The following is a 60,948-nucleotide window of genomic DNA, read 5'->3' as shown; positions in this document are numbered from 1 at the left end:
GCCTGGGATAACCATCCTGCCCCCTGGATAGCCAGCTTGACCTATCCAGCAATCCTGGGTGGCCAGCTTGGGCATTCTTCCTCTGCTCTTAGCCTCTGCAGATGCAGCCTGTTCGAATAAAGTTCTCAGGTACCTTTGGCCTTGTTCTAAGATCCTGGAGGAACATTTTCTATGGGAATTTAACTTGTGACTTTCCTCACAGGGACAGGATATGACGGAGACTTCCTCGTTTTGTTCTGTCTATTCTGGTTTTTATAACAAAGGGCAGAACCAATAGCTTATGTCCTAAGGTGGAAGGTGGGTGAGTATTTCTGTCACTCATGAGCTGCACCCCCACTTCCTGAGCTCAGCTACCAGTCCATGTGGAAAGGGTCTTAAGCATCACGGACTAATACTCCATAGTCATCCCCTTTACAGGGAGGTGAGATTGTCAGCATCCGTCTGCCACTTGGATCTTTTGCTGTTACCTGAAAGGTATGTGGCTCCCTTGCAATAACTGTATGAACCTTCTAGAAACAGCAGAAAACAGAGCGAGGCCCCCGGAAAGCCTATCATAGAAAGAAGCTCTTATTGCCTCATCCTGGTGGTTTTGTTAGGTGTTGAGGTGTCTTAGGAGAGATGCCCATTCAGGCTGGCCCCTCTGAGGAAGCAAGATTCTGATGCATTCTTTTCTGCTCGCAGATAAAAATGGTTCATTCTTTCGGGACTCCCTTCTTAAAGCAACTCAGCCCCTAGAGACAAGAGGGTGGAAATCCTCTTATGGGCCAACTAAAATCACACTATTGTAGGCTAGCGAGCAGTAGTGGGCACTGGAGTGGGAAAGGGGAGGGAGGTGCCCTTTGGAGTTTATGTGGGTAACGGTGAGATGAAACACACCAACTGCGGTTTGTAAAAGCAGCAATGCCAAGCAGAAGAGGTGAGAGATGGTCTTCGATACTGCAGTGTGCCCTTTATCCTTGGTGTCTTCAGAAAGGAACATCCCAGGGGATCCCAGCAGCCAGAGAGACTCTGGTCCCCACCAGCACAGCTTAGCTAGGTCCGAGGCCCCTTCACTGAGGTCCCCATTTTCACCCCCACATTCAACCTATCTAGCTCCTTCCTTTCTCCGGCCAAACTTCTCCACCAGAATCAGAATCTGGAGCCCATTTCAACCTTGGCGCAAAGGGCGGGAACTAGAAAGTGTTTCCTCTTAGGGGGCAGCCGCACTCCAGGAAGGGTTAGAGCCTTTAGCTGAAGGACAGGTGGGAAAGGAACCTCGAGGCAGTGGTGGGGAGGGATGTGGAGTTTCACCCACGAAGTCACTTTAGGAAAATTTCTTCTATTCCCTTCAGGAAGTCGCCAGACCACTGGTTTCCAGTGAAAGGCTATCCAGCAGATACCCCTGAATACTGAACAGGAACTAGGTACCTGTGACCCCCATCTGAGGGGATGCTAGCGAAGAAGTCTTAGGGACACTCCAAGTTGCTTTAACTAGCAGTAAAATTTCAGTCCACTGATTGATTGGTTCTGTGCTGGATCCCTTGTGATCTACTCTCTCTAGTGCAGCTGGGGGATAGTACTGCTCGAGGCTGGGTGATTCCTAATAGATTCATGACAACAGTTATGGTTTCGGGTTATTGATGCACATAAAAACTGAAGCCGGACCTGAGGAAACACAGCTGGTGGGAGGCTGGATGAGAGGAGACAGGCACCGTAAACAGCTGAGGTAGAAACATCACTCTACCACCCACCAGCTGCGTGTTAAGGTGCCCCACATGCCTCGCTTTCCCTACCTGTAATTGGAGTTTATTGGTAAAAGTAGTAATGATCCTGATGGTAAAGGTGAGTGTTTGATAAAGAAGTGTTCAATTTATGTTAGTGCTATTGCTGTGGGCATATGCATGAGTTGCATGAGCATGGGGGGAGGCAGTGTGTGTGCGCATGTGCTCCTTGTATTTTCAACCTCTTCTCCTGTAGCTTTGGTGATGGAGATCATGTGTGTCTATCACAATAGAGAAATGACAACAGAGGACTGTGGATCCTCTAGCAATTCTGGAACACACCGCACCACTTGCTTGCCACTTGGGAAAGAACAGGACTCTTCTTCTAGGCTAACCAGACAAGAGTTCATTAAGCTCCCTGTCCAATGCCCCGGCGTCCTCTCCTGAGTGGACTCATGCTACCACCTAACACAGTTGACTAATTCCTCACATTGGAGCTCATCCAACTGGTCCCGTAAATACACTGCTTTGCAAGGTGCTATCTGAGTGGTGCTGTGCCCCACACGGCTTTGCTCTCTTGGGGCTCTAAGCTATGACCAGTCCCCAGGACTAAGGTGCAAAAGGAAGGGAAGAAACACAAAAGAAGTGTGGCTTCAGATGCCTGGTTGCCACTTGTCAGAACTGCCACAGACAGGCACATACACATTTCTGTCATCAGCCACAAAGGACAAGAGGTCTTACTGTCCTCCCGAGCTTTGATCTCTGCGCAGGACCTCTGGTCTGGTTAGTTATTGCACAACTAATAATCCCACTAAGTTATAACCATCAAAACAGACAGGTTGGCTCCAGAGGGCTGTGTGCCCTCCTCCCTCTGAAGAATCCATCTGGGACACAAATGGAGTAGACTCAACTTGCTTCTATGCCTTCCCTCCATGACACTTGAGTCTGAGCTCCAAAGGTCCAGGACCCGGCACATTGACTTCTCAGACCGCTGCGCTTCCCACCACACTACTGTGCTCCTACCGGTCTGGGTTCTTCTAGCCCAGAGGCCGCTCTGAGAGGCCCTCATCAATCCCTTCTTGCTTCTCCTCTGACTGCGCATCCTACTGTACAATCTTACATCTTTTACCAATGGTTTTGCAGACAGTGGGGCTGGTGCTCAGCGGAAGCAAAGGCTGTGCGAGGGTCACAAAGCCGTGACAAAAGACAGAGTAGAAAAGTGAGTTGGGATGAAGAGTGAAAAATCCACTGACTATCCCTCCCCAGGGGGAACTGTTGTGATGGGATAAATAGTTTCTAGAAGAAAGTAGCAAGCTGATGTTTTGAAAGTGGAGAGAGAGAGGGAGACGGTGGTGACTTTTATTTGTAGAGTATTTCTTCATTTCTATGTTTGAGACAGAGTCTGGCTAGGTAGCCCGGGCTCTCTTTACACTCGTGACCCCTTTGCCTCAGCCTTCTGTATACTGGGATACAGATATGTACTATCGCATGCAATTAAAACAGCTTGTCAACCCATAGAAGGCTTAAACTTTTCCCTGACATTGGTTCCTACCATTGCTCAAGCACAAACATTGCGGTTCATCCAGCTACACAACTAAATAAAGAAGCTATGTGGAGAGACTGTGTGCACTCCAAGATGTGTTGGCCACATGAGACTCACTGGCCTGTAGGCTTAGATACTAGCACAGAACCCAAGGGGGACTTAGAGGAGACAGCCTTGTGAGGGCTGAGTCTGAGTCTCCACAGGAGGGAGAAGGGCTTGCCAGATGGCCTCCCTCCATCAGTTGGGCCTAAAGATGCTCTAAATATGAGAACCAACGGGACTAACTAAGCCCCTGAAAGTACTACCCGAGGGATCAGAATAGATGCAACTGTCCCAGAATGTCCCAAAAGTTGACAGGCAGCTACCACACATATACTCTGTTTTGGAAAAAAAAAACCAGCTCTTTTCCTCTGTTCAATGAACTTGATGTTCCAGGGCAGAGAAAATTGTATACACGTGGTGGAGAGGAAGGGAGATAAAGCTGCGTTGAGATTCTTCGGAGATTTCCCATCCTCTGGGGCGTGTCCCTGATCCAGCGGAGGGTGACACTGGGCCCCCACACAATGTATGGCTCCATTCCTGACTTTAAACAATACTTGGCTTCCTCTGGGATCCTTCAGTCCTGTCCGTTCACAACTCCGTGAGTTCCAACAAGCCCAATGGTAACAACATTGCATGGTAAAATTAGAAGCAGTTCTCACATCCCGTCAGGGTTTAAAAGAAGCCATGGGCCTGATGTGAAACTCCAAAATCAGAAAACAACAAATAAGTGGGACAAGAACAGATCTCGGTCGTGCTGGGCTGCCCACATCACCCCGCATGTTTATTATCTTCCAGGTGGCCCGCCTGCACTGCTGACAGATGGCAGATTTCTCACTATTCCCGGGGTTTTTGAAGCAAGCACCATGGGGCAGCAGCATTTTCTTCAGCCAGCTTCTCCTCTTTCTCCAGCTGGGGGAGGTGAACTCAGGTAGTGTATTTGATTCGCAGCCATATTCAGTCCACCCAGGTAGGATACGAGCACCCAAACTCTGACCTTATCTTTGCTAGATGCTCTCTAGGAATGGGCTCTCACAGTGCTGCACGAGATCATACTAACTGCTAAAATGCAAAAAGATTCCCACGCAAGGTTTTGGATTTTTGTTTGTTTGCTTTATTTTTTCTTTTGTTTTTGTCACTCTTTCTTTGTTTGGCTTTTGAGACAGGTTCTTGCTATGCAGCCTAGGGTGGCCTGGAACTCACAGTCTTCTTGCCTCAGCCTCCCCAGTGCTGGGATTGCAGTTATAGACCACCATTCGATACCTCTAAACCAGGCGATAAAGAGCCATACCACTTGATGTTCTTCCATCAGTCACCAGCCCCTGTTTCCCGTATACACCACCCGGGAGCAAAGATAAGCACAGCTAAGAACGAGTCTCCTTCCCTTGAAAACCTTGCAAAGCACATATTCCCTGGGAAGGAAATAGATGGAGGATAAACTGGGATTGGAGAGAGGGGGGCAGGGGACAGAGAGCTTAGGTGTGTGAGAAAGACAGTTGAAGAGACCCTGGACAGGGAATCTGGTAGGAAGGCGATTGGGAATGACCAGGTGTCATCCAGGAGGCAAAGGTTTTGTCCAAAATGACACATGATCTACAAAGTGCAGGATGGAGAGGGAAATCTAGCAAGTTGGAGTCTGGGGAAGAAGTTTTAGCTGAATTTGAAAAGGAGGAAACGGACTGATTTAAGGAGAGCAGAGAGACCACCTGGAGACTCTACAGAAGAAGACAAATGATCAAATGAAAGATCATGACAGGTCTCTCCACAGCAGAATTCAGCAGGCATTTAAATACTAAACCACAGAGCAGAGTACACCCATAGATCATGTTTCTATATGTTTTGTTTTTATAGAAGCTGTATATGTGTGTTCTATTGATAAACACTGAAAACTGCCTGTCCTGTCTAGTTTATTGTCAAGTCAGAGATACATGAATAGAAGGAAGCACGCTTGAGAAATTGCCTCCATAAGATTGGCCTGCACGCAAGCCTGTGCATTTTAAAATTAATAATTGACAGGGAAGGACCCAGCCCACTGTGTGTGGTACCACCCTGGGCGGGGAATCCTGGAGTATATAAGAAGAGGCTGAGAAGTCTGTGGAGAATGAAGAGAGTAAGCAGCACTCCACCATGACCTCTGCTTCAGTCCCTGCCTCCAGGTTCTTGCCTTGAGCTCCTGCCCTGACTTTCCTGTAAGATGAAATACGTCCCTTCCTTTTCAGTTTGCTTTTGGTCATGGCTTTTATCTGAGCAATTGAAATTCTAACTAAGACCTGAACAAAATAAGACTTTCAATTCTCATTGAGCAGAATCGCCACCATCATCAGCTATATGGCTTCTCTCTTTCAAGATCTTTTTCTTGGTGTGCTTTCACCATTCTATATTTATATATTCTATTCTATATCATAGGCATAATTTTCTTTTTGTCACTTACACAAATATGCAATTCTCTATTCTATATCATAGGCTTATTTATTTTTTGTCAAACATTGCATTTAGTATGCTCCCTTGATCAAATAGCATTACTCTCGATTGATTCAAACAAATAACCAGTCCAGTCCTGTACAGTGTGCTTGGTTGGAACATGTGTACATATATATTTTAACTCATGCTCTGACTTTTTGTTCATGACAACTTCTTTTCCAGGAAACCACACAGGTTGTTGTTAGATGGCAACTCATCGTTGTCATTTGAATAGTTTGCTGTAGATTTCTGATTTGCAAATTTTAAAAACTTAAGTTTAAAGTGGGTTGATCTTGGCCATTGTTTTGGATTGTTGTCCTAGATGAGATCAAGGTGCTGGGTCCTGGAGAATCCATTTTGGCCCTTGTCGGGGAAACGGTGGAGTTCCCATGCCACTTGTCACCGTACCTGGATGCAAAGCACATGGAGATCCGCTGGTTCCGGACCCAGGTCTCAAATGTGGTTTACCTGTACCAGGAACAGCAGGGTCTCTCCAGCCCACAGATGCCGCAGTTCCTCAACAGGACCATATTCGAAGCTAATGACATTGCCGATGGCAGTGTGACCCTGCATGTCCTCAATGTGGCTCCCTCTGATGAGGGCCAATATGGGTGCCGCTTTCTTTCTGACGACTTCTCTGGTGAAGCCACGTGGGAGCTGGAAGTAGCAGGTATGTTTTGGAGCCAGCCAGGAGCAGGATTGGATAGAGCTGCCATATACTCAAGGAGACATAATGGCACGGGGAATCTTGGATTGAGAGCAAACAAGCACAATGTGTTAAAACATTGATGGGGCATGAAGAAATATCTCAGAGGTCTATCTAGTGCCTGTCTAGCACAAACAAGACCATGGTTCAATCCTCAGTACCAGAAAAGAAAACAAAAAAAGTTTTTAAAAAGTTAAAAAAAGAAATCCTTACAAGTTTATATGCAGCAAATAAAAGGGAGAAAACGTTCATAAAAAATACTGAATGACTTCAAAACAGCTGAAAAGATAATTAGTGTCCATAATGACAAGGTGACTCAAAGTGACATCAAGGTATAATAGGCATTTGTACAAGATTAATATTTGTAGTATCACCTAGCATTTCGTGAGCATTGAAGCTTCCTAAATACCAACACCTGGGAGCTGAATGTGGTCCATCATCACGGTCCACATTCAGAAGTGAGAAAGACAAGGAGCTCAGTGAACAGATGTGTAATGATTCCTCCAATCCGTTAGTAAGAGGGAAAAACAACATGAAAAAGAAATTTGATGATGTATATAAAGTGCACAAGAAATAAAGGGGAATACAGCAGAAAGAAATATAAGATGTACTAGCTAGAAGCTAATAGAATTTGATTACCTAAGTAGTGAGGATGTAAGGAATAAAAATGATGGAGAAAGGCCTGAGGCTTTCCTGGTATGTATTTTATACATTATTAGTATTTAAACATTGATATGCGAATGTGTTTTTGATTAAAATAGAATTGCATCACTTTTCTCCCCTTCTTTCCTCTCTCCAACCCTTTCCAGCTACTCTCTCTCAACCCCTCCCATGCCTCCACTCTCAGTTGATAGCCTCTTTTTCTTTAAGGATTATTTTTACAGACATTCAGAGTGGTCTGCCTTGAAACCATATACATACCACCAACAAAGATGGACTCAGGATATATTGTACACACATACACAAATATATTAATATTTTGCAAGTTTAAAATATATGGCTGGGAATATTGCTCACTGATAGGATGTTTACCTAGATGAACAAGACCTGAGTTTGACCTCTAGCACATAAATTGATAGTTAAATGACAAATGATAGCTAGATAGATAACAGAGCCAGCTCTATTAGACTGGGAAAGGATTGCATATACCATAGGCACTTGAGATCTAGTGAGAATTAACAGGACATTCAGTTGAGATTTGGGGTGAGACGATTCTTCGTTGTAGTGAGATCACTTATTGCACAGTATAACTGAATGCACATAGCCCTCTTGTGAATATTTCCTAATGTCCCTGTCTAATCTAAATTGTCCTTGTCAATTCATAGCTGGAGGGCTGTGAGCTCACATACATGATAAAAGAGTCATAATTCCTGACATCTTATGGTGACTTCAGATGGTGAATGGTGGCATGAACTTTATGCTTAGCTTCTAGGAGTGAGCCTGATCTTTCACAATCCTGCTTTCCCAGGGTTGGGCTCAGACTCACACATCTCCCTTGAGGGCTTCAACGAAGGAGGCATTCAGCTACGATGCAGTTCCAGTGGCTGGTACCCCAAGCCAAAGGTTCAGTGGAGAGACCACCAGGGGCAGTGCCTTCCTCCAGAGTCTGAAGCCATTATCAAGAATGCCCAAGGCCTGTTCAGTCTGGACACATCTGTGATTGTCCGAGAAGGGACTCATAGCAATGTGTCTTGCTCAATCCAGAACCCCTTGTTGGCCCAGAAGAAAGAGTTTGTGCTCCAGATTGCAGGTCAGTAGGCACTGGCTCACACATATCTTTCTAATCATCACAAGCTCCGTGTTGATTGGCCCATAGGTGGTCTGTGAGGACATAAGGATTCTGAGGTGTGACTGATGATGGGATGGGTTGGGTTTGAAACCTGAATCTACTTGGCTAAGAGCAACTCTCTGAGAGTGCAGTGACAACCGAGTAGAGAATAAGGAGGCCCAGAGGAGCAGCATTTCAGTACCAAAGGTCATGCACCAAACTCATAAAGCTCACTATAAATCGTTATGGGAATTCCTCTGTTCCTAACATCATCCCTCAAGCCACTATTTATAGAACCCCAAATTCTGACCCTCTGGTTGCCATCCAAGGGAGTGATTCAAAAGGTAAAATGAGTGAATAATAGCATGCCTTAGAAGGTGGTAGTACTAGAGAGAACTGAGAAGCAGAAATGGGTACCTGGGAGTAATGTCATGTAGATCTGGGTTATAAAAAGGCAACTCAGGTCAGCAGATGTTCAGGCAAAGAGTTGAAATTTCAGCCATTGCTTGGTTTCAAAGTCTATTGTTTTAAATTTTATTTTATTTTCTGTGTGTGGGTGTTTTTCCTGCATGTATGTCTGTGCACCAGCTGCATTCCTGGTGTCCTCTGAGGCCAGAAAAGGTCATAAGATCCCCTGGAATTGGAGTTACAAAAGGTTGTGAGCCATCACATGGGTGCTGAGAATCAAATTATAGGTCTTCTAGAATAGTAGCAAGTTCTTTTAACTGATGGACCATCTTTCCAGCCCTCAAGGTCTTTATTGTTTTAAGCCTTGGAGACAAATCTAACCTATGGGTTATTTTTTCTATAAATCTAAGTCAATAGTTATAACAGAAAATACCATCTTCCTTTGTATCAGGCAGACATGCACAATCTGTATGCATGATCTCAAGACAGACTGTAACATGCCCTTAAGTAGGTTGACTTTGCAGCATAATTTGTCATGCACAGTTCATTCTAAATCCCCCTGGTCGCTGGGTAGTGGGGGAATCTGTGCTAGCTGTCCTTATCCAAAGGGAAAGCAAAGTGTACCCATCTCTAAAGCAAGCATGAAGGTTCAACCTGGAGCTGGACCCTAAATTTAAATTCTCAGAGCACAAAGGGTTTGGGTATCTTGTCCTTGATGTTTGCCTGTCAGATGGATGGTCCTGAAGAACAATAGTCCTGGGTTATAAAGCTGTCAAAGTTGTTTAGCTTTCTAATAGGCTTGCTTGCATCTCAAAGGAATAAAGAATTAAAAAAAAAAATTCCTAAAGAGAACCTTAGATTAGATCCGTATATATCTAAATTTATACCATTTATAATTTATTATTAAGCTTACATACATAGACCTTTAGATCTGTACATACTTGCCCATGTCCATTGCTGTTAATGGATCTCAGGTGGAGAGACCACAGAGGCTGGAACAGAGGACCCAGGTCTAACCACCAAGTCAGGGAGACAGCAGATTGCGAAGTGAAAGCTGTATGTGAAGGATAAACCTAGCGTGGCCAACCCCATTGTACAAGGCCGTGAAAATGGAGTTCTAGGAAACCAACATTTCAGAAGAGACTACAAATGCTGGCGAAATAAACCAGACTCAAAAGGAAAAAATACTGTGTGACTTCACTTACGTAAGGTACCCCGAACAGTCCAGTTTATATGGACAGAGAGTACAGTAAGTGGTTTTAAACAGCCTACAGGCCCAGAGTGCATGAGGTGTTAGTGTTCAGTGGACAGTGTGGGATGATGAAAAATTTCTAGAAATGGAGACTGGTGATAGGTGTACAACATGTGGGTACAGCTAATGTCACTCAACTTACAGTTAAGCGTGGCTAAGAAGAGGGCTAGGGTTTAGCTCCTTGGTACAAAGCCTATCTCTCACATGAGACCCTGGAAGAGCAACCAGAGCTCTTAACCACTGTGATCTCAGACTCAATTTATGATACTTAAAGATTAAAAATGCTTTTTTAAAGAAGCCTCCCTCTGGGATAAAGCATTAACTTTGAATAATTAACTCACACAGACAAACATTACTGAACCAGCACAGATGCTTCTGCAGGGTTATGCTCCAGGTTGCTCTCATCCCTTCATCTTCTGGCCACTCTCCGAGCTGCCCTGGCCTGTATACAGCCCCAAGCTGCATCCTATACCTGGGGATTGCTTGGGAGAGCTGCTCTGGTTAAACTGCTGTTGGCTTTGTTAGGAATTCTTCCAGTGGTGTGAGAGCTGAGATCAATGTGAGGGAGCAAGTGGCCACCCGTGGATTCTCCTACCAGGCAGGACAGCCCACTGGTTTTCAAAAACAAAGCACTTTGGATTGTGGGTTCATTGAAGTGTAGGCTCAGAGCTGGAAGAAGTGGCCGCCCAGTTATAAGAGGTGGTGAGGTGAAGGGCAGACCAGGCAGGACCTGTCCTTCAGCTTCAGTTCACAGTCCTCCCTTTCCTGATGCTCACACTAGTCCTGCCCTTGCTCTGGATCCTACCTGCAGTGAAGACTGAGCAGCTGTCCTCATGTCCAGTTCATACCTGACTGCAGGGGCTCCCGGTGCAACTGACCACCCTAAGGTCACTCAAGGCTTTCCCAGGTGTGAGGTCCAAGATAGTCTTGTCTTAGTGATTTTAGCGGAGCCTAAGTCGAGACAACAATCACCATGTGACCTGTTTTCCAGATGTGTTCCTACCCAGACCGTCCCCCTGGAAGAAAGCGTTCCTGGGAACCCTGGCGGCCCTCCCACTCTGTCTGGCTGTGCTCACCATCCTGGCTCTGCAGTACTTTTACAAGCAGAGATGCTCCCAAGGTATGAGGCAGGCCCTGGAGCTGGTTTTGCTCCATAGAGATGCAGTCTAGGGGTCTGGATCGGGTTTGTTTTCTGTGCCGTTAAATAACTAAAAGATAGGAAATATCTGAAACTTAACAGATAGCAGCAGAGAAATCTCAAGCTCAGTAGACAGAATTGACACTTGAAAAGGGTTTTTCTTGGGGATGAGGAAACACACACAGGCAACAGAGACATGCAGAGAAAAAGACCCTCTGAGAAGCTAAGTGGGTGGGGGTGGGGCTCGAAAAGCCGAAAAAATTCTGGTCTCTTCCTGAGGGCCAGGATTTTAAAGCTTCTGAAGAGTTTTCTTCCCCTACTTCAGGGTTGGTCAGTTTGAGGACAGATAGGATGGTTAATTGGTCCCCAAATGTCCCTTGAACTTGTTGAGTCAGTCCATCAGCAGGGGGCCTCCTGGTGGGAGGCCAAAGCTACTAGACTTTTGTCTCAAGTAAGGAGGTTAGGAGAAAGCTGGCCATCTTGGAAATTTGCCACCTTTCATACCTAGCCATGATCCCTCTCCCTGTCTGCATACCAGGGAGTCTACTTGCTAGTGTCTCAATAGGAAAGTGGCGGGATGTGGGGAGCCGTGGAGGGACACAGCGGCAGAAGGCCACCCAGACTGGAATGAGACCTAGATTCGGGCAGGCCCTACTCAGCTTTCCCTATTCATTCTTTCTTTCAGAAAAGCTGAAGGAGCAGGGTGAGAAGGACAGAGGTAAGTCAGCAAAGGTGCCCTCTCCCCACATCCTGAAGCAGGGCCTGGGGACCCGCTGGGTTTCCAAGGCAAGTCTTGGAGGGGTGTCTAGGAGGGGCGCAGAGAAAGGGAAGGACAGAGTTTGCTTGGACTGACAGTGTCCAGGCACCCAGGTTGGCTTCCAGATGCACAGAGCTGAGTCTGTATATCATGTACATAATCTGTCTGGTCCTTCCCCACACTGAGAGCATCCTTTTTTCCCTTTTGTCTCCAGGAAGACTGACTGCAAGGTTGGGTAAGTTCTGGGTTCCTCACCACAGGGCAGGCTGCGGGACAAGTGAGTTTAACTGGCCTCCTTTGGAACAGAAAAGGGCCTTCCAGTGGCTAGTTATCATCCGTCTTTGTGCACCTCTTCTTCCTCAATCAGACTGAGATGGGCTGCCTGTGGGTGTCCAGACCCTGCTGGAGTGTTTACCCTCTCCAGTTCATCTTCCTGGAATCTGTCGTTCTCTTTTTTAAGCCAAATGCCACTGTGAAGAATGACTCTTGAACTTGCACTCAAATGGGAATGCTCTGGTAAATTACTTTCCCTCTCATTGGAACACACCCACTTAAAACCGTGGAGGGGTGTGCTGTAGCAGAAGGATGTGTCCCACAAAGGAAGGTGGGAATCTGAGCACCTTGGTGCAGGCCAGAAATCCCAGCATTCCACTGGTGAGACAGACCCCAGAGGTTCAGTAATTTTCAGGTCATGCTTCTTAGAGAGATCTTGTCTCAAAAAAACAAAAACAAAACAAAAAACAAAGGAGGTTGAGAAATCCCAAATAAAGGGGAACTGGAGAAGGCTCCCATAATTAGAATGAAGATCCAGAGAACCAAAATTTGACTGCCCTGTCAAAACTCCAGACAAACAGCAAGAGTAGAGAGCCTTGTCCGCTGCCTACTCAATCCCATCAAGCAAAACTGCTTCAATGCGTCATCAACACCACAGTCTATATTAGTATATAAAGAGTACAAAAGAGGGAGAGACCAGAGGCCTATGTTCTAGTGGCAGAATCGGATCCTTTCCACCTAGCCAGGAGAAATAATTGTGGTATCCTTCCTGTCTTTAAACAAAGATCTTGGGGGTCAGCAAATGACCCCCAAAATCATATAGGCTGTGCTGGGTAACTGGGCTTATTCACACACTTCTGCCCCCACCCCCCTCCCTGCAAATGCCAGGGAAATCCTGTGGTTCTGAAAGAATGAACCTCTCTCTAACCAGATCGGGGCCTTCGGAAAAACCCTTTAGAACCAAGCCTGTTTTCCTCCTTGGCCCAGTGCCTGTTGATGTCTTTCCCTGAAATGAAGATAGGATAAAGGCCCTGGAGTGCAGGGGATGAGCCTCCTTCTACAGGGCAGTGTGGCCTCAAGGGTAGAGTTGCAGTCAGAAGTGGTTTGAGATTAAGGAAGGTCTTTGCCTCAAAAGGTTGATGTTTCTCTCTGTTCTGCTTGCAGAGAGACTTCAGACAGAGCTTGGTAAGTGCACTCCACCCCAGAACTATTCCTTCCTGTCCTGACTTTGTACCCTAGCTGTCTCCCAACAAAGTATGACCCCAGGCTGGAACTGTGCAGACTGCATGGGTGAGGAGGGGAGGGATATTCAGACAGCTGTGACACAGATGTGAAGTGGTGTCCTGACGTTCTAATTCCCCTTTTCCTTTGCTGCTTCAGACTGGAGAAGGTCCGAAGGCCAGGCTGGTGAGTAAAGCCTGTTCTCTCCCACTGCTTCTCACTGGGCTCCCTGACTTACCACGATGGAATCACACCCCCTCTAAATGCATTTCCAACTTAGGACATTTCCATTTACAAGTTAATTTACAAGTAAATTGAAAATGCACTGTAAATTGTACATTGAAAATGGTCTAAGTTGGAAACACATTGATACATCTAACAAATATCACAGATGAGCAGTACAGTGCTGGGGTGTTGTGCAGGTACCTTCTGATCACGTGACTGTCTGGGGCTGTGACTTACTGTGGCTTCCCAGCATCTCCACAGAGTAAACATGTCACCAATAACCAGCCTGAGAAATGATCAAAATTCCAGGTATGGTTTCTAATGAATACATATGGCTTCCACACCATCATAGTGCTAAAAACAACAACAAAAACAACAAAACAAACAAAAAAAAAAACATAAGCTAAGTCGTCATTAGCCGGCTCCTCTCTGTCCATGGCAGCATCACAGTCTCTCTGGTGCTTCTGCCTTCTTTCATACACTTCACATGTTGTATGCATATTTTACTTGGTAGAGGTCAGACCCAGGTTTCACTTTTATATTTATATTTATTGTCCAGAGGCTACATGTGGGAAAACATTGCTTCTAATCCTGGTTACACACTACAGTCACCTGAATTTCTGATGTTCACCCTCCAACTGCCTGCCGGTCTAGAGCAGACATGTTACTATATATGTAAATACTTCTCTTCACACCTGAATGAATATGAGGACATGGCCACTCCTAGGTATGGCTGAGGAGAAGGTTTTTATTGTAGATAGGAAGGAGAGCTCAGTCAGAGGCATCTGGAAGAGCTCAGACTGAACTGGCTCATGAGAGGAGGGGTTAGGGAGAGAGAGAAAGAGAAGAGAGAGGGAAGAAGAGAGGGCAAACAGAAGAGAGGTGCAGGAGAGGAGCCGAGAGCAGAATCAAGAAGAGAACCCAGAGAATGTGTAACCAAAACAGCTGAGTTACATAGGGAAGAGAAGGTGGGGAGGGGAATTGAAGCCCAGGGACTGCAGAGGTTTAGGGTAGGGGGCGGGGTGTGCCAGCAGGGCTGAGGGAGACCAGAGGCTAGCATAGATCCTGATAGTGTAATAGACACCACAGGCATGGGTAAATGGAAGAGCAGATGTCACTTTTGCCAGGACTAAGGAGATGACTCCTTTTAGCAAGTGGGAACTATCTTAAGTCCCAGAAGGAATGCTGGCTTTTGTCTAAATGACAAGCTTTGGGGAAAGGAATTTCTCGGGACCTATATTCCCTCCATAAGACCATCAGCCTAATATATATTTTGTTTTGTATCTATTCTTGCAAATCTGAATTTCTACTTTGTCACATGCATTTTAGTTTGTGTAAACATCAATGTTTCATGCTGCCTGTCCCTTGCTCTCTATATGCATCACTGTTCAAATATCCACCTCGTAGGTGTCTTAGGTCTGTTTCTTCTTGCTGATTCTCACGGCACACCACTGCAAACCACACAGAATAAGCCTGAAGTGTGCTGCCCTATCACCCCTTTTCTCTAGGAGGTACAACCAGGAAGGGAGATTAAGATGTTAGTTAGACAAAGGGTTCCCAGAAAGCCATCATCCTGCCATCAGCAATGGTAAGGCTCTGCACACCTGCATCCTGTGTGAGCTAGCTCTCTAAGTTTGCTGGCCCATGGGGATAAATGCTTCCTCATTTCTTTATTAGTGGCTCATCTCTGGATGCTAAGATTTTGAACATTCCTATATTACATATATTCTTATTGATATATAATGTATATATATATATATCCTTATCAATATATACGTATATTATTATTGACATTAAACAACATGGATTCCTTTTTACTATTGTATCATTTGCTGTTAGTCTTGTCCATGTTCCCCTTAGTGAAGAGAGATCATTACTTTTGATAAAGTTAATTAATCAAATTTTTACCGGTGGCTTATGCTTCTGAAGTTTTATTGAAGATCTATGCTAAGGATACCACAATGATATTGTCTTATAATTTCTTTTATTAATTTATAGAGTATTTCTCAGCCTTCTGTTAGTGTCGCACAATACCTGAAATAGTAAACTTACGGTGATCAAAGGTTTGCTAGGGGTCACAGTTTCAGAGGTAAATCCATAGTCACTTGGGCCAGTGGCAAGGCAGCAGTGAGTACAGAATGTGTGGTAGAGAAAGCTGCTTGCCTTGTGGTAGGCAGGAAGCAAAAAGAGAACCAGAAGAGGCCAGAGACTAAGGTTCCATATAGTGCAGAGCTGAGGACTAAGCCTTTGACTCAGGACCATTGGAGAATGTTTCAGATCCAAACTGCAATAATATGTTTCATATAGACGTCCATTAATCAGTTCTACAGAAGTCCCCACACTGGGTGTGAAGTGATAATCCACAGACTTGTCTGTGTGCACTGAATGGGTCTTCTCAATGCCATTTAGTACACCAGCCGTAATTTTCCCATTGAGGCAAGGTTTCGACTTGAGTATATTCAGTGCAGATGCTCTTATCCATGGGCTCACCTCCCTACTCCTTGTTTCCACCATTATGGCGTTTATAGCAAGTTTTTATAATTCAAGTTTTATAGTTCAAGTTTTTATAGTTCAGGTCTTTATAGTTCGTTTTCTTCCCCACATCTGCTTCCTTTTTAAAGTTAATGAACCTTTAAAAACACAAATTTACACAGTTCCTTTAAAAATTCTCAAGTTGATTTGGATGAATAGTTTAAAATTCATAGGCAAATTAACATTGGATCAACACTTTGCTGGAACTAAGTTATTCCATATTAGAGCTGTGCATCTCTAAAGTTCCACTGAATGTTTTGATTCCAGTCCAGAGTTAATCCTCTAGCATCCTGAAAAAAAATGTCTTCTATTGTTTTGGATCAACTCTTTGTTTCAAAATAGAACAAGAGGAAACTAAAGAAAAATCTACTGGTAATGATCCACAATAAAAACGGAGGCTGTAAAGAGAAGACTGGGTATCTACAAGGCATCTTAGGACCAACCGAGCCCAGCTCAGCAGGGCCTCCAGAACTGAGCTTGGCCAGGCGGAGATAGGTTTCATTTTCATCCTTTGGTACCACGGCTGCTTGTTCCTTGCCTCTGTGTTCCATCTTCCCAATGTAACTTGAGGCTGCACACCACTTGGTAGACCCTTGTCCAATCCAATCCAGAGGTGGGGATGAGGATATTTAATTTGTGGGCAGTTCTTGAGCAAGGGAAGTCATACTCAAGGTCCCAGAATTGCTGGCTTAGCAGTCTGAGTCCCTTCTCTCTCTCTGGTTTCAGAGTGGAGAGCGGCCCAGCAATATGCAGGTAAGTAACTGAAACTGCCAAGTGTGACTGGTGACAGGGTTGGATTGGGTCTTGCATAGAAAGGATGGGGAGGGGTCTGACATCAGAGGAAAGATTTTTCCAGGAGCCAAGTCCATCTCCTGGAAATGAACACAGTATACATAAAGCATGCTGCATACTCTAATGTGCACACATTTCATACACAAGCTGTTCTCACACAGGCACAGCTTTTTGGGGGTTTACTGGGTTCATTTCCTAAGGGCAGGAAGGTTGCTTCTGGAATCTGTCTGTAGAAGAAACGGCAGAATCTGAAAGGAACCTCTCAGATCGTTCCTCAGAAGGGCCTCTCAGACAGGCATGATACACACCTGAAATCCCAGCATTGGGAGGCTGAGGCAGGAGGATCATGAGTCAAGATCAACCTGAGTTATATAGGGAGAGATTGTCTCTAGAAACGGGTGGGTTGGGTATTTGGGGGTTATCCTCCAATTTCTCAACCATCAAGTGGATGGATGTGTTTGGGGTATGGGTGTTGGAGTGTAGGTCACTGGATTAGATCTCAGAGGTTCCCTGTGGTTTTAAGAGTTCTAAAATTGCTGTAAAGCGGAGGCACAGCGAGGCTGTTCAGACCGCGTGGTGGGACCAGAGGAAACAAGCTGCAAAAGGCTTGACTCCATCCTAGTAAATCTACCCATGAACCTACCTCATTTGAAACCGAAGAATGGGATTCAGAAACTTATCTGTTAGGAAGGGAATAGGCTTCAGGAGTGTGCCACTCTGGGAAGAGGGGTAGTTGACAGTGTGTGGGGGGGGGGGGGGGGGGAGAGAAGGGAGGGAAGAGGAGAGGGGAAAGGAGGGGAGGGGAAGGGAGGATATGAGAGGGGAGGGGAGGTGGGAGGAGAGGAGGTGTCTGAACCTTCCCCAGCGGGTATTAACCCTATGCTTCTGCTCAGTGGACGTGACCTTGGACCCCACCACAGCGCACCCTAGCCTGGAGGTCTCAGACGACCTCAAGAGTGTGTCCTCCCGACCAGGGGCGCCCAGTATCGCGGCCCACGGCCTGCAGCGGTTCTCGGAGCAGACGTGCGTGCTGAGCCGGGAGCGTTTCTGCAGCGGCCGCCACTACTGGGAGGTGCACGTGGGCCGGCGCAGCCGCTGGTTCCTGGGCGCCTGTCTGGAGTCGGTGGAGCGCTTGGGGCCGGCGCGCCTGAGCCCCGCCGCCGGCTACTGGGTGATGGGGCTGTGGAACTCCTGCGAGTACTTCGTGCTGGACCCGCAGCGCGTGGCGCTGCCGCTACGAGTGCCTCCTCGGAGGGTAGGCGTCCTGTTGGATTACGAGGCGGGGAAGCTGTCCTTTTTCAATGCGTCAGATGGATCGCACATCTTCACCTTCACCGACACTTTCTCAGGGGCGCTCTGCGCCTACTTCAGGCCCCGAGCCCACGATGGCAGCGAACATCCAGATCCCCTGACCATCTGCTCTTTGCCGGTTAGAGGGCCACAAGTCCTCGAAGAGAACTACAATGACAACTGGCTACAGCCCTATGAGCCCTTGGACCCCGCCTGGGCTGGTGATGAGGCCCTGTGGTGACCCCAAGGCCAGGTCCAGGCAGCACCCTGAAATCCTGGGCAGCGCTTTCCTCTCTTGCTGCCAAAGAGGCTCACACAGAAGAAGAAGGACTATAGGACTTTGGCATATGCAGTTGTGTGTATATAATAATCTTTAAGGAAAGCGGGCAAATGAAAGATCGTTTGTATATATAGCAGGATTCTGGAGTGTGCACTGTGGGGATAGGAAAGAAATCAGAAGTATCCGCTAGTTTGTATATATATTTCTGTATGTTTTGTGTAATTTTGTATATTCTGTAAAAGTCTAGAAGTAATGACATTACATAAGCAATGAGTTCACCTATGGCTAAGATCTGAGTTTTAAACATCATTTCCTACTAAAATGAGAAGGGAGAAATGGTTGATTCCAGGACTGGGGTATAGAAAGCCCCAAACTTGAACCCACTTTTGTGCTATAAAATAAGTCAGTCTTCAGAAATTGATAGGGAGCAGGATAGTTCAGATCTGCTGTGCAAAATGGGGACTGTGATTAGGAACTGTGGAGTGCATACTTTAAAACCAGAGTAAATATTAAGAGTTCTCGCCATAAAAATAGATAGCTGAGGTAATTTATATGTCACTTGGTTTGGTTTAGCCATTCCAGAATGCACACATTTATCAAAACATGCTGTCCACCACAAATATACACAATTTTTGCTTGTTGATTAAAATAAGTAAATAAACATAAATTTTTTTTTTTAAAGCAAACCGACATAGGTACAGTTTGTAGTGACGTCCCTGGCCATCTGTGCGGCAATAGAAACGTGGAAATCAATAAGGGCAATGATGAGGCTGGGGTGGAGCCCAGATCTCACACATCTTCAACTTCACCGACACTTTCTCTGGGGCAGTCAGTGTATTAGTTCCCCAGCACAGCAGGGGAAGGGTTAGGGTGGCAAGAATGCAGTATTACTCCCAAACGTTCGTATTAGTAACAATATACAGACCGAACAAGCTATATTTAGGAATATGTCTGCATATACATATACACATGTAATAACAATTAATTTTAAAAGGCCATGAATTTGAAAGAGTAAAGAATTATGATATGTGGGTAGACTTAGGGAGAAGGAAGGGGAAAATGATGTAATTTTATTATAACCTCAAAAATTAGACAATAAAATAATGCAGCACTAGATGCTAACTAAAATCCAAATGCACAAGTCTATGGCAACACTTTAATTTTTTTTCTGTTTTTTTTTTTTTTTTTTTTTGAAGGGGAAACTTAAAAAAAAGTCAAATGAAACCTATCTAAAAGACAATGGGGAGGGTGGAATGAAAAAGTTACTGGCTTTATTTACATCATGGAAATAAGTGGCATAGACAAAAAGGAATAATGGACGCTAAACTCACTGGGCAAAAGTCTATTGGAAAGCTGTGGGTCTGCCGGAGTCCAGCTCTGACCTGCTCCCACCTCTCGAAGGGTTCTTGGGTGGAGGAGAGAGGAGTGAAGAAATGATGGATAGAAAGATAGAAAGAGATGGTAAGAAAGACAGAGACATAGGATAGCTGGAGTGGGGCAGTGCTGAATCAATACCCAGCTACCCAGAACTTTATTCAAAAGGCTTTTTATAATATGCCAAGGGAAGAGACAGAAGACCTCCCCCTTGCAAGATCAAAGCAACCATACAGCCAAGGGTAGACCCTTCCAAACACCTGGTAACCACACCTGTGGCCAAATCATCCCATTATGCAGCCCTGCTGGGTAAAGCAAGCTCAGATTCTCTAACCTTGACTAAGGTTTCACTAGATAGCCCCTGTGGGCTCCCACAAAAAGCAAGATGTTTCCACAGTCTTTAGTAGAAATCTAACATACTTCTTAAAAGTAGGGGAAGGACTTTAGAGCTCTTTCCTCAGTTCATTAGCATCCTTCCATTCTTGGGAGTGCCTTTTCTTTTCTTAAAAGCTGTCTCTATTTGTACTCCATGCCTAGCTTAAAAGATATAGCTTTCCCCCCTTCTCCTTGTGGCTGTCAGGATTTTCATCGCATCTGTACAGTTTGCATTAACCTCTAATAAAACTGTCCTTGAGCTTTTAGGAAAGAAAAAAGGGCAGGGGGAGAGTACTTCTGCATTGATAATCTGCAAGATGAACTGAGTGGTGGGTGACATTTACATTTTCAAGGATGAGACAAGACATTAAGACAAAGGGAAATGAGTAGGAGCCCAAAATTAAAAAAATAAAAACTTACATGAATATTGATTTTATGAGTAAAACATTAGTGCTGTAGTGATGTAGGAAAATATTGCTCTTCACAACCATGTCCTGAGACAGGAACTCTCATAGATTGACTCCTATTGGAGTAGGGGAGTCTGCAGCTTAGTTTAGGGGTTCAGCAGCCAACTTTAGGGTTTCAGCTGTGTGAGTGACTACCACTTGATTAACAAAGGTTTCCTCCTTGGGCAGGAGATGTAGCTTTTTATAATTGTGGTAGAGCGGTTGTCTAGCATGCAGGAGGCTCTGGGTTTGATGCCCAGCATCACATTAAAAAACAACCAGCCAGGTGGTGGTGCACACTTTTAATCCCAGCACCTGGGAGTCAGAGGCTGAGGATCTCTGAGTTCAAGGCCAACCTGGTCTACAGTGTGAGTTCCAGGACAGCCAGGGCTACACAGAGAAACACTGTCTTGAAAAACAAAACAACAACAAAAATACAGAGCTCCTATTCCATCATAAGCATTCCAAACTAATGCTACTCTATCTTGATTTTCCCCCATGACAACAATTTAAACTTTAAAATGTATTCAGAACCTGTTCACTTCTGGTTACTTTCCTTTCTACCCAGATCCAAATTCCATAACCTCTCACCCAGATCAGTGTAGGAACTTCCCTATGTGCCCTGCACAGCAGCCTGGGTGGATCTACTAAAGCAGATCAGCTGGGCATGCTGGTACACACCTGTAACCCCAGCACATGGGCAGATAACGAGATTGGGACCAGCCTAGGTAGGTTACATAGTGGGTCCCTGGCTCCCAAACACAAACAACAAACAACCCCAGGGCAAACCCTGTCTCTCTTCTTGTTCAGAGCTCTATCTCCTCACACTGCCTGACTAGACCCCATGTGAGGTGGGCCTGGTTCTCTCTAGCCAGCAAGCTCTCATTCTCTCTGTCTCTCCACTCTAGAACTCATTTTCAGCTGCCTCTTTAGCTGGAACACTCTGAATCTTGGCCCAGACTCTAAACTCCCTAAGGACTGGACCATGTTTCCTTCTTCACGGGTATCTCCACATGCTACCTGACATACTGTGAAGTCCCAGGGAACTGGTGGCATCTCTTGTGTGCTGGAACAATTAATTAGACATTTTCTTTTGGTCCAATGTGTTTAAAGGAGGTCTTTATTGAAAATGTAGATCAAAAAGATTATCTCTTGACCTGGGTATGGTGGTACATACCTGTAATCTCAGCAATTAGGGGTGGAGGTGCTGAGGCATGAGAGTAGGATGATCATAAATAAGTTCAAGGCTAGACCAGGCTGAAAAGTGAGATAAGACACCGTCTCAGAGACAAAACGCCCAAAGTGCACGTCCTAAGGCCCTCCTGAATATCTGTATTCAAAGATACTCTGTCTTTTCAAAAGTCAATTCCTGTGCCTGTGTCTGATAGTCCATAGGTCCATGCCTATAATCCCAGCACATAGGTGAGACAGAAAGACCAGGTCATTGTTGGCTGTATAGAGGGTCTAAGGCTAGCAGGGAACTACCAGGTACCATCTCAAACAAAGCAAGATGATACAAAGCACCTTACACACACACACACACACACACACACACACACACACACAAAAAAAAAAAAAAAAAAACCCTAGAGAGAAACACCCATCCCTGTCTGCAGCAATCTCATCATTTCCGTTTCAGCTTTGGTTTCAATGATAAACATTCTGGGAGCTGGTGGTTAACTTAGTGGTAGAATGTGTGTCTAACATAGGGTTTAATCCCTGGCATCACCCCCCAAAATCGATCTGCCTGTGCACTCTCCTGATTGTACCTCTCTGTACCTCTTACAGCTTAAACTCTGGCTGTGAGAGATTGCCACATTCCATGGCAATAGTTTGCAAATGTGCATATAAGCCAAACAGCACTTCATACACCTATAGCTTATACCACGTTTACTTGTTAATTGTATCCCCAGAAAGTGAAACCCAAACCAGTAATCAATACTATGCAACTTTCTTAACATTTCTACACTTTGATTCCATTCTTAAGCTGCCAAGCCCCAGCTAGCATTATAGCTCAGTGGTAGAGCCCTTGCCTACTGTGCGGAAAGCATGTGTCCTCAACACAACAAAAATAAATCATGAAAGAACAAATGCAGGTGGGTGTCTGTAGTCCTGCAACAGGGACTACCCCCAAGGTGATGAAATAAACTCTGGGCTCTTAACACGTTACACATTAAAAACATGGTCTGTGTTCTCCTCTGCCTCCATCCTGTACTTGCTCCGTGGCTTTGCTGTAAAACATTGGATTAGTCCAGAAAGCCAGAATGTTCTTACAGAACAACTGGACAATAAATACATCATTAGCCCACTAGCTTCAGTACAGATAACACTTGTCACATGAGAATTGTGATAATCATTGCCAAGTTTGCTCTGCAGAAACCTGGGTGCTGCGTTTGCTAAAAACACTTATTCTTCACTTGAACATGTAGATATTGATAAGATGGCTCAGTTGGGATCCAATACTTGGCATCTCTGTCTGTATAGCATGTCTATATCCTTTGCTGCTTCAGAGCTTTTGAGCAGACTCTGCTCAACTCTTCGTGTAGCTATGCTGACCATTTGAGAATTATGTCCAGGACTGAATTACATGGTTAAGTTGGCCCAGTGACCATTGGAGTTGGCTTGGGTTTCTTCTACCTTGACCTTATGCTTTCTTGTCAACATAAACATTATAAGTCATCCAGCCCTGTCATAAAGCTGGGATGTTTACACAAGACAGTGGCACCAATTGACATTCAGCAGTTCCTGAGGAAAGTCTGGCCCACCAAGTACAAGGTCACAAAAGCTTGCACGCAAGATGACAAACTTTTGAGAACATGGCCCTGACCAATGGACAATTAACACACTTCAGCTTATGCTCCGCAAAGTTAATAAAAGCCCGTTGCTCCCTTTTGTCCAGTGAGGAGCAGCCTTCTCTGGACTAAGGCTCAGAGCTCTCTCTTTAGCTGTAGTTGAAGTCAGCCAGTCACATTGCGACAGTGTTTGCCTGTCTTGTTTGTAATGTGTGACTTGGTCTCATTTCTATTGTCACATTACAAGATCCTACTGTCCAGTGTCAGTCCCGATGACTTCAAAGGACACTTGAGCCCTGGTCAGCCTAGGCAACACACTGAGAATCCACCTTTTAATAGAAAAAACTTAAGTATGATTGTGGAAAGATACAAACTATATTTCCTAATAATGAACACATAAAAATGGAGTTTCACAGAAAGTAATTAGTTATTAGTGAATGCCAAGAAACTTTGGGTGTAATTTTGTCAACAACCATGGTTGTACAGATGAAGAATGTAGTAAAGTCCACAGAGAAGTGACCTTGCCCAATGTTTCTCAATTCTTATATAACCAAGCTTTGTGTACCACATTTTGATATGCAGATGAGTTTCAAATAGGTTTCCAGTCTTGGTTCACTGAGGTTTCCGTGTGTGTGTGTGTGTGTGTGTGTGTGTGTGTGTGTGTGTGTGTGTGTGTATTTAACAGGGCCAGCTCATGACTGGGGCTTGGAACTCAATTTGTAGCTAAGGATGACCTTGAATTTCTGGTCTTCCTGCCTCTACCTCGTAAGAGAAAGGATTATAAGTCATGGGCTAACATGTCTGGTTCCTGTGCTGGGAAGGGAGTCAAGCGCGTTCATGCTAACAACTGAGCTACAACCCAGTTTAATGTGTAGTCTAGAGGAAAGGCTGTGCCTGCCAACCTCCAGAGGACACAAACAGGGCATCTGATGGTTCTTAAATTTACCATGGGCTTTGAATCCTCAAAACAGTGGTTCTTAGAGGAGGAAAGGGTCATGTGACTCTAACAAGAGCTATCTATTATTCAAGATCATCCTTCCAGGTGTCCTACATGTTCGCAGATTACTCTCAGCTCACAGCTTAATCCTACCCAGCCAGAGAGTTCCAAGAAAGGTGTAGAGGAAATATGGAAATAACAGGGAAGCCTAGACAGAGGAAGGAACAAGATAAGACAAGAAACTAGAGTAAGGTGTGTGAGGGTAGGATTGCCTACATGCCCCACCTCCCCAGCATCTTCCTCAGAGCACTGGTTACCTCCCTGTTCCTCAGGCTGTAGATGAGTGGGTTGAACATTGGAGTGAGGATAGTGTAGAAGATGGAGGTGGCTCTGTCTCCCATTGGTGTCCTAGATGAGGCCCGCTGCATGTAGCTAAGTATGGCTCCCCCATAGTAGAGGCCCACTACAGCCAGGTGGGAAGAGCAAGTGGTGAGGGCCTTCTGTTTCCCCTCAGTGGAGGGCATTCTAATCACAGTTGTGAGGACTCGAGCATAAGAAGCCACAATGACCCCAAGAGGCAGCAGTAACATCACCACACAGCATGCGTAGATGAGGTCCTCAAACAGTGAGGTGTCAGCACAGGAGAGGCGCAACAGGGCCGGGACCTCACAGAAGAAGTGGTCCACCTTTAGAGATCCACAGTAGGGGAAGCTGAAGACCATCCCCACATCAATCACACTGTCTGCCATCCCACCCATCCAGGATGCCATGGCGAGGAAAGAGCAAACCTTCCAGTTCATGAGCACAGGGTACCTCAGTGGGTAGCAGACTGCCATGTACCTGTCATACGCCATCACAGCCAAGAGGAAGCACTCAGCTCCTCCTACCATGACCACGAGGAAGATCTGAGATGCACAGCCTGCCAGGGAAATGAACTTCCTGCCCGAGAGAAAGTTGGCTGCCGTCTTGGGTACCACTGTGCATGTCATTGTCAAGTCCATGATGGAGAGCTGGCTGAGGAAGAAGTACATGGGGGTGTGCAAGCGTCTATCAGCCTGGATGAGTGTCAGGAGGAGGATGTTGCCCACAACAGCGGCCCCAAAGGCCAGAAGAACCAGGGAGAAGAAGAAGGAGTCATAAGGCGAGTGGCTGAACAGGCCTGCAAGGATGAAGCTGGATAGGGAGGAATGGTTCCAGAGCTCCTCTGCCATGACCCTGAGAAACGAACAAGCAAAAAAAAAAAAAAAAAAAAAATGTTTATTGGATATCTCAGTAGCATAAAACAAAACATAACATTTTCCTTCCAAAAAGCAAAGACTGGCCCTTTGCCACTGTCCTACCCTTTCCTCCTATTAAGTAAAAATTCATTTACTCTCAGCTGCTTTCAAGTGTACCAAGCATGAATTGAGCCTTATTTCTCTTGAGAGAGGAGGAAATGATTCACAGGTAGGGGGACTGGAGAGCACAAGGAGAGATAAGTGATAACTAAATGGCAGGTGGAGAGGAGCAGCTTCAGGAAAAGGGGCTGCAGATTTAAAAGACAGGAAAGCAAAGTATTGGATGACCCAAGAGACAGAAGGAGAGAGAAGTTTGGATGGAAGGGATGAAGGCAATACAATTAAAAACCAAAAGGCTGAATTCTCCTTGTTAAGAATAAGGGAAGAGGGCTGGCTGGGTGGCTCAGCAGGTAAAAGTGTTTGCTATGTCAGACTAATGACCTGAGTGAGCCCGAGAAGCCATACAAAGGTCAAAGGAGAGAACTGACCCTGTAAAGTTGTCCTCTGACCTCCAGACACATGCCATGTCACATGACCTCCATATATATATATATATATATATATATATATATATATATATATTATACATAAGCATGATTATTAATTTAAAAGGGGGAGACTCCTCTTCACTCCTTAGCTTGGAGCACCTACCTTAGAAAACTAGGTAAGTTCTTTCTCTGTGAGATGTATGTCTTTTAATAACTTTGTGGTTGGCAGGTCTGTTGGTACACACCTTTAATCCTGGCACTCAGGAGGCAGAGGCAGTTGGATCTCTGTGAGTTCGAGGCCACAGTGTGTAGATGTAACCAACCATCTTATTAAATAAGAAACACAGAACCAATGCAAAGAAGAAAGCCAAGGGGTCAGAGCTAAGAGCTAAAACCTTACCCTTCCTCCTGCGGTGGTCCTTCCTCTCCGAACCAGTGCTACTTCCTATGTTAAAGTCTTTATATAGAGTTTGTGTTCTGCCTTCTCATTGGTTGTAAACCCAACCACATGACCACCTTGTCACGGCCTGTCTGTATAGACCTCCAGGTTTTCTATGATTGGTATTGAGATTAAAGGCATGTGTATCCAATTCTGGCTGTATCCCTGAACACACAGAGACTTACCTACCAAGTGCTGGAATTACAAGCGTATGCCACCACTGCCTGCTTTCCTATGGCTTGCTAATAGAGCTATGACCCCCGGGCAACTTTATTTATTAATATACAAATAACATTTTAATACAAATAAAATATCACCATAACAGTGCTCTACATAGTGAGTTCCAGGCCAGCCAGAGCTACATAGTGAGACCGTGTTTCAAAAAGAAAGAAAGAAAGAAAAAAAAAAAAGAAGAAGGTTGGGGTTATATCTTAGTGCTGGAGCCCTTGGCCAGTATGTTTGAGGCCCTGAGTTGAGTGTGTTCCTTGAGAAAGATGGACAGGGGAGGGGGAGGAAGGAGAAAGAGGAAAAGAAGGAAAGAAGGAGAGGCTGTGCCCTCATCTCAGTCTTTAGGGTAGAGTGGGAACCTGATTGGAGCCTGGCCCTTCCTTCTGAAACACAAAAATTGCATCCTCTCAGGAAGATGTAAGAAGTTCATTTTCCTTTACACGAAGCCAAATATCTAGCAGATTGTCACTTCAATCAGCAAGCACATTTAGGACAAACTGTGAGTGACCATGGTATAGTCAAGTCCTCTTCTTTGAGGACATGTCCATTTGCCTGCAAGAAGATACACATACCTGTGCAGGGAGTGAGTGACATCCTGTGTAAATGTGTGTTGTTGACATGGGCACAGCCACATTGAGGACCCCAGTGTCTTAGAGCCATGGAAAATAGCAAAGCCTTCCTAGGGCAAGGCTCAGGGAAATGGCAAAGCCTTCCCTCTGAGTCCAAGTGTGAACATTGACAGTTTGTACAGGAAATATCCACCATAGCTTTCTGACCCTTGGATGTTCACAGCCTGAAAGCTGCTCCTCTGCAGAAACTGCACCTACCAAGATAGGTAAACCTGCCTCTTCGTTAGGCTGTATAACAGCCCCGCCTGCTTGTTTATCTGTATCTCATAGCCCCACCTCCTTGTTCAGCTTATGTAGTAACCTCGCTTCACTATCCAACTGTATAAGATTCCAGGGTGCCGAAGCTCTTCCATCAGAGAACCTGGTCCACCCAATCCGGGCTTTTCTACGTGTCTGAATTTTCTTTATTCCCCTGCTGCCCCAGCCAGGCCCATCCACGGAGCTGTGTAAGGATGTGACATACCTGGTTACAAGGGCTTATGCAGACAAAAACTTTAGTTTCCCCTTTTTCTGTTCATAGCACATCCCCGTGGGGTTGGGGGAATCACATCTGGCTTAAGGTTTATTCAATAATAAAAAGTGTGTCTTTCTCCTCTATCTTTGTTGAGAGTTTTTTTTTCTTTCTTTCTTTTTTCTGGGTGGGGAGAGGTTTTGTTTTCTGCTCAAAAGAGGCAGGTGCTGAACAAAGATGAATGTCAATGTCAAAGGCATCACGGGAGCCTCTCAACTTCAGATATGCTTCTCTGGATATAACCCAACTTCTATCTTATCTCAATACTTGGACTTTAGAAAACCTGAGGTCAGGTACTGGGGACATGCCTGGGTGTGTCGTGGTCAAATATAATTTGCCTTATTTGGTGCTTAACCTAGGTGGACTAGCTGGTTTAGAATCAGTGACTCTTCTGTCACATTCACCCCATTTACAAAGGAAGAATTGGGCCAATACTCACTTCCTAAGTGGCAGGTGAGGAGGTGTGCATTACTGGTTCTATAGATACATTCTATCAGCATCTGTCAGAATTCGGAACACTCCCCGAGACGAGAGTCAGAGGGCACAAAGCTGCGTGCAGAGGAGAAAAAAGGTTTTCTTATCTAGTGCACAGCACGGTGACCATAGTTCAAAGTATTATTTCACACTTCACAGCAACTAAGAGTGACACTGCTTACACGTTCTCACCACAAAGAAATAAGGATGTGAGGTAATGCATATGCTCATTAGCTTGATTTGAGCATCCTGTAAGGTGCACACATACGGCATTGTGTTATACCCCGAAGAATATATAAAAACATTATTTGTCAACTAAAACTACCCAGACGTGGTAGCATGTGTCTAAAGGATCACTAGTTTGAGACCTATCTGGACTAAAGAGCAAGACACTCTTGATATATATATAGACACAGAGAGGGAGGGGGTGGGGAGAGAGAGAGATAGAATCCTTAACATAACCTTAAAGGTATCAAAGCAAGACAAAGAATACTGCACATACTTGAAATGAGTCTCTTTATGAGCAGAAGCAGGAATTTTTGCACAGTTTCATTTGGTAATTGGAGCTATTGTCTGCTAGCCGACCAGTCTTCATTCAAAGGAACAAATAAACTTCTTCTATTTTCTAACCAGAGACAGTTCTGCACTTGTGAGGGGGAGGAAGGTGCTTAGGGTTCTTAGTCATGCTGTGTCTCTGGGACACTTTGGAACATTTTTTAAAAGTACAAAACCTGCCAGGCATGGTAGCTCACATCTGTAATCTCAGCACCCAGGAGGCTGAGATAGGGGGAATGCAGAGTTCCAGGACAGCCAGTGCTACAGATATGAGACCTTGTCTCTAAAAACAAATAAAACAAAACCAAAACAAATTAAAAAGCAAATTTGCTGGTCTGTCCTCCTGGGATTCTTATTTGCTGGATCTGGATGGGCTCCTCAGGTGAGTTGCAGGGGAAGGAAATAGATTTACCCACGTTGGTTTAGGGCAATCTGGGCCCATAACTATTCTCATTTTGATAGTAGCAGGAAAGCTGGGTAGAGTCAGAAAATCGTGGGAAACAATGAGGAGCCATCTAAGACACAGCAAGCAATAGACATGTGTTCATAAAGGAAGCCAGAGCACAGCTGCTCAGGCCAACCCTGAGGCGGTCAGGATAATGGATGCACATGTGGTCAAGACTCAAAGGGTCTACTTGCTGACCTTAGACCTCAGTCCAGAGCCTAAGAGTAGGTGAACAAAGACAACAACTTAACCCTAGAAAACTAAGATTACCATCTTCATGCTTCTAGTACTTTTGTCAGTCAAAGCACCCAGGTATCTCCGTGTTCAGCCCAGCTTTCTCCAGTGAACCTGAAGCAAAAGGCTAAAGCCAGAACATCTCTTCCCAACTCCTGACCATCATCAGTTCCTCATCTCCCAGACCCTCCCTCGTCTCCTCGGTACCTACCACCCCCCAGGTTCACCTTCTACTTCACTCTGCAAATCCAGGCTTTGGTGGAATGTGTGAGAAAGTGTTGGTTGGGGAGACCCTTGTGTGCTCTTTGCCCCCAACTCCAAAGCTCCAGACACAAATTTATAGAACTAACCACTCAAGGTTGTCTTCTGTCTCTTTCAAAACTGATAATGAGCTCATGTCCCAGGTTTATACAAGGCAAATGTCTTGGGACACCAGGCCCAGCTATTAATGAGACCAGGGAATAGACATGTACTCCACACCAAAAAGGAAACCCAAATAATGAATTGGCTCCAGGACAAAGTTCACTCCCCACAGCCCTAACTTTCAAAAATACCCTAGACTCCCATTAAATCACAGAGGGAGACCCCCTGGGATATTGCCTGACATACCTATTCTTTCCAAAGAGCCATCTTTACCTTGTCCCAGGGTAACCACTGAGTGTCAGAAAGAATGTCTGCCTGTGCTCTGGGAGTTTTGTTAATGGATGACCAGGTTAGGTATTCAGTGACCCTTGTCTTCAATTCACAACTCATACTTTCATACACCATTTGCTGGCTAATCACTTGCTAAACAAATAATTATCACACACTGGAGATAAATGAAGACTAATCAAAGAAAACCAAAGGCTGTTTACCCAGAGTTGCTATAGCAAGAGAGTCAGCCTCTGCCACCTGAGTTTTGATTGGCAGACAGAGGCATAAGAAAGCTTTCAAATACAGGGAGAGACAGCTGGAGGTGGTGATGCACTCCTTTAATCCCAGCTCTTAGAAAACAGAAGCAAGTGGGTCTCTGAGTTTAAGAACAACCTGTTCTACATAGCAAGTTTCAGATCAGCTGGGGCTACACAGTGAGACCCTTTCTAAAAGGGGACAGGGAAAAGGAACAGAGTAAGATTCAGTGTTCTGATTGTGGGCTGTTGGCATGGAGAGGCTAGAGGCAGGCTGACTGAAGTGAGATGTCTTACTCACAGTTAGTTAGGATCTATATCTAGGCTTTCACACTTGATCCTAACTCAGAAGCAGGGGATGAATTAGGAGACCTGTCGGGTTATTTGTCAAGTGCTGTGGGCTATTTGTAAACTGTGTGAAGCTGTATTGCTGTGATTGATATAATAAAAAGCTGAACTGCCAGTAGCTAGGCAGGAGATATAGGTGGAGACTTCCTGGCAGAGAGAGAACTCTGGGAGGAAGAAAGACAGAGTCACCAGCCAGACAGGAGAGGAAATAGGGAGGTGCAAGATGGAAGAGAGGTGAGGTCACATGGCAGGATGTGATTAACATAATAGATTAACATAAATGGGTTCATTTAAGCTATAAGAGCTAGTTGAGACAAGCCTAAGCTAAAGGACAAACTTATAATTAATAATAAGTATCCATGTCATTATTTGCAGGTTGGTGGTCCTGATGAAAAAATACTACTATAGTCAAGACTTGGCCATTTAGTGATTATTAATACTATTTAGCTTCCTAGATTATTACTAAAGATAGCAATCTGGGAGCTGGAGAGATAGCTCTGCAGTTAAGGGTTCTTGCTGTATAATTATGAGGTCTGGAGTTCAGATCCACGTAACAAGCATGGTGTCCCACACACATGCATTCCTGTAACCATGGCTCCAGGTACAGCAGAAACAAGAGACTTGCTGGGGATTTCTGGCTGCCAGGCTCCCTATTTTAAACCTAGAGTGGCTGCCAACATTCCTCTGCTTTTAACCCCTTCCTCATCTTCAAATCCAGAAAAATGGCATCTTCAAATCATTTCTATTATTTTATCTCCTTCTAGAGCCAAATTTTCTTCTGTCTCTCTCCTAAGAGACCTCTCTGCTAGAGATCAAATCCACATATATACACTACCATCTAGCAACATCCCCGTTGATGGGTGATACCGTTCTGTATGCTATGAATATGTGTTGCTCTGATTGGTTGATAAATAAAACTGTTTGGCCAATGGTGAGGCAGAGTAAGGCCAGGCAGGACATTCTAACTGGAGAGAAAGGAAGGAAAAAGAGAGAGCACAGGAGAAGCTGCCAGATGCTGCCAGGAGAAGCAAGATGTAAAGTACCAGTAAGCCACGAGCCACATGGCAAAGTATAGACTTATAGAAATGGGTTAATTTAAGATGTAAGAGCTAGCTAGTGAGAAGCCTGAGCCATTAAGCCATATAGTTTAAAAATAATATAAGCCTCTGTGTGTTTATTTGGATTTGAGTGGCTGTGGACCAGGTGGGACACAGGAAAACTTCCAGCTACACCCGATTAATTGCAAACAGTAATTATGTAAGAATACCTAATGAGCACAAATACCTACTGAATATAACAATATTAATAACATATTTCCTCAAAAGGACAACACTGATCTGTCTCTTTGAATCTGTCCTTCTGTCATCCTCCAGTTTCTCTCTCTACCCCAGTGTCTGATGTAGAGTAAATGCAGTAAACTTCCTTACCAGCTACAGTATTATTTATGGTCTAAAGCACTGCAAAGACAGTTTTAGAAGTGGCTAACTTTTACACAAAAATGATTATTATAAGGGTGGGGATGGAGCTCAGTGGTAGAGTTACTGTGCTTGTCTGGTTTCATAACTGGTACATAAAAGGTTCTGGGTTTAATTTCTTGGGGGGAGTGAGGGAAGAAGAAGGGGGAGGAGGGAGGGAGTGGAGGGTTGAAGGAAAGAGAAAAATCACTGTGAACTTTCAAGTAGTTGATAGGGAAAATTTGAATAATGTATAATATGAATACCAAAACAAATATAGACAGTATATGTCAGCTACTTGACATTGGGAAATGGACACATTATTCTGCACATGGTTCTCAACATCAGTTGGAACTAGGTGTGTGAGTCAATGTTAGAGCACTGGGCTAGAAGGGCATAGCTGTGTGTGCAGCACTAACTGTAGCAGGAATCTTAAAAGTTCTTATTAATAAAATCAAACCTGAGGCCAGTTATTGGCATGAATACTGGAAGATCAGAGAAACAGAACAAGCCACAGCTAACCTCACCTGGCCAACTTCTCAGCTGGTCTTGTTTCCTCAGACTGGAAGCTTCTGAGTCCTCATCCAAATGGGTCTCAGTTGAACTGTGTTGCTCCAAAGACTGAAAGCTTTACCAGCCAAATGCTTAACCAGCCAAATGCTTCTAGTTTCTGGTCCTCATGCCTTATATACCTTTCTGCATTCTACCATCACTCCCTGGGATTAAAGGCTCGCTTTCTGGGATTAAAGGCGTGAGTCACCATGCTTGGCTGTATCCTTGAACACATGGATTTCTGCCTCTGGAATGCTAGGAGTAAGGGCATGTGCTACCACTGCCTATCCTAAGTATCTAGTGGCTTTTCTGTTCTCTGACCCCAGATACGTTTATTAGGGTACACAATATTTTGGGGAATACAATACCACCACAACCAACACTGCAAAAGAAAATGTAAAAGGTAAAAGAAAAAATTCACTTATGAAATCCAACATTACTGCCCTGCATCACTCCTCTCCTGCTCCTGTACACACAGTCAAGAACACTCAGTGCATCTTAGTAGTTTCCTTGGAACATGAATATGAATTTTTAAATAATGTGCCTGTATGGTGATTTCTTGAGCAATTTAAAATACTATTTACTTCAAATATAGTAGTTGAAAACTTAGTTATTGGGTGGGTTGCTTGTTTTGGTTTGTTTGAGACAAGTTTTGCCATGTAGCCCAGGCTATTCTAAAGTTCACCATCATCCTGCCTCAACCTGCAGAGGCTGGCATTAGGAGGTAGGTCCCACCACGCCCAGAGGGAAGCCCAGAGGGAAGCCAAGCTCCTGCATACTTTTCATCTTTTACTTCTGTATCTATCTAAAAGAGCTTTTAAAAACAAGTCTTTTTAAATTTTTATTTTTATTTTTATGTGTATTGGTGTTTTGCCTGCATGTATGTCTGTGTGAGCGTGTCAGATCTTGGAGTTACAGACAGTGGTGAGATGCCTTGTGGGTGCTGGGAATTAAACCTGGGTCCTCTGAAAGAGCAGCCAGTGATCTTAACCATTGAGCCATCTCTCCAGCCTCCCCCCAAATGGTTTTAATTTCTGTTACTGTGCTTGTGTAAGTTCTGCCTGATGCTGAAGCAAACGGTGCCCTGTGCCTCTTCATCACTGTGGTGTTCCATCCATCTTCCTTCTTTCATTAGTTTAAAACTTTATATTCTCTCTCTCCCCTCCCTCTCCCTCCTTTCCTCCCTCCCTCACACACACACACTCTCTCTCTCCCTCCCCCCTCTCTCTGTGGTGTGGTGGTCAAAGGACAACTTTTTGAGTCAATCCTTGCCTTCTTGTAATCCCAGGACTCTGGAGTCTGAGGCAGGAGGACCACCGTGAGTTTCAGGCCAGCCTGAGCTATAATGTATAACTTAGAGTTTACTCCTATGCCATCTGCCATCAAAACCAGCTTTCTGGGTTAAGGATGTCATTCAGTGGTGAACATTTGTCCAGCATGTGTAAGTCCCTAGGTTCCATCCACAACCCTCAACACTGAAAAACAAAACTAAATTTTCCCTCATACTTTTTCTCCCATGGAGAACACAACACAAAATGTTATGTATAAATGCACGACACTGGAATAAATAAAAATAAAGACTAAACATTTATAAACAGTGGCTGTTGGTTGAGTTGCTGGTGTATTTGTCTTCCCTCATAAAGCTTTGCAAAATGAATAAAATGTTTCAAAATTTTTGAAATTTTGTTCCTATACCACAATATGACACTGTCAAAATAGTGACTGACAATTAAAACAGTCATGAAAGCCGTGATATTCTATAGCAAAAATGGGGGCAGCTTGAATTCCAACACAGAGTTTTCCACTGCACCAAAGACTCAGAGAAAGTATGACAGGTTCGGAAAGAGTCCAGTGGAAGGAACACCTATATAATCGATTAAAATGTAGCATCACTGGTTAACACTGCCTGTGTTACAGACATAGATAGCTACTACTCAATTTTTTTTACTATAAAGTATTTCATGCATACATCGTGCACATAAATAGACATGGGCATATTTGAGTATCCATTCTGGCACTAAAAAAAAAGAGAATAAATTGTCACTAAATAAATTATCATTAGTTGGTATTTTTAGGCATAAAAGTACCAAACTTGATTATATCTCAAGGCTACTTTTTAGTCTGTGGCTCAGCCATACAGAGGCACAGGAGTGGTCCTTGTAGTGCACTCTGAGGAGCTGTGCAGCCTAGCAGGAAGTTTTTATCCAGAACAGATACCAGAAGTTATCTCGGCACTACCCTGACACCCATTGCTCCAGCTAAGGGAAGCTGATTACCACCAGTTAACTATCTGAAGCTATCTTAAGAGTAACTGAAGAGAATGAGATGATTATAAGTCTAGGTGCTGATTTCTGGATTTGTCTTTGTTGGTGAGTGTTTTGTTCCTTGGTTTCTGTTTCCTCTGTTTCCCTGGTCTGCTCAGACAGTGTGTTTGCGGGGAATGCCTGCGGGTTTGGGAGGCTGCAATAATGAGTTGATGATGGGAAAGCAGGTTTGAGAAGACATTTGTATCTGTCGGGGTTTGAATCAGAGAAAAGAAGAGAGACGGTAGTAGCTGAGGGGTGGGTATGTGAGAACAATATTCAAATGTGTTCTTGCCACCTCTATTCCTGGTTGGAAAATGTGAGCAAATTCAGGTTAAAAAAAAAAAAAAAAAAAAGGAAAACAACAAACAAACAAAAACACTTAAAAAAAAAAAAAAAAAAAAAAAAAAGCTCACCAGAAATAAAAAGCTCCTTGTTGTAGTGATATTTGCTCCACCATGACCTTGAGCTATTTGGCCAAAAGGAGGCGATGCTTCCTGCTGTTGTACGTAACCTCCTATAAGGAAAGGGAGAAGGATCACAGAGGATAGAGGTGGCTCAGTGGTTAAAAGCACTGGCTGATGTTCCAGAGGACCCAGGTTTAATTCCCAGGCCCATCCGGTGTCTGATCATGCCAGGATTTAAAAAAAAAAAAAAAGGATCCATGTATCCTTGTAACCCCTCTCCCTTCCCTTTCCTTATGGTCACTCACAACAGCAGGAAGCACCTGCCCCCTTTGGGCCGTATAGCCCAAGGTCATGGGCGGAGTAAATACCACTACACCTTGACTGCATGACAGACCCAGACAGTTAACACATGCACATGTGTGCACATACATCCTAACTTCTACATCCTTCACAGGATGCACACACACATTAACTGAGTAAATTTGTCGGTTGCCTGAGACAACATGTGAGAGTGAATATCAACTGAGTTTTCACTGGCTTCTGTTCAGCTTTCTGAAACTCTGATGTTGCCTCTGGGAATGAGTCAGGACAAAAGAGAGGGAACGGTTACAGTGTTACACCCAGTCGGTACACCACAAGGAAGGAGAGAGACAGCGCTTACGAGTTCCAAAGATTTTAATAAAGTCACCACATAAACGGGTCATTGATCAGCCAGGGCTGCAGGACAAGGACTCGGGAGCCTTGTTTCTCCTGACAGCCCTGAGCAGGGGCAGGAGTGGGGTTTATAAGCACAAAAATCACAACCATTTGTTGTCAAGTTACAGTTAACAATTTTCACCAATCAGGAATCAAAGATTAGGAACTTTCCTTGTGTGTTCCATCATTGTCAAATGTCCTACAACTCGCGCCTTTTATTCTAACCAATCATATTCATTTGTTCTTTCTGTTGTTAGGAACATCCATAATGTTTCTAGAGAACTAAAGACCCATAAGGACCATTTCTCTGGTTTTTGGGAGGAGGTTGATCAGCCACTGGAAAGTTCTCAGCTCCCCTAGGGCTTGGGAACCTGAACTTTATTTCACCCTACAGGTAAAATGGAATCTGAAGTCACAATGGCAGTACTTAGGCCAAAGTGCTTTTGCCTGCTCCCTTCAATAGAGGTAAAGACAGAGAAAGGTTTAATTCAGGTCCTGATTTTCATCTGCTAGGCCAGTCTTGTTATATCAGACTCCAGATTGCCTACCAGGAACTATACACAGACCTCACTCTGCCTTCCTAAAGAAAAACCCTGGACAACTATTGAGGTGACCAAAATCGAATTTCTTAAACTGTTTCTGTGATCTGGATATAATGAAATATAACTTGGATTTAATTTTTTATCCATGTTTTTGTCTTAGTCACATTTCTTCCTCATACGTAAGCCTGCCTAGTACATCACAGATAGCCTTTATGAAAAGTTCCTCTCATAAGGAAATGAATAGACCACCATATTGTTTTCTCTCCTTCAACCTCAGGTATGGATCATCTCCTTCAAATAACGTATCTCCAGAACCCCCAGTCACTGATCCAGCTGCTGACAGAGAAGTTAGACTCATTCCTGTCCTGACACTCCTGTCTCCTAAGTGACTCACTCTGTCCTTTCTCCTAGTAGCCTTCAGGTGAGACCTGTCCTCCCTCCTCAAAGTTATCTTCACTTCTTCCATTCTCTCAGCATCTGAAATTTTTAAATCTCATTTTGGACGTCATGATTTTTCAGCCTTAAGCATTTAACCACTGAGCTAGCTCTCTCCAAGCTCTTAAATCTCACTTTTAAAAGGCCCTGGGGTTATTAATAAACTTAGTGTCTTATACCTAAAGACAGGGCACCTCTCAAGTCAGAGGGTTCATCCACATTATGGCAAGCCTGAGTCTCATGACCTCTGTGGTCTCCCAACAATGCTGTCCTTTGAAACAATGGCAGAGAGCCTACAGGGACAACCATCCTAAGACCCTGGACAGCAGAGGCTCTACCTCTGGAGTGCTTCACCTGCACCCAGGGGCCACACCTGTGTCTGCCCATCCTTGGGTACTACTTAAGAGGCTCCTGGGTACCCAAGATCTTAACCTTATATTATTGCTTAGCTTCTCTTGGAAAATAGCTGGACCAGTGAATGCTTCTACCCACTTTCTCCTAACCCGAGGACACCATGGTGAATGGGCCACATTTGGGGGAAGTAGAAGTTGGAGTTTGAGAGACACAAGGTCCCTAGAGGTTTAGAGAGATGGGCCCCAGACTGTGAATCTAGAGCCAAAACTGAAGCAAGGAGGTGGGAGTGGCCAAGCCCAGTAGAGGGTTGCTGAGGCCTAGCCAAACGTCAGTGGATGTCTCCGACTCCCACAGGGATAGTGGGGCTTTGGCTTCCTCTCTGCCTCTGTGGAGTGCTCAGTGCTAAACTGCTAAGTCTAGCACCTTATAACCCCAAAGTCGAGAGTTGCTAAGGCCTAGCCAAACGTCAGTGGAAAAAAAAAAAAAAAACAACCAAAGTCTTTCTCTCTACCCATGCCTTTACCTCATCCTTCCCCTTGCTCTCTCTGGAACCAGGTGAGCATGCAAACACACACACATACACACACACACACACACACACACACACACACACACACACACACACACCCTGTCATTTCCTCTGTGCAGAGTCGAGTGGAAAGAAGGTAAGAGTGCACACACTGTTACCTTCCAGCCCGTGATGGTAGAAATTACTCTGCATTTGCTACCATGCCTGGTTTTTCTTTTTCATGTGGGTGCTAGGAATCCAAACTCGATCCCTCACTCATGAGCAAGCACTTCCCTCATCTCCACATAAAAAACACATGAGGCACCAAAGGCCACAAGGATACCCGGCTTCTGGGCTGCTGCCACCTGAGGCCATGTTGGAGTCCAAGGGGCCTGCCACCGCTGTGGTCATGCCGACTTGAATGGCCTGTGCTGCCACCCATGGTCATGGTGTCGTCTGTGCCCGAATCGTGGCTGGGGGCCATGCCATGTCTGGGTCCATGGCCCTACCTTAGCTACGGTCTACGTCAACGTCTGTGGCTCCTGTTAGCACCCAAGGCCCTGGGACTGCCCAGGATCTGGGTGGCCACCTGGGGCCATGTTGAAGTCCAGGGACCACCCTGCTGCTGGGCCTATTCTGATTTGAGAGGCCTGGGCTGCTACCCAGGGCCATGGTGACAAGGTCTGGACTTAAGCTGCTGCTGCTCATCATGTCTAGGTCTGTGGTCCTGCCGCAGCTGGGTCTGTGTTGGTATCTGTTGCATGTGTCACCACAAGGGCCCGTGAGAACCATGTGTTGAAGTATGAGGGCCTTGCTGAGCTGCCCTCCCTCCTCACCATAGAGCCGACCCTGCCCCTTGGGGGCCCTGGGAAAATGGACCTCATAAATTAGGTTGGAAACATGAAATTCTATATCATGGGATAATCGTAATGAATATGTGAGATGGTGTAAAGCAGTGGGTAAACATGAGACAAATCCCTTCACAGACGAATTGACACTCGAGCCACAGAGTCACTGGCTGTACATAATGATACTCCTTCATTTCTTTCACTGGCTTTCCTTTTTAATATATTATGAAGGAGTGTTAATTCCCCTATAAAGTATCCTCTTATCTCTCGATTTCTCAAACCAAATTCAGGATAAATTAGACTATTAATGGGCTGGTATAACAGGTTGGAATATGGAAGAATCCCAAGTTTAATATCTTTCGTTAAAATGTTTTCTTTTGGTAAAAGATCTTTACTACATAGCTCAGGCTGACCTCCAACTTGGCAATCTTCCTGTCTTTGTCTCTAGATAAATTTAAATATTCCCCGCAGAGATATTTTGCTAAATGATACAAGAAATGGTGCTTTAAAAAATGGGGAAAGTTTTCTCAATTACATTTTAGTCAGTGCCCTAATGGAGGTACATACAGAGATGAACACATATGGCTAGAAGTGGAATCCAACCTCTTGCAGCTCAAATACTACTATGATCAAAAAACTACCCTAAGTGAGCATGGCAATAGAAAAAAATCAAGGTTTGTGATGAAGGGTAGCTATCTCATTTTAAACCAAAGAGGACCTGGAAGTTGCCTTATTAACAGGGAGTTTGGAGGACATTCTCTTTCAAAATAAAATAGAACAAAATTGTCTAGTTTAGTTTTCAATTATGTTTTTATTCAAAGTGCACAACAAAGCCAGAAAATGTAGGACATGCAAAAAGTGAAGAAAACATGACCCTGTTCAGAGAAAAGCCATCCATCCAGACAGACAGAGATCACATGGGTTTAGAAATAGATCATGACTTTAAATCTCAGAAATTGTTTAATGAATGTGAAGACTATGAGAATAATTGAACATATGGAGATTTTCAAATGTGTTTGAAAGAGAAATGGAAGCTCTAAGAATAAAATGACTCTAAACTTGAGAAATACAATGGCTGAAGTGATGGATCATAGTGTGAAATCAGAGCCATCTTGGAAATGGAGAGAAAATGTCAGCAACATGTGATGGAGACAGATACGCTTCTACTGTGAAGGATGAGCTGCTTCATAGTCCAGGATTTTGTAGACCACATGATTTCTGTCACAACAACCCAACTCTTGTTTTAGCGTGAAGGGGACTTAGTGGAGCTGGGCCAGATTTGGCCTGTGGGATAGAGCGCTGGCCCCGAACTGCAAAATGAGCTAATAAAGAATTGCAGAACCAAAACACATGAAGACGAATGAAAGAATTATGGCCACATTGGATACCCACGTTTGGGTATCCTGATAGTCTGAGACAGGAGGCTTGATAGTTTGAGGCCATCTTGGGCTACATAGTGAGACCCTGTCAAAAAAAACGACAAAACAAGGATCACATCAACAAAGTCCCCCAAATCTGACAGGTATTTATATACATTATTTTTAAAGTTATAGCTATAGTCTTCCCTATAGATCCAACAATCTTAGGGCAATTCAAGTTCATTGGTTAAAAACAAGCCCACACTAGTGCCATACCATTTTCAAGTCATTGAAGACAAGATATCTAGAGGAAAAAATAACCAAAAGTAACCTTACAATGTAGGATCTCATTAAAATACACAGGTGACTTCTGACCAGAAGTAGCTAGAAAAGCTAGTAGAAAGACATTTGAAGACTAAAAAGGAACTTATGAACATATAATTTTCATACCCAGTAAAAATATTCAGGAATGAAGAAAACACAAATGTGTGCATGTGTTTTCAATAGGCTACATTTGTGTCTCCCCAGTCAAACCGTAGTTGGCTGATCCAGGCTCTCAAGTTCCATAGCTCACATCCTCCGTGCTGTTTTCAACCAGGAGCCCCACCGCCACAGGGACACTTTCCCAGGAGTTTCCTCAGGGCCCCAGTCACTTCTTTGTTCCTTAGACTGTAAATAAGAGGGTTGAGCATGGGGGTGATCATGGTGTAGAAGGCAGAGACCACTTTGTCCTGCTTGGAGGAGTGGTAGGCCTGTGGCCGCATGTACGTGATCATGGCAGCCCCGTAGAAGAGGGAGACCACCATCATGTGGGAGGAACAGGTGGCAAAGGCCTTCTGCCGGCCTTCTGCAGAGCGCATTCGGAGCACTGCCACCAGGATCCGGATGTAGGAGGCAGAGATGACAGAAAAGGGCAGGAGGAGCATGAGGACACAGCAGACATAGATCATGGTCTCGTAGAGGGAGGTGTCAGCACAGGCCAGCTTGAGCACCGCAGGGACCTCACAGAAGAAGTGGTCAATCTCCTGGGAGCCACAGTAGGGGAAGCGGAGTGTAAAAACAGCCTGGATGAGCCCATCCACCAGGCCAAACAGCCAAGACCCTGCTACCATGAGCCAGCAGACACGGCGGCTCATGACTACAGAATACCTCAGGGGGTTACTAATGGCCACATAGCGGTCATAGGCCATGAAGGCCAGCAGGAAGCACTCATCCCCCAGGAGGGTGAGGAAGAAGAGGATCTGGAGTCCGCAGCCTGTGAAGGAGATGGAGCCACGGCCCATGAGGAAGTCAGCAGCCATCCGTGGCACAATGGTGGAGATGAGCATGAGGTCCATGAGCGACAGCCAGCTGAGGAAGAAGTACATGGGGCTGTGCAGGCGAGAGTCCATGAGGATGAGGAGGATCATGAGCCCGTTGCCAGAGAGGGCCACCAGGAACATGACCATGATGACGGAGAAGAGGAAGAGGTGCAGCGGTGAGCGGGAGAAGAGGCCCAGGAGGACAAAGTGGGAGATGAGAGTCTGGTTGCCAGCCCAGGCCATTGTCAGGGAGAGCTGGGGTCTGGAAGCGGGTTTATAAAAGTCAACATTATAATACATAAATATATAAATATATTTAGCATAATGTTGAGGACATTGTGGCTTTGCCCAGTGTGTTGTCATCTTTAAATATGACTTTGTCTAGAATAAATGTGTAGTCTCTTTAATGATTAAAAAAAAAAAGAGCCAGGTGGTGGTGGCACATGCCTTTAATCCCAGCACTCGAGAGGCAGAGCCAGGTGGATCTCTATGAGTTCAAGGCCGGCCAGTCTGGTCTACAGAGCGATATCCAGGACAGGCACCAAAACTACACAGAGAAACCCTGTCTCGAAAAACCAAAAAAAAAAAAAAAAAAAAAAAAAAAAAAAAAAAAAAAAAAAGGTTTGGTTATCTTCTAACACTTTCTACATGTAACTGAGAAATTAGTTTCAAGCTTTTTAAAAAAAAAAAAACTAATGGGACCTGTCAGGAACTGGTCTATTCTCCTGTCTCATATCTGACTCTCTAGGTCGGGGCTAAGGATGTTGGTTAGGGATCAATCACTTACCTAGTATGCACAAAGCTCTGGGTTCAAACACCATCACCACACAATAAGATAACTTAAAATCAGTAAAGGCCCCAGATCATAACCACTTAAGGATTTGCTTTTTTATAAAAGTATGTAGGCAGTAAAAATGATCAAGTGGGCATAATCTGTCTGAATTTCAGTTACCTGTTATTTAAATAGAGACACCAGTAGGCGCAGAAGCTGATGGATGCCGAAAATGTGCTGTGGGAATGTGAGCAGCACTTAGTGGTTTAAAACTGATGGTGGGTGCCATTTCTTGGAGCATCCGTATGTACCAGGAACCATGGTAAGGACTCTACTGCATCTTCACATCTAACCCTCATAATTACCCTTAAAGTTGCAGGTGTGGTGGTGCACACCTGTAATCTCACTCCCCATGAGGGCCACTGAGGCAAGAGGATCTTGAGATCAAAGTCAGTCTTGGCTACATAGTGAGACCTATTTCAAAGCAAAACCAAATAAGAACACAAAGTCCTTGTGGGAAAAGGTTGGCCATTAATTTCATTAATGCAAACTAAGGCCAAGGAAGATTCGTTATTATTTTCAGACATGAAAGCTTACAGTATGTTTTTAAAACACATTTTAATTACATTTACCTGGGGGGCAGAGGGTGTACACCTATGTCTCCCCGGCCCCCCAACCCCGCCACTGCAGCACCTGTGTGGAGGTCAGAGGACAACTTGCAGAAGTCAGTTCTCTCTCTCCACCACATGCATCCCAGGGTTTGAACTCAGGCCTGCAGTCTTCAGGCTTTTACCGGCTGAACCATCTCACTGGCCCTTATGGAACTTCTTATCTTAAAACGCTTAGTAAATGAAGAATAGCGGAGGCAATGGAAGCGTCCAACAGAGAGAAGTAACTAAGGGGCAGAGGGTAAAGCTGCTAACAACCAAGGCTGACAACCTGAGTTCTATCCCCAGATCACACACGTTAGGAGAGAAAGATTCCGGCACGTGATCCTCTGCCACCATATGTGTGCTGCGACACACACACACACACACACACACAACACACACACACACACACACAAATACGATAAAAATTCAGAAGTAACTAAAAACTATGATATATGGTAAAATAATATTTAGTCAATGGGATATTTATGACATTTTATTTTATTTTATTGAAACAGGGTCTCTCTGTGCAATAGCTCTGGCAGTCTTGGGACTCACTTTATAAAGACCAGGCTGGCCTCAAACTTAGAGAGTTCCACCTGCCTCTGGCTCCCCAGTGCTAGGATTAAAGGTATGTGCCACAATACTTGATTATTTATGACATTTTAATATAAAAAAGTAGTAATGGTTTTAAGAATTTCTCAGGGTTTGAAGAAAATATGCCAAGATATTAACAGTGTAATCTGTTCTATGTAGTGGCATTAAATATCACTTCCCTAAATTTCTTTGTACTTTCTACATTTCTATAAGAAACATGGAAAATTAGTTTAACTTTAAAATTATGCTAAATCAGGTTATTGTGTGGCTCAAAAATGAGAAAAAAATAAGTTATGTATAATTCTATACCTAAAAATCATTAGTCTTCCCATAATTACCACCAACTAATTAGCAAAATTAACAGAAAAAGTCAGAATATTTACTTATAATTGCAACAAGTATGGAATAAAGATCCTTAACTTAAAAACTTAACTGACAAATATCTTTAGCCAGGCATGGTGGTGCAAACCTTTAATCCCAACACTTGAGAGAAGAAGATGAATCTATGTGAGTTCAAGGTCAGCCTGGTCTACATAGTGAGTTCCAGGACAGCCAGAGCTACATAATGAGACCCTGCCTCAAATGTATCATATATATATATCAATATATCAAATATATCATATATATATGCCTGAAGATAGATTGGGCTCAACATTGTAAGGGCACAGTTCTCTCCCAAATCCACGTGATCACAAGTAGAATCTGTCTAAGACATTGGTATTTTGCAAATGGAAGTGTTTGAGCTGGAGTTCTCTTAGAAGTTCCCCAGAGCAGTGAAAAGGTCAAGAACTTTCTGATTACTGAGCTGAGCATACCACACATCCTGAAGGGGCAGAAGCAGTGGAGACTTAGCAGAAATAAAGGAAGAGGTGGGACAGGAGCACCAGCGAATAGACCACAGGCGCCTTCCCCAGAGAGACGGACTAAACTAAAACCAGTAGTTCACACTAGTAAAAACACATATTCTCCCCAGGAGAGGGAAAGAAATTGAGTAGAGTCACACAGATGGACACTTTACAGGAACCGTTCTGCCTTTGTGGCAGGGAAAAGAGGGCCGGGGGGGCTTACACCAGGTACTCCCTAGAGCCTCCTCTCAACCACTGAGGGTTACTAAAGGTTACCCTTTAAAATACATATGGTATGAAGATCTCCAGTTCTGGGGGAAGATGAGTGCTTGCCCCTGCCCATTATGGACATCTTTAACACTTCACTCTAAGGAGAGTGGCCACAGAAACAAGGAAAGTAAATAGCAGGGCAGCAGCTGGCACTGTCTTCAGATACTTCCACAGCTGGTGGAAGTATCTGCATCTTAGAAAGCTAAGCCCAGTAGTGGCAGTGATAATATGGAATAGTAACCACAGAGCAAACCACCAAGTGCTCAGAATTGATTGCAGGATGCAGCAATGTAAACCAGGACGAGCAGGGGACCAACAAAGGGAACACCTGGAAGTCTACTGAAGAAACAGACTGCCATACATGTCTCCCCTGACCCCACATAAAGGGGTTCTTCCTCACCCCTGCAGACAGACTAGCCTGCTTCTCTGTGGGAGGGGAAATGAAGTTACAGACCAGGGAAGCTGAGGCCACTGCAAGTCCAAAGGGCAATGTGAAGATGGCACATTGTCTGGGCTTTTCTCCTGGACTCAGATTCATTTCCACCAAGCAGGAAGCCAGAGGACCTTCCCTGCAGTCAGGAATGTGACTAGCTCAGGAATCACTCAAAGCCAGATGCCAGACAGAAATAACCAAACCCATCATATAAATGAGGCTGCACCGAGCATATCTCACACATGCTCAGAGCTAATTTGTTCTCAATACTAATACTTAATTCTTTAATCTGAGCCAACATCCAAGGCTAGCAGACATAAATTTCTATCCTCTAGTGAAGGAAAACTAGCAAGACAATAGAGATGAGAAAGGGAAGTAGCAAAACCACTTTACCAACCATGAGTGAGATAAAGGAAGTGTTATAGACAAGGGCAAGGTCATGATGTGGGAAAGGAAGTGATAAGATGCTGACATGGGAAGAAGAAGAACTCAGAAGACAGATTTTCAGAAAAGAAGGGTAGGGTTTGGTTTTGTTTTGAGCAGCTCTCCTAGTAGGTAATTTTACAGAAATATTTGAATGTGTTGCAAAATGACTTGTAGACAAGACATAGGTTTGATTAAAGTAAAAAAAAAAATGACAAATAATCTAATTATTTAATAGGAGAAATATTAAACAATGGAATGATGTAAATAAGAAACAGGATTTTAGTGAGTTTCTACAGAATTCTCTCTAAATTGTTTTAAAATGCAACGACACATAGCAGGCATTGAACACATGTACTCACAAATCAAGTATCCAGGCTAGTGTACAAGAAAACAGCAACTCTGACTCAGAGGAAAGAGTCATACAACTCTGATTGCTGACACTGAGTTAGAGAAGAAAATCTCCATGGGACACAGTTTTTTATCTTTGACATTTTTAAATTTGTGAGAAAATTGCCTAGTTAAAATAAATAAATATGATATTACATTGATGCCCAATAGGATTTATTATGGAAGTCTGTAAGACAAAAGCCAACCAAAGAAAGTACAGAGTCCGCTGCAGTCACAAACACGTATTGAACAAACAGTTAATATAGTTTTGGAAAAAAAAATTCTGGGAACTTGCCTTATCAGTGAACAAAACACAGCCTGAAGCTGTGTTAATTAAAATTTCTCCTTTGTAGGATCAGCTCTTGACAAAGCCTTTGTTGTACATAATCAACTCAAGCAGAAGCACACCTGGGAATTTTGTTGAAGAGCTTTGCATCAGAAAAAGAGTGGAAATGGCCCCACCAGAGAGATTTCTCCCAGGGAAAGAAAATTGCAGGCAGAAGAGAAGGGAGTGCACACACCAACACACGCTTCTCCAGATGAGCTCGGAGTTCTAACTGCCCTTCAAAAAGAGAACACGAAGAAGACAGGGGAAATGCATGGTGGTAGGGGAGGAGCGAGCAGTGCCTTGTATCCAAGAAGGGGGACATGTCGGTGGTTGTTGTTGGTCCACTAGAATGGATTTTGCTGCTGCTTTTCAGACAAGATCTGACGTCTCAATATTATAAGAGATAATTCTCCCAACCCTTTGAGGGTCTCATGAAAACATATACCAGCTTCAGGGAGTCCGACTATTGCTTAGTTGTTCCTTGACTTGAAAATACCAAGCAAGCCATACACTCTTCCTAAAACCTATGACAAGACTCCGAGGATGCTACCTCTTTTCAGTGCCACTCTATCTCCCCAGCCTTAAATGATGAACTGAATAAGACAGCCAGATCTTCTCTAATTCTACCCATGGAATAAGGGATTAGGACAAAAAAAAACCAGTCTTATTAGAAGCCAAACGGAGACACACAAGATTACACCAAGTAACTAGTTAGAGAGTTCTGCAAACATTGATGCTTTTAAGAGAAAAGACAGAAAAAAGAAAGTCACTGCACAACAGAAATAAGATAGAATGAGACAGAAGGCCAAGCAGAATCTGAATGGTCAGACAGCATCATACCGCACCATCAGCACACTGCTCCAGCAGTGAGTAGATCTCAAGGTGCTCAGCGCAGACAAGCTGAAGTAATCCTGCTCTTAGAAATGGAGAAAAAAAAAAAAAAAAAGAAAAAAAAAAAAAAAAAAAAAAAAAAAAAGACTCAAAGGAAAAAAAAAAAAATGTGAAACTAAAAAAAAGAAAACTAAAAAAAAGCTAAAAAAAAAAGAAATCAGAAAAGAAAGAAAGAGCTCCTCCCTGAAAGTCTGGTACCAGCTTTAGGAGCTAGGGAAAGGTCTTCTAGAAGATCTACCTCTAGTCTTCCAGGAGAACGTTGGACCAGGAGGCGAAGGGGAAAGAGAGCACAGAGTTCTCACCTGTAGGCATGACCCCTCGCCAGGGCCAGGACCAGTTTCTGCCTGAGAGGTTTTATCCCCTGTCTGCTCCCACCCACTGTTATCTCTGCTGTGACTAAGGAAAGTTGCTTCTGCTTTGATAAGTCCTTAGAGACCTGTCCTCCACCACACCTCTGCCCCAGTCTCTTGAAATTAAACCTCTGAGGAAAGAGAGCTTCCTGCAAAGTTCTCCAATCATCTCGGGGCCACAACAAACTCCCTCCCAGGGGCAGACACAGTGGAAACTAGGGCCTGAGGGTTTCTGTGGACCAAGCTGGGAATACTGGGTCTTCCTGCCATTCCAAAAACAAGTAGGTAGTGTTGGCTTTTGTGTTGTGATGTGCTCTACTTTGATGATTGCCATTAAGTAATGTATGTAGGTAGAATCAACAACACACCTAGAATATTCTAGAGCCCACAAGAAGTATCTTCCAGCCTCTTCCTATTGCCTAACCCACTTAGGGTAGTTACCCTTACCTTAGAGCTCAGTCCTATTGTGTTTCAGTGCGGTCCTCCAGGAGGATATAGCAAACATACCCAGAGGTCACTTGTCCCTGACACTGTTCACCTTCTGCCCACCACCCATTTTACAGAAAAATGGGCTTCTCTCATACTAAGACATTTGCAAGACGTAAGGGAGCACACCACACTGGCAATCCCAGCACTGGAAAAGTAAAGCAGTAAGATTGTAATTTTGAGGCAGCCTGTGCAAAGTGAGACCCTGTCTCAGAAAACGATGCAAACAAAAGAGGTAGTGGAACACAGGCACTAGGCAGACAACATCAGACAAAGCTGGATGAGAATCTTAACTTAGGCTTAACTTGGGCAAGTGACTTAACCAAGACAAGGCCCATTTTCCACACTGTGAAAGTTAAATGACCATATAAAGTCATGTCCCCATTGTATGTCTTCAAATTTGTAGTTATCAATGTTGCTTCCCTTCATTCTCCCTAAAGCCTGTCAAAAGAGCATGGTATTCAAATGCAGTATCTTCTAATTTATCCCTCTGCTTTCCCCCATGTCCCTTGCCTCCCTATGGCCGGTCATCTTCCTCCTTCAAATGTTAACCTTTCTGCTTTTCTGCTTTCATATCATATGTGTTCCACTTGCTTCTCTTCCCTCTCCCCTCATTTGCAACCCATTCCTCCCCTCTTGGGGTTCCCTTTCTACTTTAATCTAGAGAAGTGAGTGAGTGAGAGAGAGAGAGAGAGAGAGAGAATGAAAGAATTAAAAGTAGAGACTGTGTGTAAAAGAAAACATTGCAGCATTTACCAGACCGGCATAAGTTGAAGCCAAACAAAATCCCAGCACAGAGGAGGGGAGGTAGACACAAAGTCCCACTCCTAGCCAAGAAGCTATTCACAGATGAGAGCAGCTGGGAGCAGGAAAATCGGCTACCCTCAATGGAGTAACACTGGGTATATCAACCACACTCCAGAGCAGTCCCCATGCTTACAACACCAACGCAAATTGGATGCCATACTTATTTTTGTGAGCTCTTTCTTTTCTTTTAAAAGAAATAAACAACATGAAGTGGGTGAGTGTGTGCATGGGTGGGAATTTGGGAGGAGCTGGGGAACAGAGAAGAATATGCTAAAAAAATATAGTGTATGTAATTCTGAATGAATAAATAAAAAATATGGTGTATTTGTCTTTCTGAATTTAGTTTATTTTACTTAACATATTGTTCTCCAGTTGGTTTCAGTTTCATTTACATCTAAATAAAATTATGTTGTGTGTATGTAGCACATTTACTTTGTCCATCCAGTTAGTGATAGGCATCTAGGCTTGTTCAGTTTCTTCGCTATTGTGAATACTGTAATGATACAAACATGGGTGTAAAAGTATGCCTGTGGTAGGTTGATTCAGTCCTATAGGTACATACCCAGTAGAGGTATAGCTGTATCTTATTGTAGTTTTATGAGGAACATCCAAACTAACTTCCATAGTGATAGCATCATTTTACATCCCCACCAGCACTGTATAGGGATCTCGTTTTCCCCACATCTTCACCAGCACTATATAGTGTTGGGGAATATTATTTTTAGGTGTGTTACTTTTGTTTATGTTGCATTGGTTTAACTCTGTGAAGCTGTATTACTTGGCCTGTCTAGAACACCTGATGGTATTGGTGAAATTATTAAGGCCACTCCACGTAGTTAAAAGGGAAGTTTATTTTGTGGGGTAACTTACAAGTGAAGGGATAGGTTGCAGGGTCTGGGAAAGGTGTAGCACAGTCTGGCGGTGTTCTCTGGAGAACTCTGCTCGTTTTACCTTCAATATCCTGGGTCCAGGAACCAAGAGAGCCGGCCCATCCAGATATTGGGTCTTCAGGGTCCTCTCTCGGCCCTGCCTTGTAGGTTTGACAGTTACCAAAGCCTTAATGGGGGTTGGAGCTTCCAGATCAAAGCTGGAATGGCTTCCCACTACATCATGGTCTGAAATAAAGAACTGAACAGCCAATAGCAAGGCAGGAGAGAGAAACAGGTGGAGCTGGCAATCAGAGAGGATATATAGAAGGAGAAATCTGGGAGGAGAAAAGGAGAAGTAGCCAGGGAAGGAGGAAGACTCCAGGGGCCAGCCACACAGCTACACAGCAAGCCATGGAGTAAGAGTAAGATTTATAGAAGTAAGAGAACAGAAAAAGCCTAGAGGCAAAAGGTAGATGGATAAGTTAAGGAAAGCTAGGAAGAAACAAGTCAAGCTAAGGCCAGGCATTAATAATTAAGAATAAACCTCCATGTATGATTTATTTGGGAGCTGGATGGCAGGCCTCCTCAAAGAGTAGAAAACCAATAACAACATTTTGGTGTACCAATGTGGTGCTTCTATTTTCATAGGGCCTGAGAAAGATTTTTAAAAAAGTGTGTGTGTGTGTGTGTGTGTGTGTGTGTGTGTGTGTGTGTGTGTGTGCATGTATGTGATACAGCTCCTTTAAGAGTTTCTGCTGGACAGTTTCTACCAGACAAGAGAGCCCTTGAACAGCTAGTAAGTTAAACAGGAACAAAAAAACTAAGTAAAAACGCCTGCCGCAGTGCAAGCATGGGCATTCTAGAGCTCTGGAAGGTTCATGTTTCTCAACATGAATCTCTGACCAGCTAGTGAGCTTTCAGCTTGGCTTCCCCCCAACAGAGAAGTGGGAGGAGCCAGCTGCCAAAGTCATGGTAGAGGTCCATGCAGCTTAGCAGTTTAAAGGTTTGCTCATATGGTCAAAACAGGCTAAAAGACATGCAATAAAAACAGATTCATGGGCGGGGTGGGCACACTTTAATCCAGCATCGGAGCAGAGCAGCGATCTCTGTGAGTTCGAGCAGCTGGCTACAAGTAGAAAAGTGCAAAGTACACAGAAAATGTCTGAAAAAACAAACAAACAAACAAAAAAAAACGATTCAGACGGAAAACCCCTAAACAAGTTACAGTGTGTTTAAGAATGTGCATAGGCATAAGAAAAGAAAAAAAAGGTATAGTCATAGAAAAAAATGAATAGTTTAAAAATAAGTAAAGTCTTTAAAGAAATAAAGTAATATAAAAAAGAATAAGCCATGTAGATATCGGAAATATACAGCGAGTCTGGATCCTGTATGTAATTGTGTTGATTTTGAATTTTTTTTATTGTTGAGAAGCAAAGACAGCTGCTAGGACACATGGGATTGTGAATTGGACTGCAAAATTGAGCCAATATAGATGCTTTAGGAATGCCTTAACTTTAAAAAGAAGTCAAAAAATATATTTGTCAAATGGAAATAAAAAATGCTTTGGAGTTTTGAGAGGCTATGGATTCCTTCAGGGTTAATATGGATCAGATTTAATCAGGGGAGACATCTTGAATTCTGACAGGTGATATCTATCAGCAAAGGTTGCTGCTGGTCTTCCCAGGACTTGGTCATTATCTCAAATTTTTCTCAGGGACCCGAAAGATACTTCATCCACAGACAGCAGGAAGCAATATGCAGAAAACTATACCCACATACCCAAGAGTTGGAAGTATGGGTAGTTTTTGGTTGTTTGGTGGGTTATAGATGTTTGTTATCATCTAGGGGAATATAGAATAATGATACAAATTTAAAGTTATTTTTGTTATACTGTATATATGTTTCTACTCTTGTTTAAAGGATTTTTGTATATTGATACAAATTAAGGTTGTTTTTGTTACCACATATTGATATGTGTTTCTACCATTGTTTAAAGTATTGTATCTATGCAGTTTATTTTAAAATGTAAAGCAAAGCATAGCTTGAGAGTTTCTCTTTGGGTCCTGCCAAGCCCCCGCAGTCCCACAACCCACTTATAAACTAATCACTCAGAAGCTTATATTACCTATAAACTGTATGGCCATGATAGGCTTCTTGCTATCTAGTTATTATGTCTTAAATTAACCTATTTCTATAAATCTATACCTTGCCATGTGGCTCATGCCTTACCAGTACCTTACATGTTTCTTCTTATGGCAGCAGCTGGCAGCATCTCCTGACTCAGCCTTCCTGTTCCCTGAATTCTCCTCTCTCTTTGTCCCGCCTATACTTCCTGCCTGGCCAATCAGCACTTTATGTATTAACCAATCAGAGCAACACATTCACAGCATAGAGAACATCCTACAGCAGTAAAGTTCTAGTTTTTGAAAGCTATTATTATAAATTATAAGGGACAACCAGTAAACATAGGTCAGTAATCATTTATAACAATCAAATTTGTAGATATGTTAGGCTTATTTTCTAGGTTAAATAGATATATTTTAGATAGATGGTCTTCAAATACTTCAAAGACTCATAGAATATGGCATTTAAAATGTTTTGTTAATTTAAAGTTTTTCCTAACAATGAGACAGACACATCTGCTCCTGGCAGCACCAATTTACTTCAGAGATGATGGGTGTTGAAGAAACTCCTTATGGTGTTTGCTTTCATTGTGGCAAGGTTAGCCACTGGGAAAAGAAACTGCTCTTGCCTTTGATGGCTGACAATGTGCTGTGCAGACTGGACGTACAGGATGCACAGGAAAGTGACTGCTGAACTTTGCCAAAACAAGGGAGGACAGTCCTTCAAATTTCCTGCTTCACTGAAAAGTTTGCCAGTTATTTTGGGTCCGTAGACTGAAGATGGATGACCCAACTTTGCAGAGGAACTGTGGGCCACTGTCCAGGCAGCCAAATGTCTCTGTTGTTAAATAATATTACATTCTTCTGGGTCTTCAATAGAGTTGAAGACTAGATAGTTACAGTTTCAGTTTTCTTTAGTTACGATAGAGAGTAATTAGGTATAAAACTTTAGAGTCATTAAGATAAGATAGATAATGAGTATTTTCTTTTAATTTGCCAGACACAAAGAAACTGGAATTCATTACATTATAAATATAATCTTTACTTGATAATTGTTCTTACTGAGTACAGTCTTATTATGTTAAAGTTAAAATCTTTCATTTTTTTATTTAGACAAAAAGGGGTAAATGTTGGAGAATATTATTTTAAGATGTGTTTCTTTTGTTTATGTTGCATTGGTTTAACTCTGTGAAGCTGTGTTACTGTGCATGTCTAGAACACCTAATGGCCTAATAAAAAGCTGAATGGCCTTTATTAATAATAAATAATAATAATAAATTAATTAATTAGTAATATTAATAAAAAGGCAGGAGAAAGGATAGGCAGGGCTGGCAGGTAGAGAGGATAAATAGGAGAAATCTGGGAGGAGAAAAGGAGAAGTAGCCAGAGAAGGAGGAGAACTCCAGGGACCAGTCACCCAGCTACACAGCAAGCCATGGAGTAAGAGTAAGGTTTACAAAACTAAGAGAATAGTAAAAGCCCAGAAGCAAAAGGTAGATGGAATAAGTTAAGGAAAGCTGGCAAGAAATAAGTCAAGCTAAGGCCTTACCAGCACTGTACAGGGATTTCCTTTCCCCACATCCTTACCAGCACTGTATAGGGATGTTTTCCCACATCCTCACCAGCACTATATAGGGATCTTTCCCCACATCCTCCCCTGCACTTATTGTTATTTGCTTTCTTGATGGTGCTTACCCTGACTGGAGAGGGCTGAAATCTTGGTGACGTTTCAATTTGCATTTTTTTTTGATGACTAAGAATGTTGAACCCTTTCTCAAATACATATTGGCCATTTTTATTTCTTCTTTGGAGAGCTATTTATTGAGTTCGTTGGGCCAGTTATTAATTGGATGATTTGCATTTTTGTGTGCTTCATTTTAGGAGTTCCTTATATAGTCAGGATATTAATCCCCTGTCTAATGTACAATTAGCAAAGTTTTTTAGGCCATTTCTTTTTATTTCAATTTCTTTTTTATTTCAAATACATATTTGGGGAGGGTGTACACACAACTACAGGTGTTCGTGGAGGCTGTAAGAAGGCATCAGCTCCCCTGAGGCTGGAGTTCTGGGTACTTAGGAGCTTCCAGATGTGGGAACTGAGAACTGAGCTCTGGTCCTCAAGAGTAGCAAGAGCTCTTAACTCCTGGGCCATCTTTCTAGCCCCTCAGTTGTTTCTTTCCTCTGACAATCGTTTCCCGTACTGTACATAAGCTGTTTCATTTTGTGTTCTCCTATTTGTCAGTTGGATTGTATCTGTGCTTTTGGAAACCTTTTCAGAGAGTGCTTCCACATGCTGTATCTCACACATCCCTTCTCTGCTTTTCTCTAGCCATGTCAGAGTTTGAGGGCTTATGTCAAGAGTTTTGATTTGATTCAGTGAGAGAAATGGACCTGGTATCATTCCACTTATATGAGGATACCGATTTTCACAGCACCATCTCTTAAAGGAACTGTGGTTGAGCCATGTGTGGCCAGGCACATACCTGTAACCCCAGAGCTGTGGAGGGAAGATTTCCAGGGCTTACTGATTGCCAGTGCCTATCTTCCACTTCGGTGAGATACCCTGCCACAAAGGAATACATTGGGGAGTGAGAGGGTAGGGCACTCAGCATCTTTCTCTGGTCTTTTCATGAATGCACGGGTTCACATATAAAAACACACACACACACACAGAGAGAGAGAGAGAGAGAGAGAGAGAGAGAGAGAGAGAGAGAGAGAGAGAGAGACAGAGACAGAGACAGAGAGACAGACAGAGACAGACAGACAGAGAGAGACAGAGACAGAGAAACAGAGAAAGAGAGGGAGAGAGAAGTCATTTTTTCCCAATGTATTTTTGACACTTCTGTTGAAAATTGGGTGGCTGCAGCTGTGTGGGTTTATTTCTGGATCTTCTAGTCCGTTGGTCTACATGTCTGATTTTGTGCTAACACCATGCAGTTTTTGTCAGTATGGCCCTGTAGCATAGTTTAAGATCAGGCACTGTAATCACTCTTGCATTGCTCTCTGTGCTGAATAATGTTTGAGATATTTGGAGTCTTTTGTGCTTCTCTGTGAAAATGAGGATTGTTTTCTCTAGTTCTATGAAAAGTACTTGGAATTTTGATGGGGGTTACATTGAACCAATGGGCTTATTTTGGTAAAACAAAAAAAAAAAAAACAAAAAAAACAAAAAACACTTTTTCATAACACTAATTCCGCCAATCCATGAGCACAGGAAGTCTTTACATCTCTAGCATCTTCTTTAATTTTTTTCAGTGTTTTAAGGTTTTAATTGTAGTAGTCTTTTTGCTTCCTTTAGGTTAAATTTATTCCTACTTTTTGTGTATGTATTAGCATGCCTGCATACGTGTGAGTGTGAGCGAGTGTGTGTGAAACCGGGTCTTCCTCAGCCACTCGCCACCCTATTTTTTGAGACAATGTCTCTCACTGAACATAAAACTCCCTGATTCAAAAACAAACAAACAAAGAAACAAACAAACAGCTCTCTGATTCAGCTAGTCAGGCTGACCTGCAAGCTCCAGGAACCTGTTAGTCTCCACCTCCGCAGCCCAGGGATTACAGATGTGTGTGTGTGTGTGTGTGTGTGTGTGTGTGTGCGTGGGGGGGGGTGTCCAGATTTTTATGTGTGTGATGGGGGTCCAAACATACAGTAAGTAGTTTCTTAATGGAGCCATCTCCCCAGCCCCTACTTTTTTTTAAAGGTATTATAAGTGGAATTCCCCCAGCCCTTCCTCCACCCCAATTTCTTTCTTGGCAAGTTTGTTATTGGTGTGTAGAAAAGCTAGATTTTTGTATACCAGTTTTGTACCCTATCACTCTGTTGGAAGTGGTTTTCAGGTCAAAGGTTTTTCTGGTGGAGTCAGTAGAGCCTTTTAATCATATGATCTGCAAGCAGAGATGCTCTGCTTTCTTTCTTTCCTGTTTGTATCTGTTTCTCTCTTTCTCCTGTTCCTGCTCTACAACAGCAGTGGTGGTGGCCATGTTGTTTCCTTCCTGGCTTTAGAGGAAATGCATTCAGTTTGTCATTGCTTAGCTGGCGTGTGTGTGTGTGTGTGTGTGTGTGTGTGTGTGTGTGTGTACGGGCTGGGCTGGGGCTTTATTACATTGAAGCATGTTCCTGCTCATCCTGGTGACTTCAGGGATTTGATTATGAAAGAATGTTGAACTTTGTCAAAGGCCTGTTTCTGTGTCTGTTGGGACAATTGTTGATTTCTCTCCTTAATTCTATTTACATGCTGTATGACATTTACTGATTTGCTCATGTTGAACCAACATTGCATCTGTGGGATGAAATCAGCTTGGTCATGGTGATTTTTTTCCATTTAAATTTTTTATCTTTAAATTTTGATTTATTAATACTGTATTCACTTAATTTCTGCCCCTCCCTATTATTTCTCAAATTGATCCCATGTTCTTCCATTCCTTCTAAAATTCATGATCTCTTTGTCTTTAGTTATTATTGTTACATGTATGAACAAATTGCATATCTATCTATATATAGCTATATATTTATAGACACACACACACACAATTTCCTACTGAGCCCATTTAGTGTTATGCCTATATATATGTGTTTAGGACTGACACTTAGAATTGCATAACCTATCAGGGAGCTCACCCTGAAAAAAGAAATTTATTATCCCACTCTCAGCAGCCATTGGTTGACTCAAGCTCTTCATCTAGGGTTGAGGCATTGTGAAATTTCCTCAGCCACATTAGTGTGTCAAGTGACATTGTCACTATGCTGGGCTTGTTTACAGTAGCAGGAATCCTGGTTCTCTAGCTCTCATAATCTATTCTCTCCCTCTTCCATGACTTTTCCTGAAAATTGGGTGTTGGGGTTGCCTTGTAGATTATGTGGAGCTGGGTACCCATAGTCACTTATTCTCTGCATTTTGACCAGCTATGGATCTCCATAATAGTCTCCATCTGCCGCAGAAAGGGAGCTTCTTTGATGAGGAATGAGAGCTATACACATTTGTGGGCATACGGATAAGTAAGTTTGGTTAGAAGTTTTATTGAGGGCTGGGCATGGTGGCACAAGCCTTTAATCCCAATACTCAGGAGGCAAAGGCAGACAGAGCTCTGTGCCTTTGAGGTCAGCTTTGTCTATATGGCGAGTACCAGGTCAGCCAGGGCAGCATAGTAAAACCTTGTCTCCACAAGTTTATATTGGTTTAGGAAAATGGCAGTAGCAGGCTCTCCTCTTCAGTCGGACCTTTCCCACAGTTTGTTGACTAGGTTTACAGTCAAGACGTGAATTCCGTCCTCTTGAGCAGGCCATAGTCCAATTAGACACCCAAAATGAAAGTACACCATTTAGCTAAACAAAGAGAATTCCAATATTTACAGATTGAGCTATATGATGCTGTTAAGATGACAAAACTACTCAAAATGGAAAATTTCAGAAGACCAATAGCAAAATAATATCGAATAAGATCAAAGTTGGAGGATTCACAGTCCCTAGTTTCAAAATACAGTATCAAACAGTGGTATGGTGGTAATCAAAACAATTCAATATTGGCATAAAGATGGATAGAAAGAAAACAGGAAGTGAACTTAGAGTTCAGAAATAAACCCACATATTCATGACGCACTGACTTTTGGCAAGGATGCTAATGTCATTCAGTGGAGGAAGAAGTCTGTGTTTTCAACAAACATTAGAACAATTGGATATCCATACACGTGAAAAAAAAAGGATGAAGTTCAACCTCTACATGGCATGATCTGCACAATGAACTGAACATAAATCAATGAACTAACAATAAGACTGGAAGCAATACATTTTTTAAATGTGGATGTCAATAATCATGACCTTGAATTTGACAGTGGAGTCTCAGTTATGATGTCAAAGCCACAAACAGTAAAAGAAAAAATACATAAATTGGACTTTATAAAAATCCTAAAAACTTTTGTACATCAATATTACTATCCCAAAGTAAAAAGACAGCTTAGGGAATGGGAGACAATATCTGCACCTCACATGTCTTGTAAGGTCACAGTCTCTGCAGCAGACAAAAACTCCAACTCACAAAAAAAAAAAATTAAAACTCAATTTAAAAATGGGCAAAGGACTCAAAGAAGCAAATATCCAAATTTTAAAAGACACGTCCACTCATGTTCTTGTAAAATTACATTTTTCCCTCTGTCTGTATGTCAAGTCCATGTGTGTGTCCTGGAATGAGTGTGAAGGCCAGAGGACACCTCATGAGATTTGGTTCTCCTCTTCCAGTGGGGGTCCTGGGATCAGACTCAGGTGGTCAGGCCTGGTGGAAGAAACTTTTACCTGATGACCCATCTCACTGGCCCCTAAACAAAAATTTAAAGGGCAGTTTCTAAAGCCTCTACTAGAACACAGAAAGGAAGCTAAAACTATTCAAGTATTATAGAAACTCAGTTCCTACCACCTGGAAACTTCCCATTTAAGACACCCACATTTCTTATCCTGAATTACCTATCAAATAATACAGACTGGAATAAGACAATCCCAGTCCTTAGCAAGCACTCAATAAAAGGCAACTGCTACCAAGAATAATTAAGAAATAAAGTAAATTTTATTGAAGGATGTTATAAACAACCAATAATAACAATAGTAGTGAAGCAATGCTCCCTTGTAAAGTTTTCAATTCATGTAAAGGGGTCCCTACAAAATCCCTGTGAGAAGGCCAGTGTCATGAGTCTCCTTTATCGATAAGGAAACAGAGATTCACAAAACAAAGATGGCTTACCAGTGATACGCAAACAGCAGGTAACACAGCCAAGCACTAGACCATGATTTTCAGTGCTGGCTGCCAATCCTGCAGCGGTCCAGCCCCTTCCTCAGTGCCCCCATCACCTCCCTGTTTCTCAAGCTATAAATGAGGGGGTTGAGCATAGGCGTAAGAACTGTATAGAAGATAGAGACGATTTTGTCATGGCTGGGAGCCCGATATCGCCTTGGCCTCAGGTAGATGAACATGGCTGCCCCATAGAAGAGCGACACAGCGGTCAGGTGGGAGGAACAGGTGGCCAGGGCCTTTTTCCTGGATTGAGCAGAATGCATACGGAGCACGGCCCCCAGGATGCGAGCATAGGAAGCCACAATGATGGAGAAGGGGAGGAGGAGCATGAAGACACAGCAAGCAAAGAGCAAGGTGTCGAAAAGGGATGTGTCTGCACAAGCCAGCTTCAGTAAAGCTGGCACCTCACAGAAGAAGTGATCTACATACCTTGAGCCACAGTAGGGCAGGCTCATGGCTGCCACCATCTGAATTATTCCATCAAGGATCCCAAAAGCCCAGGAGCTCCCAGCAATCTGGAGACAGACCCTTTGACTCATAAGAATGGGATAGTGAAGTGGGTGGCTAATGGCCACATAGCGATCATAAGCCATGAGTCCCAACAAGAGTCCCTCAGATCCCACAAGAGAGACAAAAAATCCAATTTGTACGCCACAACCCGCAAAGGAGATGGACTTCTTGCCGGACAGGAAGTTGGCTGCCATTTTTGGCACGATGTTACAGACCAACATGAGGTCCATGAGGGAGAGTTGACTGAGGAAGAAGTACATGGGAGTATGAAGTTGGGAGTCAGTGTAGATGAGGAGGATGAGGAGCACATTCCCACAGAGCGCCACTGTGAAGACCACCATAACTGCAGAGAAGAGGACCAGGTCAGTCTGGCTCTGGGAGAAGATACCTAAGAGGATGAACCCATCTATAGATGAGGCATTCTGCCATATTCCCATGGCTCAGGGATCCACAGTCACCTGAAAATAGACACAGAGGGGCTCTGAGACAGGGCTGTCATGCCTTTGTTTCTGGATTCTTCCTCTTCAGTTAGATACAGCTTTTGTAATTCACCAAAATTTAACAATGTTTGCTTTGCAATATACAGAGCAATGGCCTTTCATATGCCACAACACTTCGCTAGTTCAAAGAACTGCATTACACGTCTGTGTTGTATACATCTATACCAAGAACAATAGAATCTTCAAAACTACTGGACAATCCTTCAGTCAGCAATATCTTGGCTTTGCTATACAGCACTGGCTTTAAGTAGCTGGACTCACACTTTCACACTACTGAGACTATTTCCTATGCAAAAGAAAACTAATACATTGTAAGGGAAGATGATAGGGTCTGGCCCTAAACCCCATGGTAGCCAGGGAACTCACCATGTAGCCTAGGTTAGCTTTGACCCCAAGGCAATCTTTCTACTTCAACTTTCCTAGTGCTGAATTACAGGTGTGTAATTCATGTAATTAGTATAATACATGCTTGGCTTCATTCCTGATCCTTTATTTTAATTCTGACCAATATTCCAATATTTCTGTCCATCATTCAATCAACATTCGAGCCATCTGAAAACCTCTTGATTCTATAGTTAAGGTTTCTCAGAATCTAATTATCCTTACTATCCACACAGCAATTACCACGATTCATCATGATAATTACTTATGTCTTTCTTCGTGGTTTCCCAGCATCTGTTACTAAAGCCTTTGAGTCTATTTTCACAATAGTTCTTATGATTCTACTAATGTATGAAGTGATATAAAAACTCCTGCTGAAAGTATATCAATGACTTCCCAACCTAGTCTAATACAAATCAAATTCTTACAGACACACAGGCCTTCCATGCATGTTTGAAAATACACACACGAGTGTTCACTCATACAGCTGTACCCACTAGTGCCTTGGAAATTATACCATTCCCCAATGTTCATAGTGCTTCCTTGAATTTCCTCAAACTGGACACATCTACAACTGTGGTCTTTCACTTTTTAGAACTTGTCTCTGAGGCAGGCTTTTTGCCCAGATCCCTTTCTCTAACCTGCCTCTATCTTTACTTAAGTGCCACCTTCTCTAGAGATGAAAAGTCATATTAAAACCTAAGCATTTTATACTTTCAAGGCCCTTCCCTGATCTGATTTTCATTACTTACCTCATTTGGCTACATGTATGCTTTTTCCCTGTTTTAATGCCTATATCATCTCACTGAAATATAAAAATAATCTGTTGTTCACAGTAGTATCTGGGCAGCCCCTAGGGGAGCATTTAGTTCATAGCATGACCTCAATGAATATGGCCGGCTGAATAAGATAATTCAGATGTAATACATGACTAGAAGTTCCAAGTTCTGAAAGCAGAAATCC

The 60,948-nt window shown here is 43.5% G+C and overlaps 4 protein-coding genes across 4 annotated transcripts; 1 reads left to right on the top strand and 3 right to left on the bottom strand.

Moving 5' to 3' along the window:
* Positions 1 to 276: 276 nt before the first annotated feature.
* Btnl9 (butyrophilin like 9) lies at positions 277 to 19,500 on the top strand. Its single transcript, XM_028888774.2, has 11 exons — positions 277 to 474; positions 4,081 to 4,213; positions 6,065 to 6,412; positions 7,917 to 8,198; positions 10,868 to 10,996; positions 11,700 to 11,732; positions 11,986 to 12,006; positions 13,209 to 13,229; positions 13,425 to 13,451; positions 16,749 to 16,775; positions 17,708 to 19,500. Exons 2-11 carry the CDS (start codon positions 4,105 to 4,107, stop codon positions 18,343 to 18,345), a joined length of 1,635 nt encoding a protein of 544 aa, XP_028744607.1. The 5' UTR covers positions 277 to 474; positions 4,081 to 4,104; the 3' UTR covers positions 18,346 to 19,500.
* A 5,080-nt stretch (positions 19,501 to 24,580) lies between these two features.
* Positions 24,581 to 25,519, bottom strand: LOC114706370 (olfactory receptor 2M3-like). The gene has a single exon (XM_028888751.1). It carries the CDS (start codon positions 25,517 to 25,519, stop codon positions 24,581 to 24,583), a length of 939 nt encoding a protein of 312 aa, XP_028744584.1.
* Positions 25,520 to 40,870: 15,351 nt separating this feature from the next.
* LOC114706386 (olfactory receptor 56-like) lies at positions 40,871 to 41,824 on the bottom strand. Its single transcript, XM_028888770.1, has one exon. The coding sequence runs from the start codon at positions 41,822 to 41,824 to the stop codon at positions 40,871 to 40,873; it is 954 nt and encodes a 317-aa protein (XP_028744603.1).
* Positions 41,825 to 58,359: 16,535 nt separating this feature from the next.
* LOC114706398 (olfactory receptor 56) lies at positions 58,360 to 59,556 on the bottom strand. Its single transcript, XM_028888787.1, has one exon. It carries the CDS (start codon positions 59,539 to 59,541, stop codon positions 58,594 to 58,596), a length of 948 nt encoding a protein of 315 aa, XP_028744620.1. The 5' UTR covers positions 59,542 to 59,556; the 3' UTR covers positions 58,360 to 58,593.
* Positions 59,557 to 60,948: the final 1,392 nt, after the last annotated feature.

This window comes from Peromyscus leucopus, chromosome 8b, assembly GCF_004664715.2.
Source record: "Peromyscus leucopus breed LL Stock chromosome 8b, UCI_PerLeu_2.1, whole genome shotgun sequence".
Classification (NCBI taxonomy): Eukaryota; Metazoa; Chordata; class Mammalia; order Rodentia; family Cricetidae; genus Peromyscus; species Peromyscus leucopus.
This window is presented reverse-complemented; position numbering and strand designations above follow the sequence as displayed.

What these genes read in the sequence shown, in the direction of transcription:
- Btnl9 (XM_028888774.2), top strand. Translation starts at nt 4,105, where the DNA reads ATGGCAGATTTCTCACTATTCCCGGGGTTTTTGAAGCAAGCACCATGG. An exon ending in GTTTGTGCTCCAGATTGCAG is followed by an intron (nt 8,199 to 10,867) that starts GTCAGTAGGCAC and finishes CCTGTTTTCCAG; the next exon opens with ATGTGTTCCTACCCAGACCG. An exon ending in GCAGGGTGAGAAGGACAGAG is followed by an intron (nt 11,733 to 11,985) that starts GTAAGTCAGCAA and finishes TTTTGTCTCCAG; the next exon opens with GAAGACTGACTGCAAGGTTG.
- LOC114706370 (XM_028888751.1), bottom strand. Translation starts at nt 25,519, where the DNA reads ATGGCAGAGGAGCTCTGGAACCATTCCTCCCTATCCAGCTTCATCCTT.
- LOC114706386 (XM_028888770.1), bottom strand. Translation starts at nt 41,824, where the DNA reads ATGGCCTGGGCTGGCAACCAGACTCTCATCTCCCACTTTGTCCTCCTG.
- LOC114706398 (XM_028888787.1), bottom strand. Translation starts at nt 59,541, where the DNA reads ATGGGAATATGGCAGAATGCCTCATCTATAGATGGGTTCATCCTCTTA.